At 44.2% G+C, this 71,908-nt stretch overlaps 3 protein-coding genes across 6 annotated transcripts in view; 2 read left to right on the plus strand and 1 right to left on the minus strand.

Annotated features, from left to right (window-relative positions):
- Positions 1–270, plus strand: part of uso1 (USO1 vesicle transport factor) — an 85,491-nt gene extending 85,221 nt beyond the window's left edge. For all 4 annotated transcript variants that reach the window (XM_067994578.1, XM_067994595.1, XM_067994589.1 and 1 more), the window contains one exon: positions 1–270. This exon is cut by the window's left edge and continues 936 nt beyond it. The gene's annotated coding sequence lies outside the window, so the exon portion shown is untranslated.
- Positions 271–2,892: 2,622 nt separating this feature from the next.
- Positions 2,893–24,752, minus strand: LOC137331019 (SPARC-like protein 1). The gene is made up of 11 exons (XM_067994611.1): positions 24,623–24,752; positions 19,117–19,186; positions 17,243–17,281; positions 13,632–14,447; positions 11,705–12,686; positions 10,889–11,010; positions 8,393–8,513; positions 6,939–7,075; positions 5,177–5,325; positions 4,243–4,391; positions 2,893–3,528 (listed from the first exon to the last, which is right to left on the minus strand). Exons 2-11 carry the CDS (start codon positions 19,168–19,170, stop codon positions 3,500–3,502), a joined length of 2,598 nt encoding a protein of 865 aa, XP_067850712.1. The 5' UTR covers positions 19,171–19,186; positions 24,623–24,752; the 3' UTR covers positions 2,893–3,499.
- A 31,131-nt stretch (positions 24,753–55,883) lies between these two features.
- On the plus strand, positions 55,884–71,394 carry LOC137306290 (uncharacterized). Its single transcript, XM_067975474.1, has 6 exons — positions 55,884–56,032; positions 63,703–63,772; positions 65,312–65,350; positions 68,779–69,582; positions 70,517–70,727; positions 71,242–71,394. Exons 2-6 carry the CDS (start codon positions 63,719–63,721, stop codon positions 71,268–71,270), a joined length of 1,137 nt encoding a protein of 378 aa, XP_067831575.1. The 5' UTR covers positions 55,884–56,032; positions 63,703–63,718; the 3' UTR covers positions 71,271–71,394.
- Positions 71,395–71,908: the final 514 nt, after the last annotated feature.

Consider the following 71,908-nt stretch of genomic DNA (forward strand, 5'->3'; position numbering starts at 1 on the left):
AAATTCAACAATGCCTGGAAATATGTGTTGTAAAGTTAATAACTGCACAACATTTGAACAGTTTGGAATTACAGATATTTAAACGTAATTCTTAATGCCGATTTATTATTCGCAGACAATTCTACAAGCAAAGATTTATTTCTACATCTATTGGCTGTATGATTTATGTAATTTATTGGCTGTTACGCCAAATTGGAATAAAATGAGATAGTACACTTTATAGAAAAATAAATTAATTGTGTTTTGGAAATAAAGTTCATATCTAGGAAATTTCAGATATAAATGTTTTCACTAGTTTCATGCAATGCAATTTAGTCCGGTCAGCCAATTTGCGCACAGTAAGGTTCCACAAACAGCAATGAGGTGAATGACCAGTTGGTGGTGATGGTGATTTGAGGACACCAGAAGAATTCCAAGCCATTCAAAAAAAAAGTAGTATGGAATGTTTTATGTCCACTTGAACTGGGCCTCAGTTCAACATCTCGCCTCCAACAATGTAGCACTCCCTCAGTAATGCACTGAAGTGCCAGGCCTAGATTATTTGCTCAATTCCTGAAAAGGGACTTAAACGCACGACATTCTGACTCGGGTGAGAATATACCACTGAGCCCGGTTGACACTTGGGGAGATATTAGCTCAGTTACTGGCAGAGCTACTGTTAGAATTTACTAACATTAAGTTATCAGGAACTTGGGACTGATATAAAGAGATTATATGGAGGCAAGACTGAAGTGAAAAAATTTAACAGGTGTTAATGTGGGGGCAAGATGGTTTAAGTGGAATATACCTTTCATTTATCACCTACTGTGGTCTGATAGAACTGTGGGACCATTTTTTCCCCAAAAAAGAACCCCCTCAAATTTCTGCTTTTAGTAGAGCATGATACAAATGTGGGGTAATGCAAACTGGTAGGTTAGTGGTTCATACAACAATTCCTCAGACGTTGTTCTTAGTCATAGTGTGGCTGTAGGGAGGGAGAGAAAGTCGGAGCAAACCTGGCCTAATTTCAGACATCACCTGGTCGTAAGTAACACAATAGTTTAGAGAAGTGAAGGAGCACTGTGACTGATTCTTCCTCAGCCAGGGAAAGGGGCATGTTAAGAAAACCATCTACTTTTTAGAAAAATTATCTGATCCTGGAATCAACTAATTTTTTTTTATTGCTCTTCATTTGTAATATCTTGGTGTAGAACAAGATGATATAAATACTGGACTGTGTGGTGCAAAATGTAATTGGTTCAAAAATTCAGTACACAAAGTGTTAAGCTAGAATATTACGTGGTTAACTTTGCTACCAAGCAGTCTCCAAACATCAAGTTTTGTAATGTATGTAGGCATTGGAAAACTGCTTCTTAAGCTTCTACCTGAGCTAAGCAAACAACTGTCTGCTAGCATAGCCACAAGAATGAGTTTGTAATACTTATTTTATCGTTTGTTACCATAGTCAACATGTTTTTAGTCTAGACACGAGGGAGTTGCATGCATTTTGTGACCACCAACTGTCATAGAGGATAGGTGTGTTCTTCTAATTTACTCCTGAAATCTATAGGGTTCGTAAACATTCAATATCAGGTGTCGCAGATTTATTCAATTTACACTACTTAATATACACTTAGAGTAGTGCTTGTGATTTGGGGGAGAGTTTTTTTCAGGGGTGGGCGCAGAAGGAAGTGATCAGAGACGATGGGAATAGAGAGGCCGCATGAGGGGATGGTTGTGACTATGGGTACGAGAGTTTATATGGAGGGAGAGGTTAAGCGATGCAGTGAACTCAGGAGAGAGGGCAAGGTGAGTTGAAATGGAGGTTGAAATCACTGAGGATGATTTTCCTGCCTGCTCCTCGCATCCCTTGATTCCTCTAGAGTCCAAAAATCTATCTGTCTCAGCCTTGAATATACTCAAATGACTCAGCATCCACAGCCCTCTGAGTGAAGAAATTCCTCCTCATCTCAGTCCTAAATGTCTGACCCCTTGTCCCCTAGTTCTAGATTCTCCAGCCAGGGGGAAAAACCTCTCATCCTCTACCCAGTCAAGTCCACTCAGAATCTTGTATGTTCCAATGAGATCACCGCTCATTCTTCTAAACTCCAGAGAGTATAGGCCCATTCGACTCAACCTCAACTCATAGGACAACCCTCTCATCCCAGGAATCTATCTGGATGGTGGTGTGGGCCTCCATGTGTTTTGAGGTGAACAGCTACACTTTGCAAGCAGTGGTGTTCTGTGGGTCCTTTAATACATCCAAGCCCCCTGGGCTATCACTATGCAGAGACTCGTGATACTGGGTGGGGAAAAAGTGGAGAAACGGAGGGAAATTGGAGGTAGATATATGGAAGGAATGACCCAAGGCACAGTGCAGTCAGGGAGTGTGAGAATGTAAAAAGGGGACGTGAGGGAAGGAAAGAGCAACTGTCAGAGACTAAAAAAACAAGAAAAGTCTGAAGAGAGACAATACTGAGTAAATAATTATTATAATCTAAACTTGAATTAAAAAAAATAAAGTCCTTTTATGTCAACAGCCACTTTTCTTTCATACACACTCTTAGCCTTTCCCAGTGACAGTTGCTCCTCTTCCGAGCTTTCAATGTTCCTGTTTAACTGGGAAGCCATACCTGACTCTCTCCAATGCTGTCATAAATCAGCACAAACCAAGGATTGAACTTGGAATTATTTTGGATAATTCAGCAACGCCCTGTACCAGTGCATTTACCCTCTGAACTATTGTGGGCGCTCCATGCGTATATCATTTCAGGATTGGGGGTCCTCCAGGTGTCAGATCTTTGGGATGTATGAAGTCCTGTCTTTTAATATCCCTTGAATCGTGGGATCTTTACAACAATCCCAGACATTTGGAGCCATATCCACACAATTAAGTCAATCATGAGAAAGATGTTCTTGAAAACATTTTATTAGAAGAAATGAGGAGTTTATCAAATAGATTAACGAGCACATACAACCAATCTACACAATCAGATCAAGTTCCAGTCATTACAAAAATGACTTTTTTAAAGCTCTATCTCTCTCTCTCTCACACACACACACACACACACACACATATATAAAATATAAACATGTCAAGATCAAAGGGTCTTCACTGTCTCCAATAGGAATCTCCAGGTCCCTTGGTGTCACATTTCTTTGATGACTCAGTGGTGATGCTACACAAAACAGATGTGCCCTGACATTTAATGGTTAATTTGCCTTAAAGTTGTTTAGATTCTTCCAGATGTTCACCCAGCTTGGGGAAATCGTGAAGATGTCCATGAGGAATTGCTCAACATTTTTGTACTACGTTTTCTATATAACGCCAGAAAACCTTATGCCCAAAATGAAATGAATTTATTTAACAAAAAGAAAATAATTTGCATGTTTAATATTTCTATCAATAAAGATGACATTAACTGTCCATCAATAGTATCTTGATAGATCAAAGACTGTAAAGTGTATAAGGAACCAAAGTTTAGGTCCAACATCATCTTCAACGCAGTTTGTCAGCACATTAGAAGGCAATGTTGGGATCAATATCCTCTGCAACAGAAAGGAATGCAATATGGTCAATTTTCAGTAAGAGCTGAAATCGAAGATCTTTTCTGCCAATTTTATTATTTGACCCTGAGATAATCTTCCAACTCCCTATACTCCCCCTCGCAAAGATTGCATAATTCCACCTCTTAAAGAAAACTGCTTCTGACGAAAGGTCATCGAACTGAAGCGTTAACTCTTTCTCCGCAGATGCTGCCTGACTTGCTGAGTATTTCCAGCATTTTCTGTTTTTATTTCAGATTTCCAGCATCTGCAGCATTTTGCTTTTCATCGACTATTCCAATACTCTCCTGGCCGGCCTCCCATCCTCCACCCTCTGTAAACTTCAGCTCATCCAAAATTCTGCTGTGTGTATCCTATCCTGCACCAAGTCTCGCTCACCCTCACTCCTGTCCCCATTGACCTACATTGGCTTCTGATCCCCTGTGCCTCAAATATAAAATTCTCATCCTCTTGTTCAAATCCCTCCATGGCCTCGCCCCTCCCCATCTCTAACCTTCTCCAACCCGACAACTCCCCCCAAATTCTCCAGTCCGCTAACATCTTGTGCATCTTCCCCTCCCCCCAACTTTGCCCCACACATGGCAGCCGTGCCTTCAGTTGTCTGGACTCCAACTGAAATTCCTTGCCTAAGCTTCTGTGCCTCTCCACCTCCCTCTCCTCTTAAAACCCTCTGGTGACCCAGATGAATTTCCTCACCTTCTTTGATGCCGAAGCACATGCCCCATTCTCTCAGGGAGATATCTCTGTCGCCATTAGTGTCACACCTTGTGAAAAAGCGCGAAGTGCAGTGCTCCAAGGGAATTAACGGAGCGCGTAGAGGCGCCAGCTCGGAGTGGGTAAGATAACTGAAATGAGAATGACAGCATCAAGGGCTTTACAATGTGCCATTTAAATAGGCTAGTTAAATCTCAGTGTATTGTGAGCCCTCTGTGGTTGATGAACGGAATTCTGCCACAATATGGTATTCTGCCACTTATCCAATAATGTAACGATCAAAACTTTTAAGATGGAAAATCATTTGAATGAACACGGTTTGCATGACGGACAAACTAGGCTATAGCCAAGGAAGCTAGTGGGGAAGGAGGGCGACCTTCAGACAGTACTTGTTAAATAAGGCTGCAATTGTAAAATATTAGCAGCTCTCCGAGTAAGTCTTGGCTCTGGTAGCATTTCTGTCTTTGGGGCTGAAGGTTATGTGTTCGAGCCCCACTCCAGGAATTTAAAATGAGACTATTATCGTGTTATATTTGTTCATTTGAAATAAAGGAATATGGAATCTTACAGCACAGGAGGCCATTCGCCCGTCGTGCCTGTGCCGGCTCTTTGAAAGAGCTATCCAATTTAGTCCCACTCCTCAGCTCCTTCCCCATAACTTTGCAAATGAGTCCTCTTCAAGTACATGTCCAATTGCCTTTTGAAAATTCCTATGGAATCTGCTTCCACCGCCCTTTCAGGTAGTGCGTTCCAGATCTTAAACTCTGGAAAAAAAATTCTCATTTCCCCTCTAGTTCTTTTGCCAATTATTTTAAGTACATGACCTCTGGTTACCGACCCACTTGCCAGAGGAAACAGTTCCTCCCTACTTGTTCTAATAAAACCCCTCATAACTTAGAATGTCAATGGTTCCTACCCATCCACTGGATGGCGATCCAGCTGATTGAACTGCCAGTGAACTGGGTAAATGAACGAATGGTAATTCTTGTTGAAGTTATCGAGGAGCAGGTCGAGAGACTGGTCTCCAGGGTAAGGACGCTTCTCACTGTTATAGAATTTCTTAATCTAGAAAAGGAGGAATTGACATATGATTGTACAGCTTGTTGCAGTTAGGGTGTATCATAGTAAGTACAGAATAGGAGGAGGCCATTCGACCCATCGTGTCTGTGCTGGCTCTTTGAAAGAGCTATCCAATTAGTCACACTCCCCTGCTCTTTCCCTATAGCCCTGTAAATTTTTCCTATTCAAGTATTTATCCAAATTCCTTTTGAAAGTTATTATTGAATCTGCTTCCACCGCTCTTTCAGGCAGCGCATTCCAGATCATAACAACTCGCTGCGTAAATAAAATTTCCCTGGTTCTTCTGCCAATTACCTGAAATCTGTGTCCTCTGGTTACCGACCCTTCTGCCAGTGGAAACAGTTTCTTCTTATTTACTCTATCAACAGGCCCTGAAGATATTATGGATTGTAATGGACACTCACAGAATCTGCCAGCGGCTGATGACCTGATTCCAGTGATTGAGCATTGTAACATCAGCCCTCATTTTAAGTTTAAATTATTAAGCAAATTTATTTTACAAAAAAGGTGAACAGGTAAATAACTAACATTAATATAAAACACATACAGTAGAAAACTTTATTTCTATCTCCTCGTAATGAAAGCAATAAAAAGGCCACAATCTGACGCTAAGCTATTCTTTTATAGAATAAACTTGCAGGCTTTCACCTCAAGCAGATTTCGGGCAGAGCGTGCCAGACGAGTGCCCGATAGTCCCGTGGGTGGGAACGAGCTCCAGGTCACTGCGATATTTGGTGGGGGGGTGGGTCAACTGTGAGAAGAAGGTGGGTCTGTGGGGGCGATCTTGGGAAGGGTGGGTGGAAGAGACTCAGAGCGGCAGTCGCCCAGGCTGATTTTGTGCAGCCCAGAGGAGAACTCCTGGTCCTCTCGGCCCCACAAAAATATTTACAGACTCACCCGTCGGCTCCTCTTGCTGTGGACCTCCAGCTGATACCGAGCAGAGCTTGGCACAGCGCGCCCTCTACCCAGCGCTCTCCTAAAATGGCAAACGGGGTCCCATGTTCGTCACAGGACCTGTTCTGGACGGGAAGTCGTGGGAGGGGTTTAAATGATTCCCAGGAGTTAAAAATAGCCCAGCCCTCATTTCCACAGCAGCGGGTGAGTTTCCAACTCATCTCTCTACCCACCCACCTGCCCGTGGTTAAAATCGGGGCTCTCGCTGGATTGTGACTATAGCCATCTAGCCAAAATTAGACGAGCAAAAATATTTCATTTTTCTCGCAAGGATCAAAATAATTTGGGGTTGCATTTCACCTGATCTTTTCCTGACTGCTCCCGATATATAGAATCATAGAAAGATACAGCACAGGAGGCGGCCATTCAGCCCATCTTGTCTGTGCTGGCCCTTTGAAAGAGCTATCCAATTAGCCCCACTCCCCCTGCTCTTTCCCCATAGCCCTGAAATTTTTTTCCCTTCAAGTATTTATCCAATTCCCTTTTGAAAGTTATTATTGAATCTGCTTCCACCGTCCTTTCAGGCAGCGCATTCCAGATCATCACAGTAAGGTAGAACAATTTTCCATTCCTAACACAGTCACCCCTCATGGTTTGTGGAACAAATACTTTTTTAAAAAAATAAGAGAATGAATACAACTTACTCTTGCTCTCTCTTTCTCGGAAAGTAAGCCAGGGACTTGGAGATCTTGCTCGTACATCTGCAAGAGGATGTTTTTCAGCCAATCACGCAAACGCAGCGGGAACTCACCCAGTTCATTATCCAAGCACGGAGCAATGGCTGAACAGAAACAGAGTAAATCAAATTGGAGCTTTTTTCCGCCAATGCAAATTATGCAGAACAAAGTGCCAGAAAACTAGGCTAATCATGGGTCAATTCATTCTTTATGAAGAAATTAGATCAATATCTGTTGAGCTGGGGAATTGAGGCTTTTTAAAAAATTTGTTCATGGGATGTGGGCGTCGCTGGCGAGGCCGGCATTTATTGCCCATCCCTAATTGCCCTCGAGAAGGTGGTGGTGAGCCGCCTTCTTGAACCGCTGCAGTCCGTGTGGTGACGGTTCTCCCACAGTGCTGTTAGGAAGGGAGTTCCAGGATTTTGACCCAGCGACGATGAAGGAACGATGATATATTTCCAAGTCGGGATGGTGTGTGACTTGGAGGGGAACGTGCAGGTGGTGTTGTTCCCATGTGCCTGCTGCCCTTGTCCTTCTAGGCAGTAGAGGTCACGGGTTTGGGAGGTGCTGTCAAAGAAGCCTTGGCGAGTTGCTGCAGTGCATCCTGAAGATGGTACACACTGCAGCCATGGTGCGCCGGTGGTGAAGGGAGTGAATGTTTAGGGTGGTGGATGGGGTGCCAATCAAGCGGGCTGCTTTGTCCTGGATGCTGTGAGCTTCTTGAGTGTTGTTGGAGCTGCACTCATCCAGGCAAGTGGAGAATATTCCATCACACTCCTGACTTGTGCTTTGTAGATGGTGGAAAGGCTTTGGGGAGTCAGGAGGTGAGTCGCTTGCCACAGAATACCCAGCCTCTGACCTGCTCTTGTAGCCACAGTATTTATGTGGCTGGTCCAGTTAAGTCTCTGGTCAATGGTGACCCCCAGGATGTTGATGGTGGGGGATTTGGTGAAGGTAATGCCGTTGAATGTCAAGGGGAGGGGATGGTTAGACTCACTCTTGTTTGAGATGGTCATTGCTGGTAGAAATGCTAATAGGAATGTTACATTCACATGAGGCTTAGAAAGAGACTACACATATCTGGGATGTTTATGTTTGAGCTAGCCATACATGGACTGTGAGCTTTATCGGTCAAATGACCGTTGCTTGTTTCAAGTGTCGTATGTTTTTATTTATAAATTAGTAGATCTCCTTTAGTGCTTCTCGTGGGTAGGCCAGGACCTGTATTGCAGTTTCTGTTGTTCAACACTGCCCTTGGGGACCATGTCTATAACAGACATAGATGGAAGTATTACATAAAATAGCAACCTCTCACCCAATTATTTTCTAAAATTAAATGAAGATATTAAAATGTGGCGAGCTGTAAGACACCGTAGAATAACATGGATCTTACATATTTTTTGCAAAAGGTTAAAACCTACATTTGCAGGGCCCTATATAGTCCAGGTGAAGGCTGTGTCCCTTCTTGGTTCCTTCAAGAAGGCACTTAGAGGCGAAGAACTGGCAAGCATTTCCATACGTCCTATTGTTGGTACCACACACCTGAAAGAACAAATCAAATATCAATTGGAGGCAAAATGTTAAAGGGGTCTAGCAACCATGGGCATCATTTTATTCTCTTGAACTTCTGGCCAATCAGGTTAAAGGAAACTGATGCTTGCTGGTGACTTGGTAATGTCGAGCATTATAACGCTGTCAGCCGGGGCTCAGTGGGGCAGCACTCTCGCCTCTGAGTCAGAAGGTTGTGGGTTCCAGTCCCACTCCACGGACTTGAGCACAAAATCCAGGCTGACATTCCCAGATGCAGTACTGAAGGAGTGCTGCACTGTTGGAGGTGCCATCTCTCGGATGAGACCTTAAACCGAGGCCCTGTCAGCCCTCTCAGATTAATGTAAAAGATCCCATGGCACTATTTTGAAGAGCAGAGAAGTTCTCCCCGGTGTCCTGCCCAATATTTATCCCTCAACATCACTAAAACAAACAGATTATCTGGTCATTACCACATTGCTGTTTGTGGGATCTTGCTGTGCGCAAATTGACTGTAGCGTTGCCTTCATTACAACAGTGACTACACTTCAAAAGTACCTCATTGGCTGTAAAGTGCTTTGGGACATTGAGGTCATGAAAGGTGCTATATAAATGCAAGTTGTTCTTTCTTAATGTGCAGTGCCTGAGACTGGGGCTGAGGTTAAGCTTCGATTTCAGCTGCTCTCAGTTTCAGTTCTGAGCTATGCTGAGTCGGAGGGAGCCGAGCAGCATCGTCTCCCTGCAGGAAGGAGGCTCACATCAAAGTTGGATCCTATTGCCCCCTGGCAGCTGGTTAAAGGGGGCATTAACAGTGGTCTGGAATCTGTCTGACTGATCACCATCCCTGCAGTAAAGGTATAATCAATAGATTGGGGATAATACACACAAAGAAAATATTTTTTTTTCTTCGTTCATGGGATGTGGGTGTCGCTGGCGAGGCCGGCATTTATTGCCCATCCCCAATTGCCCTTGAGAAGGTGGTGGTGAGCCGCCTTCTTGAACCGCTGCAGTCCGTGTGGTGAAGGTTCTCCCACAGTGCTGTTAGGAAGGGAGTTCCAGGATTTTGACCCAGCGACGATGAAGGAACGGCCGATATATTTCCAAGTCGGGATGGTGTGTGACTTGGAGGGGAACGTGCAGGTGGTGTTGTTCCCATGTGCCTGCTGCTCTTGCGTGCATTTTGGAAGAAAGAATGAGGAGAGGCGAGATAAACTAAATGATACAATTTTAAAGGGGTGCAGGAATAGAGAGACCTGGGGTGTATGTATCTCTGAAGGTGGCAGGACAAGTTGAGAAGGATGTTTTAAAAAAAAGCATATGGAATACTTGACTCTATAAATAGATATAGAGTACATAAGCAAGGAAGCTATGCTAAACTTTTATAAATCACTAGTTAGGCCTCAGGTAAAGCATTATGTCCAATTCTGGGCACCACATTTGAGGAAGGATCTCAAGGCCTTAGAAAAAGTGCAAAGGAGATTCATTAGAATGGTGCCAGGGATGAGGGACTTCAGTTGTGTGGAGAGACTGGAGAAGCTGGGATTGTTCTCCTTAGAGCAGAGAAGGTTAAGGGGAGATTTAAAAGAGGTGTTCAAAATTATGAAGGGTTTTGATAGTTTCTAGCTATCTACCCTAGTTCCACTGGCTGGAGGCTCAATAACCACAGGACATAGAATACAAGATAATTGGGAAAAGAACCAGGACGGGCGGGGGAGAGATGAGGAGAATTATTTTTTTTTTTTTACACACAGCGAGTTGTTCTGATCTGGAATGCGCTGCCTGAAAGGGCGGTGGAAGCAGATTCAATAATAACTTTCGAAAAGGAATTGGATAAATACTTGAAGAAAAATTTGCAGGGCTATGGGGAGAGAGCAGGGGAGTGGGACTAATTGGATAGCTCTTTCAAAGAGCCAGCACAGGCACGATGGGCCGAATGGCCTCCTGTGCTGTATGATTCTATGAAAAATTGTGTATATATATATATATATATTCATATTGCAACTTGTTCAAACTATTGTTTTGAAGTTGGAACAGGGGTGGCTCACAAACTACTGTAATCCTGTTTTTCTTTATTAAATCATAGATGCATTTAAGGGGAAGCTAGATAAGTACATGAGGGAGAAAGGAATAGAAGGATATGGAGACAGGATGAGATGAAATGGGGTGGGAGGAGGCTCGTTTGGATCATAAACACTGGCATAGACTAGTTGGGCCGAATGGCCTGTTTCTGTGCAAGCTATGCCTGTTTCAGGTTTGGTTTGCCTCCTTAAAAAACCAATCGCTATTTTTAGTAAGACCAATATGGGTAAACCATGGAGCAAACCGGAGCGGTTATGACAGTATGAGCTCTTTATATTTAGGTACAGTTGAATATGGTTAACTATACTCACGTGCTGAAATTCAGGGGTGGTGACAGGGCAGCTTGTCATGTCTTGGCAGATGCACGTGGGTTTCCCTATTTCACTGAGCTCGCAGACTCTTCCATGTTTACAGTGGAAGTTCTTACAAGAGTCTAAACGTAGAATAAAAACACTGCGTTTACCAGCTCTTCTGTTCTCTTTACCAGAGTCTGTTTTTGGTGGTGACAAAACATTCGATCATGCACCATATTCTTCCAGTGACCTGAGCGCAGCCTTATTTTTAAACCTCATTGATTAATGTTAGCTGTCGTGAATATTTAAAATGTTTGCTCTCTGATCCCCTCCTGATGCTGGTGACTCTCAGAGCAGATATCGGCCCCTCCAGCACCTTGCCTGTGAGACTAGACAGTGACTGTCAGCTTCAACACTGGCCCAATTCCGTAATCCAATACTTCCAGTGGGAGAATCAGGGCTACAGTGTTTAAAGGAATATAAGTAGGTAAATTATAATGTTCCCAAGCTCATTAGACTATAGTCATCTTTTGCATCTACAATGTCCTGTTGGTATCGCCAAAAAAAAGTGTAAAATGGTAAGAACTATAGATCAACAAACAGACCGAACACACAAGGAAACCCCAAGTCTCAGAATAAACAATTGCCTCTCGCCACTACAATAATGTTCTATTACTGTTGGGGATTGTTGTTAATGGAATTGTGAAAACAAGAGTTAGCTCTATCATAAAAGGTACTGATTCTGACAGAGAGAAAAGGGCAGAATCAAGAAACATTTAAGTAAGCAAATCGTGCAGGCTGTTACCGATAAATCCACCCTGAGATGATACTTACTGACTTCGTTCTGTGTGTTGTCAACCTCGGTATTAGTCTTCTTGCTGTCATCCTTATTTAATTCAGTGCGATCATTATCTTCATTGGATTCAGTGCTATCATTATCTTCATTGGAATCAGCTCCACTGTCATTGAAATTAATTGCTTCTGCTTTGTTGTCACTTTCATTGGAATCTGCTATGTTTCCACGATTGAAATCAGCTCCATTGCCAGCATTGGAATCAAGGATGTCATTGTCGTCCTCAGAAACAGCTCCAATGTCCTCACTGGGATCTGCTACATTGCCAGGATTGAAATCAGCTCCATTGCCAGCATTGGAATCAAGGATGTCATTGTCGTCCTCAGAAACAGCTCCATTGTCCTTACTGGGATTTGTTACATTGCCAGGATTGAAATCAGCTCCATTGCCAGCAATGGAATCAAGGCTGTCATTGTTGTCCTCAGAAACAGCTCCAATGTCCTTACTGGGATTTGCTATATTGCCAGGATTTAAATCAGCTCCATTGCCAGCAATGGAATCAAGGCTGTCATTGTTGTCCTCAGAAACAGCTCCAATGTCCTTACTGGGATTTGCTACATTGCCAGGATTGAAATCAGCTCCACTGTTGTCCTTGAAATCAGTGGCACCGCCATCATTACCCTCCTCCTCAAAATCTGCTCCATCGTTACTGGGATCTGCTCCATCGTTACTGGGATCTGCTCCATCGTTACTGGGATCTGCTCCATCGTTACTGGGATCTGCTCCATCGTTACTGGGATCTGCTCCATCGCCCGTATTAAATTCAGCTCCATTGTTGTAATTGAAATCAGTGAGGACGTCATCATTGGAACCAGCCCCATTGGCGTCATTGGAATCTGCTGCAACGCCACCATTGGAATCACCTCTATTGATATTGGATTCCGTTCCGTCATTGTCATCATCATTGTCATTGGAAAGGTCTGTTGAATCCACGTCCACTGCGTTGGTATCAATATTTTGGGTCTGCAGACAAAAGGAAACCATTCAATCAAATTACTGAGAGGATATGCAGTATCTGTGAATGCAACTTTTGTGCAGGTTCATTGATAATATGTTTTTTTTTTCACTCTTCAGGAACTTTTCACTTGAAAGTTTACACATTCTAATTTAACCCCTTGAGAACTGGTTTCGTGCAAAAATAAGAAACACAAAAGTCTGGGGAATGGAAAAATGACTTTTTGCATTTTTAGGGACTAGTGTGGTCCCAGCTCATTATGAGTTAGGGGATACACTGTTTTATAACAATTGGGGCGTTTGCCCCATACACACTATTATCAGGGTATTGATTTCATTTCATTTTTCCATGAAAACTATAAATTGGTGACCTTGATCAATATTATCTGCTCCTTTACCTCTCTCCTCAATTTTGTCTTGTAGCTTTTTTTAAGCTCATCATACAGAGATAATGGGCAAGATGTACCAGGTTGAAGATAGGTCCATGGCACTGGGGAACAGAGGACCGTGGAGTTCATCGGCACTACAGCATTCCTGGATTTTGTGCTAGCACTGAGAAGCTGCTTTGGGATTTGACAGAACTTGGCTGGGGACTAGAAAGGGGAGGCTTAATGTATACATGAGGGAGAGGGGGATAGAGGGATACAGGGGCAGGGTGTGAAGTGGTAATCAGAGTGGGAGGAGGCTCGTGGAGTAGAAACACCATAGACCAGTTGGGCCGAATGGCCTGTTTCTCTGCTGTAGATTCCATGTAATGGATGCCAGGGATGCTCAGGCATCCTTTGTGACCAGTATTGCTAAAGGCACAAATGTAAGAATAATTCTGGGTCCCCGCCCGCCCAGGACACAGTGTTATCCTGCTGAAAAGGCTGAGGAGATTCAAACCCCTTGTATTTTACCAACTAATTAAACTCTGAGTCTGTCGGGCAGTAAATTGAAGAAAGGGGAAAATACCTCATTCTCTTCAGATGGATCATCTTCATCAGAGTTTTCATATGACACTTGCTGATCTACAGATTCCTCATTGTTCAGAGTTTCATCATTTTTCAAGTCCAATCCAGTTGGCTTGTAGATTACTTCTTGGTAGCTGGTACGCTCATTACTCTCTCTAATCGTGGAATCACCTTCAAGGTTTACTCCGAGTGAGTCCGAACTTTGCAAGGAGTCAGAGTATGGTAGAACACGAGCTGGTTCCTCTGCATTAGATACTTCAGTTGCCAGTTCCTCAGAGTTATTTTGGTCGAACCCAACATCCACAGCATTGGTATCTACCCCCGGTACTGCAGGTACCTCATAATCCGGTACTACAGGTACCTCATAACCCGGTACAAAAGGTACCTCATAACCCGGTACAAAAGGTACCTCATAATCCGGTACTACATATGGCACATTCTCGAAGGGTAACCTGAATGCAGTACCTTCCATACTGCTTGTGTCCTCAAGTGAAAGCTCAGAACTGAGGGCATTACTTTGTTGACTACTTGCACCCATGTAATAAACTCTTCTTACATCTGAATCATGAAACGTTGGATAAGTATTAAATATATTTGGATAGTTGGAGCGGCGGTCATTGTAGGTCGGATTATTGTACTTAGGGTAGTTGTAGTTAGGGATGTAGTTAGGATAGTTGTCGTTAGGATAGTTGTAATTAGGGTTTTGGCGGTTCATGGGGTAGAAAGGATTATTCGGATCTACAGCTTGTCTGAAGCGGTATCTCGGCTCTTGTCGAATCATGGGATAGTAGGTCCGTCGATTGTAATTAAACATTTGCTGTAATTACAGAAGAATAAAGACATAACTTTATTAAAAAGCTCTCAAACTTATTCTATAACTGGACCGAGGTGAAATATATACTAAATACACAAAACAACAACTTCCATTTATGTAGTGCCTTTAATATAGAAAAAGTCCAAAAGTGCTTCACAGAGGTGTAATCATAAACTGATTTTAGAAACACTGTCCTATAATCTCTCTGGAGTGGGGCATCTCGCCCCGTTAGTTAAACTTTTTCCTGCACCCTTCAGCTCAAAATTCTTTTGCCCTGTAATTTGCTGGAAGTGCGAACTGATAAAGGGGACACCTGGGACCTCAGTGAACGACAGGACCAACAATCTTATCTCCTTAACCAGTGAGATCTAAGGATTGAGAAAGAAACAGGAACAACGGAGAAGGGATTAGGGTGAATTAGAGTCAAATCAGGTACAGAAAGAGAAATAAAGAGAGGGAAAGAAAGATTGGATTAAGAGAAAGAGACAGAAAGGAAAAGTAGGAAAAAAATAAAAGTTAAAATGTTTTTAAATCTCCAACAATGCAGGAATGAGATTGAACAATTTAAATTGTTTCCTTTCTGGACCAGAGAGGCTGATTGGCTTTGCAGTAACAATTATCATTTTGTTAAAGGGGTACTTATACTCTTAATTACAAGACTTAACTTCCTGCGGCGAGTTTAATGGGCAATTAATGTGCAAATCCAGCAAGTTCTTAAAACTAACGGGGAGGTTGAGGGCGAGACACCGTTTGTGTGAAGCAGACGGAGGAGCGTCGTAAATCGACCAGCAGGTTCTGGTGATTCGTGACTCACGGCGTCTCTCTCAATCCCGCTGAGGTTGCTGGCCGATTTCTACATTAATAACGGCGTGCGTCAATAACATGCCATTATTTTTCCAGCAAGATCTGACCCAATATATTATGGGCTTTATGTGTAATCTCATACTTGTCAGTAGAATATTTTCTTCCATTTACCATTGTTTGAACCTCCTCCTGGCAGTGAATAGAATGAATAATTATCACTGGTTTTATCCACTTGAACAAGTACCCAGTTGAAGGAGAGTCACTGCTGTAACTCTGGCGGGGGGTCCGGCAGAACTGCTCAAAGAGAGGACCAGGACCGAGATACTCCGCGTCCCGACCCATGCTGGGATTTCCTGCCAAGTCCTACAATGGGTGGAGTTTCCTGCTTCCCCGGCCTGTAAGGAACCTGATGTGTGTCCGGAGGCCGGCTCGCCCCCATGAGATGAGGCGTACCAGCCTGCAGAAGGGCACATGTGGACCCCCAAAGGCAGGTCCAGGCTCGGCAAATGGCCCGGACCCTCGGAGATAATGGAAAATTTGAGAATTTCGTTTTGCATTGGTTACTGGTAAGAGAGGCAAAGAGGCCCACAAACTGGTTTCTCTGGGGAAGGGGTTGGGACTCACATAATAATCTTGGACCCTTCCCCCATTCCCCACCCACTTAAGCTGTGGGTCCTAAGAAGGGAGCCTATACTGTTTCCCCCTCTTCCATTTTTACATGAAGCCAAACCTTCTCCCAGGCTCCCTCCTGCCCTAGCCCTGAACCTGCATCTCTCTCTAGCTTTTCTTCCATCTCCCCTCATACCTTCTCCGATCTTATCTCACCCATGAGACCCATCTCCTGGTCCTCTGGCCCCATTCCCACTAAACTACTGAACACCCAACTTCCCTTCCTGACCCACTTGCTGGCTGACATTGTAAATGATTCCCTGCCCTCTGCTACTTTCTCCGCCCCCCCCCGACCCCCTTTCAAAACCACTGTCATTATCCCTTCCTCAAAAAAGACTCTCGATCCCTCTGTCCCTGGAAATCCACCTGATTTCCAATCTCCTTTTCCTCTCCAAATCCTTGAACATGTTGTCACCTCTCAAATCTGTGCCCATCTCACCCACAACTCCACATCTGAATCTCTCCAATCAAGTTTCTGCCTCTGGCACAGCACTGAAATGACCCTAACCAAAGTCACAAATAATATCCTCTGCCATTGTGGCTATGGTGCATTGTCCCTCCTCGTCCTCCTCCATCTCTCTGCAGCCTTTGACACGGTCGTCCACACCATTCTCCGATGGCTCTACTTTGTTTCCAGATGAGTGAGGTTGCCCTTGCTTGGTCCATTCTTACCGATCTCATCATAGCCAGAGCAACTCCAACAACGGTTTCTCTTCCCACCCCCGCACCGTTACCTCTGGGGTCCCCCAAGTATCTATCATTGGCCCCCTCCTCTTCCTCATTCTACACGCTGTTCCTTGGCGAAAACATCCTTAGACACCGGGTCAGCCTCCACATGTATGCTGATGACCAAGCTCTATCTGTCTTAGGTGAGTCGCAAATTTTTCCAAATAAGCATTGGGCAGACCAAAGGCATCACCTTTAGCTTCAAACTCTGTGCCCACAAGCTCCATGCTCTGGAATTCTCTCCCAAACCCCCTTATCCCTCCACCGATATGGGCCAAGTGCAGGCAATTGGGACTAGCTTAGTGGTATAAACTGGGCGACATGGACATGTTGGGCCGAAGGGCCTGTTTCCATGTTGTAAACTTCTATGATTCTATTCTACCTCTTTCTCCTCATTTTGACCGTGCTTAAAACCGAACTCTTTGACCAAGTTTTTGATCAGCTCTCCTAATATCCCATTCTTTGGCTCAGTTTCCATTTTCCCCAGTGAAGCACTTCTGGACTTTTGTTCTACATTATCGATTAATTGAAAAGGACTTTATTGAAAAAAACATAACACAGGAACCATGTTGTAAGAATGATGGAAAAGGAGAATTTACCTCCTCACTGTTACTGTCCAAATCTCTGGCTTTACGGACCTGAGAAAGTAAATGTAAAACAGCAGATGACATTTTGAATCATACGAAGGAGTTACCAGGATGAACAATGCAACTGAGTAACTCACTCTACAATTTCTGGTTTCCAGACACAATTGCCTTAGGAGCTTGGGGGAAAATTCTCAGAGTATTCGGGGAGAATTTGCCAGGGATTTTCCTGTAATTGGCTACAGATATTTTTCTCTGCCCTTTAAGATTGGGTGAGCATGGACAGGCTTGATGGTCTTTTCTCACCTTTCGTTTCATCTGTTCGTGCACAAGTTCCTACAGGGTGACCCCTGCTCTACTTTACATCAGTCATTCCTCTCACACAGACTCTTTTAAGCAACCACTCCTTGCTGTACACAGGTATCTCAAGCAGCGACTCCTCCCTGTACACAGGTATCTCAAGCAGCCACTCCTCCCTGTACACAGGTATCTCAAGCAGCCACTCCTCCCTGTACACAGGTATCTCAAGCAGGGACTCCTCCCTGTACACAGGTATCTCAAGCAGCCACTCCTCCCTGTACACAGGGATCTCAAGCAGCCACTCCTCCCTGTACACAGGTATCTCAAGCAGCCACTCCTCCCTGTACACAGGTATCTCAAGCAGCCACTCCTCCCTGTACACAGGTATCTCAAGCAGCCACTCCTCCCTGTACACAGGTATCTCAAGCAGCGACTCCTCCCTGTACACAGGTATCTCAAGCAGCCACTCCTCCCTGTGCACAGGGATCTCAAGCTCGTCCTCGCTGCTCCAAGGAACTCACAGATCTAAGACATTTAGGTCTATGCTTAAAGCAGTGTCCCTTACAATGCAACAAATTCTCAATCCTAGTGTGCAATGGGTCTTTTAGAACAACTTCCCCAGCCCCATACAATGTTCTTTAAGAGTAATATATGGGCTGTATTTAATCAGAACAATTAGACGTAGCACACACTCCTTCAAAGCTGTGACCACCTTATTACAGCTTTGTTTTAATTAGCGAACAGCATTGAGTGATATGCAATCCAACATTTGCATCAAATTCAGAGTGAAATCTTATAACTGTAGTTTCAGATGTATTCTGACCATGGCCATTGCTCTGTGTCAAAAGGATAAGAGCCAGGATAGGGCTGATAATATAGGAAGGAAAGAGGGAGAGGGCTACGAGCTATTCCCATCGAGTAGTCAATCAGATATACTGAAGTGACGACCAACCAGCCCGAACCAGCACTACCTAAAGGGGGACAAGTCACCAGGAATTTCTCCTGATTGAGACTAAGTAGAAAAAAAAGTAAGGGTAAAGTCAGTGATGCTTTGCTGCCAGTGGGGAGTGTGTTTGACGAGAGAGCCGGCCAAAGATAAGGGTACGACATTATAGGGCCGATCTTTCTGACCTGTACGGCGACAACAACTTGCATTGATATAGCGCCTTTAACGTAGATAGGCATGAGGCAGGAGGAGTGCATCACCCTCGGTCTGGTTTGCTTCCTGGATTCAGAGCAAAGTATTCCTTTAGCTCATTGCTTGCGACTTACTCCACCCGTAACTAGCCCGTTGCTGGACCCCGCCTTTGGTTCAGTTCCCACCATCCTGAGGTCCATGAGCACAAGTGTCTTTGTCTGACAGCTGTGATCGTGCCACCTCCTGTTTAACTTTTGATTTACGGGTCAGAGGTCATTACATCTTGTGTTATTCTTGTGTTTCAGTAAAGCTTTTTTGCTTTCGTTACAAGTGGATGGATTTGTTTGAATCATCCATCTAGCCATTGTTTGGAACATCATTCACCTGAGCGAAGAGTGAAGAGGTTCATTAAAATTAATGCAGTCTCTTATTTTGAAAGAGTGATACTTACTGGGCGAGCAAACCCAATGGCCGCCAGGTATGTGAGGAGAATTGCTATTTTCATCTTTTAACGGAGTTGCCTGCAATACAAGAACTTCCTTCATTAGAGAAAGCAGTGAGAAAAGGCAATTGGACCAAGACTTAAAACAGTAACTTTTCCTCTTGTTAGAATGTCATTATGTTTGTACACATCCCGATCAACTATTATTCATACAGCTTATATTGGTTGTAGAAAAATGTCCCAAGGCATTTAACAAAGGTGTAATTAAAAGGCAATACACCAAAGAAGAAGATATTGGGAGGGGGGACCAAAAATTTGGTCAAAGAAGTGGAGCGTCTTAAAGGAAGAAAGTGAGATGGAGAGTCGGAGGGGTTTAGAGAGGGAATCAGATTGAGTGGAATGGAGAGGTTGGGGGGAGGGGTTGTAGGGCTGGAGGAGGTTCCAGAGATGGAGCGGGTTAAGGCTCTGAAGGGATTTAAACACAATAATGAGAATTTTAAATTTGAGACTTTGGGGGATGAGAAGCCAATAAAAGTCAGCAAGTGTCGGGGTGATGGGTGAACGGGGCAGGATATCGACTGTAGAGTTTTGTATCAGCTGAAGTTCATGGAGGGTGGAGGATGGGAGAGCAGCACGCAGAGCGTTTGAATAGTGAAGTCTGAAATTGACAAAGGCACGAATGAGGGTTTCAGCAGCAGGCATCCTCGATTTCCTTCGCTCCACCATTGGCGGCCGTGCATTCAGCTCTCTGGGCCCTAAGCTGTGGAATTCCCGCCCTAAACCTCTCCATCTATTGATCAGTTCCGATAAAAGTTGCTTTTATATTCTCCTTGTTCCACAGGTTCTTGTGCAGCTGGCTGCATGCCCAAAGTAAGATTGCCTTGACCCATCACCCAGATGTCCCGCTAAACATTGGCTGGTCTTGTCAGTTTGACATTTGGTTTGTAACCTGTGTGAGACCCACAGCTCAGGATCCCGGCCGACTAACACGCACCTCGTACAATATCACAGTGCCTGTAAGCTCCCGCCCAAAGTGCTCCCCAAATTTTCATTCTCAGACGCTGATTCAGCTGATGTGCATTTCTAGCAACATCCGTTTTATCGGGAGGTCTATTTACTGTTCAGGGGAAGTATCTGAGCTTTGTGCTCTGCACATGTAGTAAGATAAACAACCCAATAGTTGCAACACAAAAAACTGGCTTCAAAACATTCTAAAACTATTTCCCCACAACTCTCTATTTTCATGCTAAGATGATGAATGGCAGATGGAGCAAATTATTTTACAGCTTGCCTGAGCAGTAAAAGCCCTTTTCACTTTCTGATTGGGTGTGAGCAGGATCACGGTGATTGCAACATCTATTTGGCAGCACAGGGTGACAACAATAACAGCAACTTGCATTTATATAGCGCCTTTAATGTAGGAAAACATCCCAAGGCTCTTCACAGGAGCGTAATTAACTATAATTTGACACTGAGCCACATAAGGAGATATTAGGACAGGTGACCAAAAGCTTGGTCAAAGAGGTAGGTTTTAAGACGTGTCCTTTTGGAGGAGTGAGAGGTGGAGAGGTTTAGGGAGGGAATTCCAGAGCTTAGGGCCGAGGCAGCTGAAGGCACGGCCACCAATCGTGGAGTGATGAAAATCAGGGATGCGCAAGAGGCCAGGATTGGAGGAGCGCAGAGATCTCGGACGGTTGTAGAGCTGGAGGAGGTTACAGAGATAGGGAGGGGGCGAGGCCATGGAAGGATTTGAAAACAAGGATGAGAATTTTAAAATCGAGGTATTGCCAGACTGGGAACCAATGTAGTTCAGGGAGTATGGGGATGATGTGTGAACAGGATTTGGTGTGTGTTTTGGATAAGTTGAAGGTCATGGAGGGTGCAAGGTGGGAAGCCGGCCAGGAGAGCATTGGAATAGTCGAGTCTAAAAGGTAGCAAAGGCACGGATAAGGGTTTCAGCAGCCCGGGGCGGAGACTGGCGATGTTACGAAGGTGGAAATATGACATCACCAAACTACTGTCCCTTCTTTAAAGATAGAAAGTGCAGATTAAAGTGAGCACTGGTCTGGAATCACAGGGAGAGTCTTATTCCCAATGTCCTGACATCAAGGCTACTCTGCTTTGAAACCCCAGGGTACTTGTAAAAAGCTCAAATGGAAGAAAGTTTTCTGTGGGTGAATGTTTGTTTTTTATTCCTATCTTTGGTTTTAACATTTATTCAAACCCGTTCTCAACCATAAGTTTAAGACATTTTGAATTATTTTCAATAAGAATTGACTGAAGGAATAGGGTTGTGTTCTCAAGACAAACGACAGTGTAGATTAGGTTCAAAATAGGGAATAAAGCCTCATATCTGATAACCAGGAGCTAGTGTTAGATACAGTTACGAATGTAACAAGTACACAGGTCAAATATTAGACCAAACCCAGTTCTGACGAAGGGTCGACATCTGAACCGTTAACAAATCTCTTGTTCCCACAGGTGCTGACAGACCTGCTTAGTATGTCCAGCATTTTCTGTTTTTGTACTCGATCAAACTCCCTAATTCCAAAACGTGAGGGATGCAAACAAATTATTTTTCCTTTAAGGCAAGTCTATACACTTTGAGCAAGATTAATGTGGCTTCCCAAGGATGGGTGAAACTGGAACTAGGGGGCATAATCTTAGAATACGGGACTGCTCTTTCAAAACTGAGATGAGGAGAAACTTCTTCACTCAGAGGGTAGTAGGTCTGTGGAATTTGCTGCCCCAGGAAGCTGCGGAAGCTCCATCATTAAATAAATTTAAAACAGAAATAGACAGTTTCCTAGAAGTAAAGGGAATTAGGGGTTACGGGGAGCGGGCAGGAAATTGGACATGAATTTAGATTTGAGGTTAGGATCAGATCAGCCATGATCTTATTGAATGGCGGAGCAGGCTCGAGGGGCCGATTGGCCTACTCCTGCTCCTATTTCTTATGTTCTTATGTTTATTTATTCATGGGACCATCAACATCTCATTGAGCACAATATAATTAATGTAATCTGGCAGTGTGGAGCACAGCAAACACTAAACACACTGTGTTACACCTCAGAGTGGGAGTGATCAGCCAGCGCCATGAATACTGAGATAATGTAGTGTGTTGTTGACCTGTGCAGGCACGATATTACAGGGCACTGGGTGACATTACCCACCAGGAATCTGTGTGTTTAATGAGAAACAACATTACTTCATGATCGCTGCAGGCATGTGAGGTAAAATGAGGGCTCCCTGAGCTCTCCAATACCGGTTTGGATTGGAGAGTGTACTTTCTAAGAGTTTCGACAAATTTACCAAAAAGATCTAAGTGTTTTTACAATCCATCAGCATCACTGACGTGGAGTTTTTTTTGGGATGCTTATCTTTAAGATGTGAGGGGAAACTTTTACAAATTCACACTGTCGGTTCCCAAAAACACATTTTGGGAATTGAGAGATGCAATCCTCATGAGGGTGAACTCATAAATGACCCTTCTGAAGTGAGCCCCTCTGTTGTAGGTCACAAATGAGTATCCAGCAAGGCAGATATACAAGGCCTTTACCCTCCGGAGGAATATTCTAAAATACACTTTATAATCATTCACAATCTCTATTATTTGTCAGTTTGGCTCAGTTGGTAATACAACAACAACTTGCATTTATATAGCACCTTTAACGTAGTAAAACGTCCCAAGGCGCTTCACAGGAGCGATCAACCTAATATTTGACACTGAGCCACATAAGGAGATATTAGGACAGGTGACCAAAAGCTTGGTGAAAGAGATAGGTTTTAAAGACCGCGTTAAAGGAGGAGAGAGAGGTTTAGGGAGGGAATTCCAGAGCTTAGGGCCCAGGCAGCTGAAGGCACGGCCGTCAGTGGTGGAGCGAAGGAAATCGGGGATGGGCAATAAGCCAGAATTGAAGGAGCGCAGAGATCTGTGAGGGTTGTAGGGCTGGAAGAGATAGGGAGGAGTGAGGCCGTGGAGAGATTTGAACCCAAGGATGATAATTTTAAATTTGAGGCATTGCCGGATTGGGAGCCAATGTCGGTCAGTGAGCACAGGGGGTGATGGGAGAACAGGACTTGGTCCGAGTTATGTTACAGGCAGCAGAGTTTTGGATGAGCTGGAGTTTCCGGAGGATGAAAAGTGGGAGGCTCGCCAGGAGAACATTGGAATTGTCCAGTCTGGAGGTAACAAAGGCATGGATGAGGGTTTTAGCAGCAGATGGGCTGAGGCAGGGGCGGAGACTGGCGATGTTACTGAGGTGGAAGTAGGCGGTCTTGGTGATGGAGCGGTTATGTGGTTGACAGGTCATCTCAGGGTCAAATAGGATGCCAATACTCTCGCTTCTGAATGTAAAAGTTATGGGTTCAACTCCCGCTCAGTACCTGAGCACATAAACCAGGCCAACACTTCAGTGCGGATGTGAGCGAGCACTGCATTCTTCTTTTGGATACGATATTACACTGAAATCCCTATCTGCCTGTTCAGGTGGGGATAATCAATCCCGTTTCATTATTTGAAGAACAGCAGGGAGTTCAGCATTTCCTCCTTCAACCAAAACCACCAAAAACAGATTAACTGAAATCCCTGGAACAGAACTATTTTGCAAGGTTTGAACACTTATATCTAAGGTGTCTCGGTCGGCCAAGGTAAGAGCGAGGCTCGTTTATAAATATCGGTGTGGTATCTGCATTCCCCCGGACTGGAGACTGATTACGTTGGTTCACCAGCCCCTGGTTGGTCTCCAGGATTCAGGTTTGTTTTTATCCAAATTGAATACTTTCGAGAATCATTTCAGTAACTGGAAACAATGATTTTACTGTTCGAGACACAACAGATTAACTAGGACTTGTGAACCACAGCCATTGTACAGATGGCAACAAGAAACTGCTCTCTATTGGGTAGATTAGACTTGTAGAGCTGCCAGCCATTAGGACTGAAACAGGCAACTCAATCTGTTCAAAGACTCATCCAGCAATTATTGACAATTGCTACCTGTGCTTTCTAAACATGCTTCAGGCTGATTTCAAACTTCAAAGAAAAGACTTTCTATCATGGCCTAAAAGTCAACAAAAAGAGCACAAATTAAACAAACCCTGATGGTGAGCAAATTAAGTGTTTCTCTACTGCAGTTTATGAAATAAATCAGAATATAGTGAATGTCAGAGTTTTAACATTAAAAATTTCTATTCCATTTAGCAAAATCCCTTTCCCGAGGCGACCACTTAAATACAGGCAGTCACTTCCTCGCACGACTCATAACAGAAACCATTTAAAGTTACTTTAGATCAACAGTTCTCTGGTTACTGCTCAACTGCAGGTCTTTCATCTAAAATAAATTCTTGTTCACTTATTACAAGAAATTGTTAAACCTGTTGTTTAAAAATATAAATATATATAATACCACCTGGAGTCTTTGAAACTTTTTAATAGACTTTTCAGTAATTTGACTCTCAGCTTGTAATTAAATGGCATAAATATAACATGCAAGTGTTTAAAAATTTCTGTCATTACCTCTCCACTTCTGGAAGATGCAGAGATCACCGGAATAAAACAAAGTTTGACACAAAGTCTTTCTCGACTGTGAGTGGAACACAACTGGGCTTGGGTTAAAGGACCACACTCTGACTGTGCGAGTCAGCTCAGTTCTCTGCAAATTTATCCTCCTGGCTTCCTGGCGCTGCCCAATTTACAACCAATCACCGCTCAGAGAATGTGATGAAATGAGGTGATTAAATCATTATTAACCCTCCAGACATGAGTCACTGGGGAAAAATAACAGAACTTACCCCTCAGTCGATCTCTGCAGATTATGCAAAATGTAATTATATGTTTTAACACTTTCTTCATCAGATCTACAAAAGCTTACAACTTAGAATAGGTTTGACCCTGACAATACCCTCCAAATGTTTGGATAGTTCAGTCAGCATTTATTGTCGAATAGCTTTGTTTATTCTGATAATTTTGTTCATTTGTGTATCTAATTTTCATATTTATTTAACCACTTGAGGTTCATAAATGTTGGTTAGATTTACTGTTTTCTTTCTATATTTTGATGATTGTGGGTTTCCAGTTGTTGTTTATGGTAAATGTAGTGAAACACAGTATTCCATCTCACTGCATCCTCTGTGATCACACACAGGGGTATTCCTACAAATGTCAGAGCACTCACCCCAGTTATTAATGTGAAACTCTCCTCCACACTGCATACCAGTAACCCACCAACCTCGTCTCATGCTTTTTATATTCTTCAGTAAGCTGAAAGAAATTCTGTGTGCCTGATCGCCAAGGTTCTCTCTAATTATTTTCAGCCATGTGTGGACTGATATAAAGCTTCGTCAAAAAAAAATCACAACTTTAAATAGAACATCGTTTTAGAAAACATTATTCGGGGTAAATAACAAACAGAACAAATGTACAAAATAATAGATAATTGTATCAAGGCGAGCTGGTAAGGATTTTTAATTAAACAAAACTGGTTATAGAAATTTCAGAAGTAAACTCTGTCACCAGAGGAATGGGGACATCCTGATTGAGGCCCAGAGTCTGTAGATATCAGGCCAGACGGTGGAGGAGAGGGTGAGTGTCTCTGGCCGGGATGTTTTTCTCTTCTGTCTCTCCCTCACTCCCAGTGTTTATATATTTTGTCCAGGTTCACTTCTCTCCCACTTGACAGATGAGGTTTGATCCATATAAGCACATCAAGGTGATTTTCTCTCAAACCGTTTTGTGATTTTGTCTTTATATTATTCATCAGGCCGAAGCCACGCTCACAAACAGCACTCGCAGCTTGAAACGTGAAATTATCCACTTTGGTAGGAAGAATAGAAAAGCAGAATATTTTTTAAAAGGTGAGAGACTAAGAAATGTTGGTATTGAGAGAGATTTGGGATTCCTTGTACATGAATCACAGCAAGTTAATTTGCAGGTACAGCAAGCAATTATGAAAGCAAATGATATGTTGGCCTTTATTACAAGGGGGTTGGAGTACAAGAGTAAGGAAATTTTGCTGCAATCGTACAGGGCTTTGGTGAGACCACACCTGGAGTACTGTGTACAGTTTTGGTCTCCTTATCTAAGGAAGGATATACTTGCCTTGGAGGTGGTGCAATGAAGGTTCACTAGATTGATTCCTGGGATGAGAGGGTTGTCCTATGAGGAGAGATTGAGTAGAATGGACCTATACTCTCTGGAGTTTGGAGGAATAAGAGGAGATCTCATTGAAACATATAACATTCTTAGAGGGTTGAGAGGCTGTTTCCCCTGTCTGGAGAGTCTAGAACTAGGGGTCATAGTCTCAGGATAAGGGCCATGATGTGGAGATGCCGGTGATGGACTGGGGTGGACAAATGTAAGGAATCTTACATCACCAGGTTATAGTCCAACAAATTTATTTTAAAATCACAAGCTTTCGGAGATTATCCCCTTCATCTGACGAAGGGGATAATCTCCGAAAGCTTGTGATTTTAAAATAAATTTGTTGGACTATAACCTGGTGTTGTAAGATTCCTTACATCAGGATAAGGGGTCAGCCATTTAGGGCCAAGATGAGGAAAAATTTCTTCACTCAGAGGGTTGTGAATCTTTGGAATTCTCTACCCCAGAGGGCTGTGGATACTCAGTCGTTGAGTATATTCAAGACTCAGATCGATAGATTTTTGGACTCTAGGGGAATCAAGGGATATGGGGATCGGGCGGGAAAGTGGAGTTGAGGTTGAAGATCAGCTGTGATCTGATTGAATGGCGGAGCAGGCTCGAGGGGCTGAATGGCCTCCTCCTGCTCCTATTTCTCATGTTCTTACGAGTCCTACGTAATAAAACAGTAGATGACTTACTGTAATTCAGTAGTCCTGATAATAATACATTCCAACAAACCTATCGTTATTTAAAAATACTATTGCGGGAATCCTTAAAGAATACCCTTGCTTTTGGAATAAGAAAAATACGAAATTACTGAAATTGTTTGACAGCTTCAAAAAGGATTATTAAAAGGGGATGTCGTGCTTTATAAAGAGAGGCGTTTTTTGTTTGCAGAGAGTCACACACGCACAGCCCTATGAGCACTGCCCCTTTGATTAGCAGCTTTGCGGCAGCTGAAGGAGATGGTGGTGGGGAGGTGGGGGGCTGGGGGGGGGCTGGGGAGGTGGGGGGGGGGCTGGGGAGGTGGGGGGGGCTGGGGGGGGGCTGGGGAGGTGTGGGGGGCGGGGGGGGGCTGGGGAGGTGGGGGGCTGGGGGGGCCGGAGGGGGGGGCAGTGGGGGGCCGGGGGGGGGGTGGGAGGGGCGGGGGGGGTGGGAGGGGGGGGGGGGGCGGGGGGCAGGGGGGGCTGGGGGGCTGGGAGGGGTTTTGGAACTGGAATTGGGCAACTGAGCACATGCCCCGGGCTATCGTTCTGGAGTGGAGCGTGACTGAGCTCCTGGCTCTTTCTGCAGAAATACCGAGCGCAGCTTCTCTCAAACAAGTTGTTTGTTAATGTTTTATTTGATTTTAAAAAAAAATCAGACATAGAATTTTTCCCATTACGTGCAGACCTGGACCCTCCTCGCTGTTAACCACTGTCCCACTGTGTAACAGACAGAGCACCTACAAGTACCCCAGTCCATCACGGGTCGCCAAGGACCCTGTGCTCGAGTTACAATGATTCCAACTCAGTCTTTTTCTCGGGTTTTCACCGCTGTTTGCAGCCGCCATTTTAACCTGTGTATAATTCAGATTGTGTGGGAACCCCTAACACCAACCACCACCCCCCCTCGCCCCCTTCCAGCTGGGACTCCTCGCGACTGCCCATTGAATAAAACAATATCGGGCCCCTCCGAACAGTAGAGGGCTTTGGGCGCCAAATTGGGCCGTGTAGCGCCCGTTGTTTCGGCTCTACGCGGCCTCCCGAAGTGACAAAATGGCGTCTTGAATGCGCACGCACGTTTCCAGCATGACGTGCACTGGACGCCATCTTGGTATAGGAGTTAGCGCAGGCGCAGATAACGAACGCTGGAATCATGTAAAGTCGGGAGAAAATGGCTTCAATCAGTGTGCAACGCTGATTTAAAGTGATAGACACCATTTTGGGACTTAACGCTCAACTCGATGCACAGTCTTAACCACGACCATCTGAACATGTCTTAGAGTGCCTGGAGGACCCCCCACCAGCGCTATTTAAAGGGACCATGCAGGATTTACAGGTTAGTGGCTGGATTATTGCTTCTGGCTGCCGATACATTTGTAACTGTTTTTGGAGGTCTCCTAAACTTCAATACTAGGACGCGGGGACATAGTCTAACATTTAGAGCCAGGACGTGCAGGAGTGAAGTTAGGAAATGCTTCCACACGCAAAGGGTGGGAGACGTTTGGAACGCTCTTCTGCAGACAGCAGTTGATGCCAGCTCACTTGTGAAAGTTAAATCTGAGATTGATAGATTACTGTGAACCAAGGGTATTAAGGGATATGGGGCTAAGGCGGGTATATGGAGTTAGGTCACAGGTCAACCATGATCTCATTGAATGGTGGAACAGGCTCGAGGGGATAAATGCCACGGCCACTTGCTGCCTCTTGATATGCGCCACTTTCTCCCGCAAGAAAGCGGGACGTGTGTCTGGGTGACGTGCCTGTCATGGTTGAATAGCTGCCAGTGTTTGTGGCCTGTGAGTTGTGGGTGGGCGGCTTGAAACAGTGGTAATGTGTAAGGGTGAGAGGAAGAATCTGATTGGAAGAGTTGAGTACTGATGGAGAGAGTTTATTGGTGTGTGGGTGATGGGGGTGTAGTGTGTGGTGTAGTTGGTCGGAGACGCCACTTGACAGTTGACCTCACTCACCTTGACCACTCATGTCAAAGCATTGAACTTCTTCCTGCACTGCATCCATGTTCATGGTGCTGTGCCCCTGGCATTGACTTCGTCCCCCGCTGCCTCCCACTGCCTTTTGGATATATGTCTGGAGGGCCTCTTGTCCCCCCCGCCCCTGCGGATATAGGATGTCCCTCCTTCTGTCCACCTCTTGGGCCAAGGTCTGTAGTGCATCAGCAGAGAACCTTGGTGCACGCACTCTCGCAGGCCTGGTACCAACTCAGATCGGCAGATTGGAGGATGTGGGATTTAGTAGTGCGCAACCTTTATTCAATGTTTTGACAAAACTCATCAGGGACGGGAGCTGCTTCTCTGTTTTACGTGTGCGCTGTCTGATCTCCGTTCAGACTCTGTGAGCACGGCGGACTGTTATTTTCAGCAAATAACCGGTACCTGCTACCTTTAAGAGATTTTTAAGAGACATCCTACCTTTAAAAGATGGGTACGCCCCCCTGCTGGTGGAAAGTGCGAATTGCATCGAATCCTCGTTCACGCTGATTCCCAGCGCATATCGCAGGTAAGTCCTCAGGCCTCATGCCAGCGCAGGGGCCATTGGGCGCGGGGTAATAGTGGATCGCGCTACCCACGCCCAAAAACAGGCCCTCTCAGATTGGACAGGCTTCAGGTAAACCATGCATTAGGGCCAGAGCTTTAAAACATCTGCAAAAGTCAGAAAAGATGTGTTGAGAGCAATAACAGAACACACAGGTGACGGGACAATGCGGACGGATTGATGAAGTCCGCGGTACACAGCAGACCGCTGCGCGGCCGAGCACGCTCGCAGCTTAGAGGGAACGGTGCTGATCTCCCCCCTTCTCATCCTTGATTTCAAAATCTGGGAACCTGGTAATGGTCAGAAAAGCCAGCGACATTGGATAACTCACTTATCAGTGACGTAATCTACCAATAACCCAACAAACACGTTGACGGAGGGAACTTCCTAAAAGGTTTTCATTGTGTTGATGTCTATTGATGTTTACTGGAAGGAGGGGAGGAAGGGAGCAACAATGCTAAGTAGAGAGTACTCTCCAAAGGTTGGAATTAGCACTACAGTGCACTTTAAATGGTCACGCATTAGTGAACATAAGTGGGAGGAGCTTTCTCCTGTGTGTTAGGTATAACAAAATTGTAAACTTATATTCTTTATAAATGTTGTTACATATCACACAAAGGAAATCTTTTCCTCCTTGTCACTAGTCTCCAGTTGGATGTTGGCCCCCGATATGTGTCAGATGTCTTCATAGAATCACAGAAAGGTTACAGCACGGAAGGAGGCCGTTTGGCCCATCGAGTCCGTGCCGGCTCTATGCAAGAGCAATCCTACTCTCTTCTATGGTTTGTATAATGCCTTTATCTCCTGGTTCCTGTGTTGTTTTCTGCATTTTGCTTTTGCTCTGGTGACTTGACAGTAGAGTCTTAAATTGGACGTGTTTATGGGGAACGCCATGTCCGCTGGTGGACAGGTGCACTGACAACGTGTGGAGATGATTGGACATCACTCACTCAGCACTGCCTGGAATGTGTCATTTGATCCAATCAGTGGCGGTCAGACTGGGGGCAGACAGGGCAGCTTTCAACCTCTGCTCGACTATACCGAGATACCAATGTACAGTAAGAGTACAGACATAAACTCTCCGAGTTCAGGGAACGCACAGCGCTAACATTCCCGAGTTCAGACAACACACAGCGCTAACATTCCCGAGTTCAGACAACGCACAGCGCTAACATTCCCGAGTTCAGACAACACACAGCGCTGACACTCCCGAGTTCAGACAACACACGGCGCTAACACTCCCAAGTTCAGACAACACACAGTGCTGACACTCCCGAGTTCAGACAACACACAGCACTAACATTCCCGAGTTCAGACAACACACAGCGCTAATACTCCCGAGTTCAGACAACACACAGCGCTAACACTCCCGAGTTCAGAGAACACACATCGCTAACACTCCCGAGTTCAGACAACGCACAGCGCTAATATTCCCGAGTTCAGAGAACGCACAGCACTAACATTCCCGAGTTCAGACAACACACAGCGCTAATACTCCCGAGTTCAGACAACACACAGTGCTAATACTCCCGAGTTCAGACAACACACAGCGCTAACATTCCCGAGTTCAGAGAACGCACAGCACTAACATTCCCGAGTTCAGAGAACGCACAGCACTAACATTCCCGAGTTCAGACAACACACAGCGCTAATACTCCCGAGTTCAGACAACACACAGCGCTAACACTCCCGAGTTCAGACAACACACAGCGCTAATACTCCCGAGTTCAGACAACACACAGCGCTAATACTCCCGAGTTCAGAGAACACACAGCACTAACATTCCCGAGTTCAGACAACACACAGCGCTAATACTCCCGAGTTCAGACAACACACAGTGCTAACACTCCCGTGTTCAGACAACACACAGCGCTAATACTCCCGAGTTCAGACAACACACAGCGCTAACATTCCCGAGTTCAGACAACACACAGTGCTGACACTCCCGAGTTCAGACAACACACAGCACTAACATTCCCGAGTTCAGACAACACACAGCGCTAACATTCCCGAGTTCAGACAACACACAGCGCTAACACTCCCGAGTTCAGACAACACACAGCGCTAATACTCCCGAGTTCAGACAACACACAGCGCTAACATTCCCGAGTTCAGACAACACACGGCGCTAACACTCCCAAGTTCAGACAACACACAGTGCTGACACTCCCGAGTTCAGACAACACACAGCGCTAACATTCCCGAGTTCAGACAACACACAGCGCTGACACTCCTGAGTTCAGACAACACACAGCACTAACATTCCCGAGTTCAGACAACACACAGCGCTAACACTCCCGAGTTCAGACAACACACAGCGCTAATACTCCCGAGTTCAGACAACACACAGCGCTAACACTCCCGAGTTCAGACAACACACAGCGCTAACACTCCCGAGTTCAGGGAACACACAGTGCTAACACTCCCGAGTTCAGACAACACACAGTGCTAACACTCCCGAGTTCAGACAACACACAGCGCTGACATTCCCGAGTTCAGGGAACACACAGCGCTAACATTCCCGAGTTCAGACAACACACAGCGCTAACACTCCCGAGTTCAGACAACACACAGCGCTAACATTCCCGAGTTCAGACAACACACAGTGCTAACATTCCCGAGTTCAGGGAACACACAGTGCTAACACTCCCGAGTTCAGACAACACACAGTGCTGACACTCCCGAGTTCAGACAACACACAGTGCTGACACTCCCGAGTTCAGACAACACACAGCGCTAACATTCCCGAGTTCAGACAACACACAGTGCTGACACTCCCGAGTTCAGACAACACACAGTGCTGACACTCCCGAGTTCAGACAACACACAGTGCTAACATTCCCGAGTTCAGGGAACACACAGTGCTAACACTCCCGAGTTCAGGGAACACACAGCGCTAACATTCCCCGAGTTCAGACAACACACAGTGCTAACATTCCCGAGTTCAGACAACACACAGTGCTGACACTCCCGAGTTCAGACAACGCACAGCGCTAACATTCCCGAGTTCAGGGAACACACAGTGCTAACACTCCCGAGTTCAGGGAACACACAGCGCTGACACTCCCGAGTTCAGACAACACACAGTGCTGACACTCCCGAGTTCAGACAACGCACAGCGCTAACATTCCCGAGTTCAGGGAACACACAGTGCTAACACTCCCGAGTTCAGGGAACACACAGTGCTAACACTCCCGAGTTCAGGGAACACACAGCGCTAACATTTCCAAGTTCAGACAACACACAGAGTTAACATTTCTGAGTTCAGACAACACACAGATGTAATAGTCTCGAGTTCAGACAACACACAGTGTTAACAGTCCCGAGTTCAGACAATACACAGAATTAACAGTCTCGAGTTCAGACAACACGCAGTGTTAACAGTCTCGAGTTCAGACAACACGCAGTGTTAACAGTCTCGAGTTCAGATCAATTCCTTGGTTCATACAAACATAATTTGATGAGTTTAACTCAGTTGGTAGCTCTCTGACTGCAATACAGAAGACTGTAGGTTCAAGTTCCTCGCCAGGCTTTAGGAATATAATCTCGGCTGATGTCAATGTGATAAAGATTATCACTGTCAGTGGTGCCATCCTTTGGAACAGGCATCAAACCATTAAATATCTCATGGCAAGTAAGAGCAGGGAGCTCTCCTGGTGTCCTACCTGCCATTCTTCCCTTAATTACCACCAAAACAGATTAACTAATCATTCATTTCACTGCTGCTTATGGGACCTTGCTTTGTGCAAATTAGCTCTCTATTCTCTACATTATAGTAAAGCAGAAAGACTTGCATTTCTATAGCACCTTTCGTGACCTCAGGACGTCCCAAAGAGCTTTACAGCCAATGAAGTACTTTTGAAGTGTAGTCACTGTTGTAATGTAGGAAATGCAGCAGCCAATTTGCACACAGCAAGATCCCACAAATGAGACCCAGCAATGAGTTAATCACCAGATAATCTGTTTGAGTGATGTTGGTTGAGGGATAAATATTGGCCCAAGACACCGGGGAGAACTCCCCCGTCCTTCTTCGAAATGATGCCATGGGATATTGTACGTCCACCTGAGAAGGCAGACGGTTTTAACGTCCCATCCAAAAGACGGCACCTCCGACAGTGCAGCACTCCCTCAGTACTGCACTGGGAGCGTCAGCCTGGATATTGTGCTCAAGTCTCTGGAGTGGGACTCGAACCCACGACCTTCTGACTCAGAGACGAGAGTGACACCTTAGTGACTGCACTGCTAAGTAATTCATCGTGTGAAGCACTTTGGGACATGAATTATATAAATGCAAGTCGCTTCTTTTTATAATATCGCTGGTGATTGCTCACACCAACTCAGAAGATACACGGACAGGAACGCATCATTTAATGTATTATCCTTCGAAAGTGGACTGTGACCGAATTCCAGGCTACATCAGCAACCCAGACCTCAAGGGGACTCAGTCCTATTTGCAATTATATATTTCTTATTTTCTGATGGATCCTGATTGAATTTTGTGGAAGTTTGGGAAGGGCTGTTCTCAGCACTTTTGCCTCATTGGCAGATAAATCCTAAATCATAAAACCAAGACGTAGCGACAGCTTGAGATACAGTAAATTAATGGACTAATTTATCTGGTCCTCTTACCCACAAAGACAAAAAGCTTGGACATTCCCGCTTTCGGGCCACCAGATATAATTACTTTTAAGTAAGATCAATTCCAGTTCAATTCCCCTCTGCACACTTGCCTGAGGGTATTGTTTCTCTGTAGATTGACAGGCGGACATAAGACGTTAGCTCCTCCTCCACAGCATCACAAGATCAAGCCACAAATGTCCGACGTGCTTTCTTTATTAAAATAAGATTGTTTTGCATCCGCGGCAGAGTATGACATCTGGTGTGTGACGGACATATATGGTTAGCGGAAGATCCATGGCATTGCTCAGGTGAGTTGGAGAATGTCTGCTGGAGAAATTAATGGGACTGAAAGCCGATAAATCCCCAGGGCCTGATAATCTGTATCCCAGAGTACTAAAAGAGGTAGCCATGGAAATAGTGGATGCATTAGTTGTCATCTTCCCAAATCCTATAGACGATGGAATGGTTCCTGCAGATTGGAGGGTGGCAAATGTAACCCCACTATTTAAAAAAGGAGGGAGAGAGAAAACAGGGAACTACAGACCGGTTAGCCTAACATCAGTAGTAGGGAAAATGCTAGTGTCTATTAAAAGGATGTGATAACAGGACACTTAGAAAATATCAACGGGATTAGACAAAGTCAACATGGATTTATGAAAGGGAAATCATGTTTGACAAACCTACTGGAGTTTTTTGAGGATGTAACTGGTAGAATAGATAAGGGAGAACCAGTGGATGTGATTTATTTGGATTTTCAGAAGGCCTTTGATAAAGTCCTACATAAGAGGTTAGTGTGCAAAATTAAAGCACATGGGATTGGTGGTAATATACTGGCATGGATTGAAAATTGGTTAACAGACAGGAAACAGAGAGTAGGAATAAATGGGTCTTTTTCGGGGTGGCAGGCAGTGACTAGTGGGGTACCGCAGGGATCAGTGCTTGGGCCCCAGCTATTCACAATATATATCAATGATTTGGATGAGGGAACCAAATGTAATATTTCCAAGTTTGCTGATGACACAAAACTAGGTGGGATTGTGAGTTGTGAGGAGGATGCAAAGGGGCTTCAAGGCGATTTAGACAAGTTGAGTGAGTGGGCAAATACATGGCAGATGCAGTATAATGTGGATAAATGTGAAGTTATCCACTTCGGAAGGAAAAACAGAAAGGCAGAGTATTATTTAAATGTTGATAGATTGGAAAATGCTGATGTACAAAGGGACCTGGGTGTCCTTGTACACCAGTCACTGAAAGCAAACATGCAGGTGCAGCAAGCAGTTAGGAAGGCAAATGATATGTTGGCCTTCATTGCAAGACGATTTGAGTACAGGAGCAAGGTTATCTTTCTGCAGTTATACAGGGCCTTGGTGAGACCACACCTGGAGTATTGTGTGCAGTTTTGATCTCCTTACCTAAGAGAGGATATACTTGCCATAGAGGGAGTGCAGCGAAGGTTCACCAGATTGATTCCTGGGATGGCAGGACTGTCGTATGAGGAGAGATTGGGTCGACTCGGCCTGTATTCACCAGAGTTTAGAAGAATGAGAGGGGATCTCACTGAAACATATAAAATTCCGACAGGGCTGGACAGACAGGACGCAGGGAGGATGTTTCCCTTGGCTGGGGGGGGGTCCAGAACGAGGGGTCACAGTCTCAGGACATGGGGTAGGACATTTAGGACTGAGATGAGAAGAAATTTCTTCACTCAGAGGGTGGTGAACCTGTGGAATTCTCTACCACAGAAGGCTGTGGAGGCCAAGTCACTGAATATATTTAAGAAGGAGCTAGATAGATTTCTGGACACAAAAGGCATCAAGGGGTATGGGGAGAGAGCTGGAATATGGTACTGAGATAGAGGATCAGCCATGATCATATTGAATGGCGGAGCGGGCTCGAAGGGCCGAATGGCCTACTCCTCCTATTTTCCATGTTTCTATGACAACAACTTGCATTTAAATAGGATCCTTTAATGTAGAAAAATGCCTCAACAGGCTTCACAGAGATGTAAGGAAAAACAGATACCGAGCCAAAGAAGGAAAGGTTAGGAGGGGTGACCAAAATGTTTAAAGAGGGAGAGGTAGAGGGGTTTAGGGAGGGGATTCCAGAATGTGGGGCCGAGGCAGTTGAAGGCACGGCCGCCAATGGTGGGTCTAAGGGGCGAAATAGATAAGAGACCGAAGTCAGAGAAATGGAAAGTTCAGGAGTGCTGGAGGAGATTATTAATTCAGAGATAGGAAGGGGCAAGCATGGAGGATGAGAATCTCAAATGAGGCATTAGGGTGTTAGGAGCTACTGTAGGACAGCAAGGTCAGGTGTGATGGGCAAGCAGGACTTGGTGCGGGATAGGATACGACCAGCAGAGCTATGGATCGGTTGAAATGGATGAAAGGTTGAGAATGGGAGGCCTTCTAGGAGAGCATTGGAATAGTCAAGCCTTGAGGGGACAAAAGAACTATTGAGGGTTTCAGCAGCAGAGGAGCTGAGGTTTGGACAGAGACGGTGATGTCACGGAAGTGGATGTAGGAGATTTTAATGATGGAGAGGATAAGGTGTCAAAAATCCAGCTTGGGGATTGAACAGGACTCCGAAATTGGAAACTGTCCCGGTTCAGCCCGAGACAGTGACCAGGAGGAAGATGAAGTCAGCGGCGGAAGGCTGGAGTTTGTCACAGGGCCGATGATGGCGGTTTTGGAATATAGGAAGGAACATAGGAACAGGAGGAGGCCATTCAGCCCCTCGAGCCTGTTCCGCCATTCAATTAGATCCTAGCTGATCTGTATCTTAACTCCATCTACCCGCCTTGGTTCCGTAACCCTTAATCCCCTTACCCAACAAAAATCGATCAATCTCAGTTTTGAAATTTTCAATTGACCCCCAGCCTCAACAGCTTTTTGGGGGAGAGAGTTCCAGATTTCCATTTCCCTTTGTGTGAAGAAGTGCTTCCTGACATCACCCCTGAACGGCCTGGCTCTAATTTTAAGGTTATGCCCCCTTGTTCTGGACTCTCCCACCAGAGGAAATAGTTTCTCTCTATCTACCCTATCAAATCCTTTAATCATCTTAAACATCTCAATTAGATCACCCCTTAATCTTCTATATGCAAGGGAATACAAGCCTAGTCTGTGCAACCTGTCCTCATAATTTAACCCTTTTAGCCACAGTATCATTCTGGTGAATCTGTGCTGCACCCCCTCCAAGATTTTCCCAATGTTCAGCTGGAGCAAATTGCAAATGCCTCCATGGCCTCGCCCCTCCCTATCTCTGTAACCTCCTCCAGCCCGACAACCCTCTGAGATCTCTGCGCTTCTCCAATTCTGGCCTCTTGCACATCCCTGATTTTAATCGCTCCACCATTGGCGGCCGTGCCTTCAGCTGCCTGGGCCCTAAGCTCTGGAATTCCCTCCCTAAACCTCTCCGCCTCTCTCTCCTCCTTTAAGATGCTCCTTAAAACCTACCTCCTTGACCAAGCTTTTGGTCACCTGTCCTAATATCTCCTTATGTGGCTCGGTGTCAAATTTTGTTTGCTAATGCTCCTGTGAAGTGCCTTGGGAAGTTTTACCACGTTAAAGATGCTATTTAAATGCAAGTTGTTGTTGTTATAGTTGCCTCAGTTGACTTTTCACCTAGTTAGCTGTGATAGCTAGGTACTAGTTAAGAGTTGAGCAACACCTGATGTGCTGAATCAGAATTGTATCAGTTATAAGAATTTGCACTTTGCTATTCCCCATAGATTTCAAATACCTTGCGCGTTTACTTAAATCTGAGTTTCCGCAAAGTCAGCCAACCTAAGGAGCTGAGATGAACGGTTTATATAAGCCTGATGCACTTTGCCCTTCACCCAGTGCAGCTGCAGAAAAAAACAAGGCAAAACTACTAGAAGAGAAATTCTGCATTGGTTGCTGAATTCTGCAGTGATTCCTGCAGCTGTGGAATCATAGAGTACAAAGGAACTTGCATAAAATGTAATCTATTGTAATATATATCGAAAATCTGTGTTCCTGTAATTGTTTCTCTGGTGAACTGGAGAGGAGGAGGGTTATGGTGGTTGGGAATGGCAGCTGGTGTCTTGGGCACTCATGTAGGAGGAGTGTGGAGCGCTCAGGAGATTGGCAGACCTGGAGGATGGAGACGCTCTGAACGATCAGAATTGTGGGGGGGCCTGACATCGACTCCAGCATGAAGAGTGGGCTGGAGTGGGGTGTGAAAGGGAGAGAGAGAGAGAGAGGGGGGGGGAGAGAAAGGTGAGGGGGAGAGTGTGAGTGGGAGGGTCCGTAAGAGGGAGGGTGTGAAAGAGAGGGGAGGGAGTGAGAGAGAGAGAGAGAGGGGTGGAGAGAGAGAGTGGGGGAGGGAGGAAGCGAGAGGGAGGGAGTGGGATAGAGAGAGTGGGGGAGGGAGGGAGCCAGAGAGAGGGAGAGAGCAAAAGAGAGATGGGGAGTGAGAGAGAGGGGGAGCGAGAGAGAGAGAGGGAGCATGAGAGAGAGAGGGGGGAGTGACAATGAGAGGAAGGGGGATTGAGAAAGAGAGGGTTAGTGAGAAAGAGGGGGAGCGAGAGAGAGAGAGAGAGAGAGGGATAATACATAAATGAAGCTGCCCAGTTGAATAGCTCCATGTGAGCGCGATTGCTAGCACTACAAGAATTAAAGAATGATGACCATAGGCATACTGTAAAATGTACCTTCTAATTCTTTAACTAGTTTGGTGAACTCATGGTCAAACAGCATTTGCTCTGGGCTGGAGAAGCTGGGCTGAGGTTTCTGGCCAGCTCGAGAGTACAGCTCATGTTTGCAGATGTAAGCCAACTTCTCAATGAAAATTTCTTTTCCAATCCTCTTCTCGATTAATTGTTTTAGTTTTTCCCTATATGGGGAGAAGAATAAAGTTTAACTTACAATGTAATTATACACAGTGACGACCGCTTGCTAAATTACCATGTTCATTTGTCCCATTAAGGCCATTGTTATAAACTGTTAGTATAATGCTCTTAAATACCTCATTTTGCTTTAGAAAATGCAAACTTCATCAACACATTCCTGTGAAAATTCTAGACAGCTTTCACAATTTTAGTCTTCAATATATTTTAGCAGGGCTTTTCCTCTCGTTACTAGGGGTTTCATTTCAACACGACAATAAATCAGAACACGTTATAGATGGTTGACAACAAAGGTGGCGGCTAACTTATTACACCCATCAGCCATTCAATGTTACCTGAAAGCCCAGAGGAAACTTCACCTTTATTAATCAATCCCAACCATTTATATTATGCCAGTTATCCTGCCACTTTTACATTTAAAGCAGTTTCTCCTTTGGAATTAAAACAATAGTCAGTGGAACTCTGCGATTGGGCCCCAACTGGACTCAAGTGGAAAGTGTCACACCCTCTTCCAGGAAGGTAGTCTCACATCACTTGGGTTAGATGCCAAATAGAGAACAACCCCAGTGCGGTATCAAATCTGGGGTAAAATGCTGTAGGGGTGCCGAGGAATCAGCCTCGTGGATCTCTGCATTGCCTCCTGTGCTTGAATGTGTCCCACGTGACCAGAACTGGACACAGGGTGTGGTCTGACCCAGAGCACCATACAGTTTCATCACGACATCCCCTGACTGGTCATTTACCATTTTTGCTATATAAAGAAAAACTCGCATTTTTAGAGGGCCTTTCATGACCTCAGGATGTCCCAAAGAGCTTTAAAGCGAAGTGTGGTCACTGTTGTAATGTAGGAAATGCTGCAGCCAGTTTGCGCACAGCAAGATCCCACAAACAGCAATGTGATAATGACCAGATCATCTGTTTTAGTGATGTTGGTTGAGGGATAAATATTGGCCCCAGGACAGTAGGAGAACTCCCCTGTTCTTTTTCGAAATAGTGCCATGGAATCTTTTAGGTCTGCCTGAGAGGGCAGACGGGGCCTCAGTTTCATATCATATTATAATTAGGCAGAGTCATGTGGTTGTGAGTTCCACATTCTCACCACTCTCTGGGTAAAGAAGTTTCTCCTGAATTCCCTATTGGATTTATTAGTGACTATCTTATATTTATGGCCCCTAGTTTTGGTCTCCCCCACAAGTGGGAACATCTTCTTTACGTTTACCCTATCAAACCCTTTCATGAGGGGGGAAAGTGGCCAATGCAGGGTCTTTGTCACAGCACATTTCTTTTTGGTAAGGTGACTAAACCAACCCATTCTTTTGATAAAGTAATTCACAGCAAGCAAAAAGAAATCATGAGAAAAAGTTTTCACCGTAGGCTATATTTGCCAACTACTCCAAATTAAAAATTAGATGATCAAGACACAACCTTTTCAGGTGGTAATCTTGCTCTTAGTTTGAAAAAGTGTTCCACACAGGTTCTTGGCAACTAACAATGTCCCTTGAACTTGTTCTGCACTCTGGGATTATGGAATCACTTACTTAGTGTAGTTCTCCAGTGAGTTCTCATTGTAGTATATGCAGATACCCAATAAAAGGGCACAGAGGCCTTGCACTAGCTGTTCCTCTTCTCCAAGGTTCTCAGATATCTGTGCAGTTAACTGGAGAATGTTGTCAAGGGCAATCTTAAAACCAGCAACTTGGAAATAAGGTGGTTGTGGAAGTAAAAGTGGTTGCAGAAATGAGCGTTTATTCAAGAACTGTTTCCCACAAGCAAATAGAGCAAATGTAGTGTGAAAAATATATTTAGAGTTCTATTTTCAGATTAGACATTTTCATAATTACCATTTGTTTTTAATACACAGTGCAACATTTCTCTACTGAATGAAGACTGAAAAGCACGAGCAAAGTAAAGAGAAAAAATGCGATCAAACAAATAAGAATATGATTCAGTGAAAAAACAAGGCCTCGGAGTTCAGCCACGCAGTGCTGTTTCTCGGGCTCTAAGCGGCCGTCTAATCCTCCAATATGGCGGGCAGGAAGTGCGCGGTCATTGCGAGCCAGAAGTGCGTCGCCTGCCATATTGGTGTCAGCAAAAAAATTCAGCGTCCAGGATCCGCGCCTGAAACAAGTGCGAGGTCCTTTGCACGTTCAATTAAAGGGCCTTCAGCTGCCCAGGCCTCAAGTTCTGGAATTCCCTCCCTAAACCTCTCCGCCTCTCTACCTCTCTCACCTCCTTTAAGACGCTCCTTAAAACCCACCGCTTTTTTGGTCAGCTGTCCTAATATCTCCTTATGTGGCTCGGTTTCAAATTTCGTCTGATTAACGCTCCTGTGAAGAGCCTCGGGATGTTTTACTACGTTAAAGGCGCTATATAAATGCAAGTTGTTGTTGTTGATGAGTCTCCCTGTGCAATATTGGGTTTGCCCTGAAATCAGCCGGCAGTTCAGTGGGAATTAAAATGGGGAGAGATGTGAAAGGGGCTGCTAATTCGCCGTCGCACATTTTACACTAACGCACAAAGTCAAAATTACACCCAATGACTTCAAATGTAATATGATCATCCATAAAAAAATATATAAATCGATTTGTCATGAAGGGGCCGAGTGCATATATTAGCCTTAAAGTAAAAAGATTAATGAAACATTTATCCCAGTATATATCCTCTTGATTAAGGAAACTCATTCTCATGAGGCAACTCAAACTTCCAAATATCAGAGCCAGTAGCAAAAATTTAGTGGGCCCAAGAACAGATTACATCAAGGCCTTGAATTACTCAGTTAACACGATTGAATTGTTCAATCATTTTAATTCAGCAGTCTGAGTAACGCAGGAAATTAGGAATTGAGAAAAAAAATTAACCCAGGTAATTTGAATTAAGCTACTTTGAATTATAGGTGGCCGGTGTGTCCCAGAAATATCCGCGATCCATCATCCAACAAATGGTATGTTTTAATGGCTCAGATTTTCCTGTCAAAATAGCAGCGAGGCTAATGGGTTGCAGAGTGCTGCTCCTCTCCCACACTACCCCAACATGCGTCAATCTCAAGGTGAGGAACCAGAGCAACCCACTTCCATTCCCCACAACAGGCACTGAGTGAAACTGCCCAACGTGTACCAGATCATGGGCACTCTGTGCTGTTAATCGGAAATAGAAAAACACTGGTGTTTAGTAACAATCTACGGGAGTGTTTAAATTCAGATTGCACACACATATGCACCTTCAATGAACCAGCAATGCACAGTGAGGACAGAAGGAGAAAAGACTATTAACACGATGTTGGTTATGTTTTTTTGATTGATGACTGCAATTTGACATTAGCAATCTACATCTAGTTTAATCTGAATGCATGTGAACTGGACACAGGGCTGTTGTATATTTAGATAATGGTGTGGGTTTTGTAAAGTTGTGCAGGAGCAGGGCTCCCCAATTGCTCAAATGGATCAGTGAAGTGTGTGTAGTGTTGACCCAGGCAGTCCAGGAAGTTTCCAGCATCATCCTATGTGCCAGACATGTATCTGTGAAGTGGGGGGAAGAGAGAATATCCAGGACCCATCATTCAACAAGTGAAATGTTTTAATGTGTTTTTGACAGCACTGAAAAAAAACCAAATGATTTCTTATTGCACACTGCCCCCTTGGGGAAAGGAAGATCAGGGGCAACTCCAAGTCCTCTTTCCCACAATCTGTGCCAGCTCAAAAGTACAGAAAATTAAACTCCATGTAAACTCTCATGTTAAAGCTGAAACTACCTAAACATGAAAGACATACAAACCCAGGACAGCAGTTGAATCACTCAACGCAGTTAAAGAAAATAGCTTAAATCAAGGCAAAAGAAAAGAACCCTGCTGCAGAAAGCAAACAGTCCCTGTGGCAAATAACTTACCCGCCTGTCGATCTTATCTCCCTGTAAATCATACAGCAAACAATGAGTCATATAAAAGATACTTAAAATAATCATTTTATTCAAGGATTTTTTAAATCTTACACCTAACATTTAATTGGAAAGATGTTTGAGGATCTATCCAGACAGAACTGTTTTTTAGTCCTGAGGGTCTTAAGACTTAAAAGATCGACTGACTGACTTCTCTCTCTCCACAGACGCTGCCTGACCTGCTGAGAATTTCCAGCTTTTCCTGTTTTTGTTTTTGGAATTTTAAAAAATGTTTTCCTCTCCTCCTTTCAAACTTTATCTCTTTCTCCTGAGGACATCGACTCATGCTGCACATAGTTCCACAGACCTCAGTCACTGTAGCTCAGTCTTAATGACAAAAAATCATCCCTATTACTATCACTTTTCCATACTTGTGACACCAGATGACAAATTAGGAACTGTTCTGTGCTACGGGCCTGTGCTCACTAAGGGGGAGGGAGAGGAGTACCTAGATAGCACTATCTTAAACAGGCAGTATAGAGTTAGAAAGGGACAGTCATGCCCAAAAAACCTGGACTCAAGGATAACAAAGTTAAAGGGATGTCACTCCATGTGACAGCTTATTTAACAATTAGGAAGCTGTTGACAAATTTTCAAATTAAAGGCTTCTAATTAAAAGCCACAGGAATAGAAACATAGAAACATAGAAAATAGGAGCAAGAGTAGGCCATTTGGCCCTTCGGGCCTGCTGCACCATTCAAGATGATCATGGCTGATCGTCTAACTCAGTATCCTGTTCCCGCTTTCTCCCCATATCCCTTGATCCCTTTAGCATTAAGAAATATATCCATCTCCTTCTTGAATACATGTAATGACTTGGCCTCCACTGCCTTCTGTGGTAGAGAATTCCACAGGTTCACCACCCTCTGAGTGAAGAAATGTCTCCTTATCTCGGTTCTAAATGGCATACCCCGTATCCTGAGACTGTGACCCCTGGTTCTGGACTCCCCAGCCATCGGGAACATCCTCCCTGCAGCTAGTCTGTCTAGTCCTGTTAGAATTTTATATGTTTCAATGAGATCTCCTCTCATTCTTCGAAACTCAAGTGAATATAGGCCTAGTCGACCCAATCTCTCCTCATACGTCAGTCCTGCCATCCCAGGAATCAGTCTGGTAAACCTTCATTGAATCTAGGGTAGATCATGGGACCGGATCAGAAACTGGTTAAGAAAATGACCCACTTACCCACTTTTACATTATTGGGCAGTTTTTATGAGAAACACATCCACTGGCTTGTGTTAGTGTCGTATCAGTCAGCTTATACGGTGCAGAGTTATACTTAGTCATGAACATGGCTTTCCCAGTCTGGCTGCAGACCTTCCCAATGTCAGGGGAAGAACTACACAGGGCCACGTTGGTCTGGGTGGGACAGTTAGATCCCAAAAGGACAAGCCGTTGCCATGCAGTTTATATCAGCCACCACCTACACCTTGGGTTGGAGGTAACAAGTGTAAAACCCCATTTTTCAGAGCCCCATCCAAAAGGGTCTCCATTTTCTAACTCTGCCTTCTCCAGTAGCCCGACTGACTGGCGAAGGCAATGGACAGTGGCCTCCTCTAGATTAAAAAAAAATCTTCAATTTAATAGAACTGATAGCATACAGGCAGGGCACAGATGCTGTGAGCCCAATGGGACAGATGTACCTGTGTATTTGTATTTGCAAGGACACAGGGGACCCCAAGTACCACCAGATTGGGAGATACAGGAAAAATCTCTGTTACAGTTGATTGAAAGAATGAACGCAAACCTCTAGGTTTATGTTGAATAGTATTGTTAACTACAGGGGACTCACATCAGCAGTCAGCGTTAAGATATAAAATAATTTGGACTGTCCAATCATTAAAGAAATTAATGATTGACAATTTTAATCTTAGCTAATCTTGATTTTAATCATATTTATTTCATACTATTACTGCATCCATTTTGTTCAAGTTTGTTTTATTATTGATGCTGTTATCATCCTAAAAGCCCAGCCCTGTTTTCCTATTTCTGGATTCATATTGTTGGTCCCTCTTTATAGTTTCACATTCATTTACACAGAATCATAGATCAGGTTACCCAAAGTGTTTGCAAATAAAACATATGACATTATGCTGTGTGAAATAGATTCTAGGTGTATGTCGCTGTAAGGCTCTGTGCTCTTGAAATGATTGCTGGAGTCAATTCCAGGTAAGGCTACAGATGAGAACCCTGGGTTTATTTGATCTGACAGGGTTGGAGACGTCAGAACTGGTATTTTCTCAGAGAGCGGAAGTTGAAATGCACCTTTTAAGATAGCTTTGCATCTGTATGAATGAGACAGGTAGAGTTAAATACCCCAATTGTAAAAATCAGTGTTTAAAAACATTAAACCTCCCCACGTTTACACTTCGCTGGGAGCTGTTCAATTGTTGCGAGTTTGTTTTAAACTTACTCAGTCTGGAGAAAATAGACTCAAGTTGGGGAGAAAATCACATATTACAGTCAGCCAATCAGAGGTAAACTAAAGACATTTGGATAGATTGGAATAAACGGAATTAAGTGTCCTCGGATTGTGACAAAAGTGCACGTCCTAAATTCCTGCTGTTTTGTCACTTTCTTGCCCCCATTTTTGCATCAACCTGTGCCATTATATTCTCTTGAATATTCCCCATTCAATTTCCCACTCTTGATGCTGCAATACAATTGGACAGTGTGGCCAGTGGGTGGCAGTTTGGAGCAAAGTTTCCAGTTGTTTCCCAGCTCCACTGATTTGAGGTTTTGTTTGTATTTCATATTTCACTCAACTAATTCCCTTTTCTTCCCCAATATTTTTTCTCACTTACTAATGTCCCCAGACTCCCATTTCCGTCTTCTCCTACTTGTGGGCTTCGAGGCACTTTTCCCTGTTATGCATAGAATTAATTTACGACAGATGGACAAACTAAACCTTATCCAGTTAAATAAACTGAGTCTGTGTACTGTTAGTGTAATAAATAGTGTGCCAAGCAATTTAACAGGCAATGTAAAGAGTATTTCAGAAATATCATTACTGGACAGGATGGTGACATCATTTCTAAATTGTTTTTAGCTGCAAAATAATTGATTTGGATGGAACGGTGAGCTGTGCTCGCTTCTGTGTTATCCTGCAAATAAGTCTGAAAATAAATAGGCTTTTCCAAGTCCTGCACAGAAAAATACAAGTTATGCTCCTTCCTTATTCATTTTTGTACCTTGAATACAATTGTTTCCTATACATTACGATCAATAATTTCAAATCTTACTCACCTTCAAGTATTAAACACTACAGGTATCCACTCATTTGCCATTTAGCAAACCAAAGCAAACTATTTTCCCTCATCACTACATCACACTAATCAAAATCTTAAGAGGACTTTTTCCAGGAAAATGTAGAAACCTCCACCTCCGGGAGTTTTTGGTTGCAAACAGCGGACTGTAAAGACCAAGGCTAAACAAAGCCTCCAATTAAAGAACAATCAGTTTTTCCCTTCTTGAAAATGGATTCTGTACCTCGCATTGCTAATTACAGTATGTTCAAAACAGAACAGAAGGCCATTACTTCTGATTCGTAAATAGTACTTTGCGGGGCTATGGGAAAAGCGGGGGATGGGGTGAGTAGGACTATTTGGATAGCTCGCTCAAAGAGACGGCACAGGCACAATGGGCTGAATGGCCTCCTTCTGTGCTCACCTGGTTCCAATCTTACCTATCCAGTCGTAGCCAGCGAATCACCTGCAATGGCTTCTCTTCCTACTCCCGCACTGTTACCTCTGGAGTCCCCCAAGGAGCTATCCGTGGCCCCTTCTTATTTCTCATCTACTTGCTGCCCCTTGGCGACATCATCCCAAAACAAAACCCACATGTAGGCTAATGTCACCCAGCTCGACCTCCCACCACCTCTCTCGACCCCTTCACTGTCTCTCATTTGTCACACTGCTTGTCCATCATCCAGCACTGGGTGAGCAAAAATTTCCTCCAACTAGATATTGAGAAGACTGAAGCCATTGTCTCTGGTCCCTGCCACAAACTCTATTCCCTAGCCACCAACTCCATCCTTCTCCCTGGCCGCTGTCTAAGGCTGAAACTGACCGTTTGCAATCTTGGTGTCCTATCTGACTCTGAGATGAGCTTCTGACCACCATCACCAAGACTGCCTACTTCCACCTCCGTAAGTTCACCCGTCTCCGCCCCCGCCTCAATTCACCTGCTGCTTAAACCATCTTTCCATCTGGGCAGATAAGACAGGCAGTTGACGATTTTTCAGTGATTTCTCTGGTTGCAGCGTGCGATGTCCCTTTAATTCGAAGCTGTCAGATGGCTGGCGAGCCACTAGGAGCAAGTTCCGGGTTTCTGCGTTTCACTGCACACGTGTGAACTCGAGAACTTGCTCCTCGATTTCGCCACTAACAACGGAGAGGCTGTTGAGCTCACCGTTATCTCGGGGGCGATTTCTGCCCTTTGTAAAGTTTCTTAAAAGAATGGGTTATAAAGAAAGATTACAGAAGCTTAAGCTGATCATTCTAGAAAGACAGCAGTTAAAGGAAACCTCGCATGTGAAATATACTGGCCCAGATGTCGCTGAAAAAATAACGATGTCTGAACAACGCTCGCTGCTATTAACGTGTGAGTCGTCCAGCTACTTGCAGCGAGGAAGAGATTCCCCGTGAATTGTGAATTACCACAGGTTGTTGTTTGCTTCGCGAAAACGGCATCGCGCCCTCAACCTCCCCGTGATTTTCATGAAGTTGGTGCATTTGCACATTAATTACCCATTAAACTCACCACAGAAAGTTAAGTCTGGTAATTATCAGTGTAAGAACCCTTATAAGGGTGTGATAATTGTTAATGATGCCCAATTAATCTCTGTTGCCCAGAAAATAAACAATTATAAGTTGTGGAGTCTCATTCCTTCAGGTTGTGAATTATTTCAGGAGATTTTAAAATGTTTTTCCTTTCTGTCTCTTTTTTTCTTTCTCTCTTAATCCAAACTTTCTTTCCCTCTCTTTATTTCTCTTTCTGTACCTGATTTGACTCTAATTCACCCTATTTCCTTCTCCGTCGTTCCTCTGTTTATTTCTCAATCCTTAAATCTCACTGGTCAAGGAGACAGGCTGTTGGTCCCCTCGTTCACTAAGGACCCGGATGCCTCGTTAACCACTCGCACTTCCAGCAAATTTGTGGGCAAACATTTTTAAAACCTAAACGTGCAATTGTAAGTCAAACTAACGGGACACGTCGTGAGATGGCCCACTCCAGCAACATCTGGCCCATTAAAGGGAGCTCTCTTGTAGCACTGCTCACAGTAGTTTAGAGTGTGGTGCTCCGTGTATGTTACATATATTGAGCTGACGTTATCACTCGTTACTCAGAGATCTTGGGCTGAATTCAGATCCCACAGGTGAAAGGACAAAGCGTAAAGCCACTGCTACTCTCACCCCTGAAAGAAGTTTAACATTTTTGGTGTAAAAGTTTAATCCTTAAACTCTCCGCAGTTCCAGGGAAACAGCAATCTCCTTGGGCTGAATGGCTTTGCACGTTTTCAGTTTACACCCAGTGATGCCAAAATGGTACAAATGTACACAGTAACATTACTATGATGGACACAAGCTGCTTACAAGCTCCTCTAAAGCCTCACTTTACCAGCCACATGAAAATTGTTCACATTTTCAATATTTGGGGAGTTTTATAGCGATTCTAAAATAATTTTAAGTCTAAAGTTGACGACAGGCTGAACTCTAGCCCTACTCTCATCGCTAACTCGCTGAACTATCATTGTTCAATTAAACAAAGTGAAATCAGTGAGCAGCAGCATTATAATCAGGTGACTGTGAGCAATATATTCCATACCAAGTGACTCTCCTCCTCTCAAAGAAAGTGCCCCATTTGGAAGTTTCCTTCGGTTTATAGTTTCTTCAGCTTACCCCAATGGTCATGTGCCTCCTCATTTCCTGTTTTATTTTGGAAGAACAGAAAAATGCTTCAACTCCCCAAAAGCATTAATAAGACCAGAAACTTGTATGGAAATTGCAAAAAAATCAACACGGTGGAAGTGAACACAGTGTAGCACCAACGTTCTGCTATACAGTGACTTTGCAATTTTCTAAAATGACGAATGCTGACACAGGCAGCTCAAACACAAACCTGGACTATGGCTCACGAGTCTGGAATTCAAAGTACGGTCAGTAACTTCCATAACCTCGTACCTGAGAGAGGATGTTGGTGCACTGTTGGAGCAGGGAGACCGGAGGATTCCCAAGGCTAGTTGCCAGCTGTACCCTGAGCAGCTGTTCCTTCTGGATGGAGTTATCCTGCAGAGCATGGGCGAGTGCCACAGCAGCACACCAATTCGAGAGTGAATCAGTGGAGAAGAGTCCCCCACACAGCAGCTGGCCAGCTGAGATGGAATTGGCTAAACCAATAAAACAAAAGGTCTCGTCAAATTTGAATAACGTACAAACCTTCACGGACTGCTGCTCGAGGCAAATAGAAATGGAACACTGCTATTTTTGTACATCTTTGGAGGGCAATGTATTTCTTAGTCTACACTTCACTTTAATGACATATTTTGCCATGCAACATATCCGACAAAGCAGGATTCTATTGACTTCAAAGAGTCATTAGTGAGAATTCTCAGTTATAAAAGCAGAATGCACAAATAACTTCTAGTCTTCAATCCTCCATCTGTACTGGCTTTGTAGATCTAACCTCAATTCTCATTAAGAAATACTTAATGAACACTATTTACTGAATTGTCACAAAACTAAAATCTATATTGGAAGGTTTTTGTCTGTGTGACTATGATATGTGTATTATACAGTAGAGTGTAGTACTGGATTAAGCTTATAACTTTGCTGACTGGTCCGTGCTAACCATACAACTACAGAGTGTTGCTCAACCCATTTTCAGGCACCATAATAGTCCCCCATTATCTCCCTCTAACCTCCTCCTCCCTCATTAATCTTGCACCTCTGGAATTTTACCGACTATACCCACCAGCTTGAAAATTAAGCGTGCAAGCTCCACTCCCTCCCATTAACACCCACCCCAAAAGTTTCACTCCTTCACGGAGGCCCACTCAGAATAGTCCAACTAGGCTCCCTGCCTCCTCGTGTTAGGGACCTCTCCATCCCCAATAGCTGGAGGCCCTCTTGTTGCCAATCTTCCTGGCTGCAATCTGCTTTCGAAAGCTGTTCTCAGCAGGTTATTGCTGCATTGTCTGAACTGAGGGGACTGTTAACACTGTGTGTCGTCTGAACTAAGAACATAAGAACATAAGAAATAGGAGCAGCAGTAGGCCATACTGCCCCTCGAGCCTGCTCCGTCATTCAATAAGATCATGGCTGATCTTTAACCTCAACTCCACTTTCCCGCCCGATCCCCATATCCCGATTCCCCTAGAGTCCAAAAATCTATCGATCTCAGCCTTGAATATAATCAATGACTCAGCATCCACAGCCCTCTGGGGAAGAGAATTCCAAATATTCATGACCCTCTGAGTGAAGAAATTCCTCCTCATCTCAGTCCTAAATGGCTGACCCCTTATCCTGAGACTATGGGGGTTAAATTGCATAAGGCCTGAAACTGGGCGCGGGTATCGCGATCCGTGATTAACCCACGCCCAGTGCTTCCGTTGCAGGCAGGACAAGAATATTCGTCTGGCCTTAGCACTTACTGGAAAGCAGCATTCCAAACCAGCGCCATCTCTCTGACATAAAGGTAGCTGGTACCGGTTATTTGCTAAAGATAACAGTCTGCTGTCTACACGGAGTCTGAATGGAGATCAGACATCGCACATGTAAAACACAGATGCAGGTCCCGTCTCTATGTTTACAAGCTGATGAGTTATGTTAAAACATTGAATAAAGGTTGCGCACTACTAAATCCCACATCCTCCAATCTGCACACCAGACCTCACCAATCTGCCGATCTGAGTTGGTACCAGGTCTGCGAGAGTGCATGCACCAAGGTTCTCTGCTGATGCACTACAGGCCTTGGAGTAAGAGGTGGACAAAAGGAGGGACATCCTATATCCACGGGTGAGGGGGGGCAAGAGGCCCTCCAGACAAATACTCAAAAGACAGTGGGAGGCAGCGGGGGACGAAGTCAATGCCAGGGGCACAGCATCATGAAGATGGATGCAGTGCAGGAAGAAGTTCAATACTTTGACATGAGTGGTCAAGGTGAGTGAGGTCAACTGTCAAGTGGCGTCTCCGACCAACTGCACCAGGCACTACACCCCCATCACCCACATACCAATAAACTCTTTCCATCAGTAATCAACTCTTCCAATCAGATGCTTCCTCTCACCCTTACACATTACCACTGTTTCAAGCCGCCCACCCACAACCCACAGGCCACACACACAGGCAGCTATTCAACCATGACAGGCACATCACCCAGACACACGTCCCACTTTCTTGCAGGAGAAGGTGGCGCACATCAAAAGGCAGCAAGTGGCAGTGGCATTTAGCCTGTTCCGCCATTCAATGAGATCATGGTTGACCTGTGACCTAACTCCATATACCCACCTTAGCCCCATATCCCTTAATACCCTTGGTTCACAGAAATCTATCAATCTCAGATTTAACATTCACAAGTGAGCTAGCATCAACTGCTGTCTGCAGAACATCGTTCCAAACTTCTCCTACCCTTTGCGTGTGGAAGCATTTCCTAACTTCACTCCTGCACGTCCTGGCTCTAAATGTTAGACTATGTCCCCGCGTCCTAGTATTCAAGTCTAGGAGACCTCCAAAAACAGGTACAAGTGTATCGGCAGCCAGAAGCAATAATCCAGCCACTAACCTGTAAATCCAGCTTGGTCCCTTTAAATAGCGCTGGTGGGGGGTCCTCCAGGCACTCTAAGACACGTTCAGATGGTCGGGGTTAAGACTGTGCGTTGAGTTGAACGTTAAGTCCCAAAAAGGTGTCTATCACTTTAGATCAGCGTTGCACACTGATTGTAAGCATGTTCTCCCTTCTTTAAATGATGCTGGTGTTTGTTCTCTGCGCATGCGCTAAACACTTTACCAAGATGGTGTCAGGCGCACATCATGTGAGAAGCGTGCAAGTGCATCCAAGACACCATCTTGGATCTTCGGGAGGCCGTGTAGCGCTGAAACAACGGGCGCGAGAAGGCCCAATTTGGTGCCCTACATCCCCTAGTTCTAGACTCTCCAGCCAGAGGAAAGAACTTCTCAGCTTCTACCCTGTCAAGCCCCCTCAGAATCTTACATGTTTCAATGAAATAACCTCTCATTCTTCTCCACCCAGAGATTATAGGCCCATTCTACTCAACTGTGGGGAGTGTTAGTGCTGTGTGTTCTCTGAACTCGGGAATGTTAGTGATGTGTGTTCTATGAACTCGGGAATGTTAGCGATGTGTGTTGTCTGAACTCGGGAATGTTAGCGCTGTGGGTTGTCTGAACTCGGGAGTGTTAGCGCTGTGTGTTCTCTGAACTCGGGAATGTTAGTGCTGTGTGTTCTCTGAACTCGGGAATGTTAGCGCTGTGTGTTCTCTGAACTCGGGAATGTTAGCGATGTGTGTTCTCTGAACTCGGGAATGTTAGTGATGTGTGTTCTCTGAACTTGGGAATGTTAGCGCTGTGGGTTGTCTGAAGTCGGGAATATTAGCGATGTGTGTTCTCTGAACTCGGGAATGTTAGCGATGTGTGTTCTCTGAACTCGGGAATGTTAGCGATGTGTGTTCTCTGAACTCGGGAATGTTAGTGATGTGTGTTCTCTGAACTCGGGAGTGTTAGCGATGTGTGTTCTCTGAACTCGGGAATGTTAGTGCTGTGTGTTCTCTGAACTCGGGAGTGTTAGTGCTGTGTGTTCTCTGAACTCGGGAGTGTTAGCGCTGTGTGTTCTCTGAACTCGGGAATGTTAGTGCTGTGTGTTCTCTGAACTCGGGAGTGTTAGTGCTGTGTGTTCTCTGAACTCGGGAATGTTAGTGATGTGTGTTCTCTGAACTCGGGAATGTTAGTGCTGTGTGTTCTCTGAACTCGGGAGTGTTAGCGCTGTGTGTTCTCTGAACTCGGGAATGTTAGCGATGTGTGTTCTCTGAACTCGGGAATGTTAGTGATGTGTGTTCTTTGAACTCGGGAGTGTTAGCGCTGTGTGTTCTCTGAACTCGGGAATGTTAGTGCTGTGTGTTCTCTGAACTCGGGAGTGTTAGCGCTGTGTGTTCTCTGAACTCGGGAATGTTAGCGATGTGTGTTCTCTGAACTCGGGAATGTTAGTGATGTGGGTTGTCTGAAGTCGGGAATATTAGCGATGTGTGTTCTCTGAACTCGGGAATGTTAGCGATGTGTGTTCTCTGAACTCGGGAATGTTAGCGATGTGTGTTCTCTGAACTCTGGAATGTTAGCGATGTGTGTTCTCTGAACTCGGGAATGTTAGCGATGTGTGTTCTCTGAACTCGGGAATGTTAGCGCTGTGGGTTGTCTGAAGTCGGGAATGTTAGCGATGTGTGTTCTCTGAACTCGGAAATGTTAGCGCTGTGGGTTGTCTGAACTCGGGAATGTTAGCGATGTGTATTGTCTGAACTCGGGAATGTTAGCGCTGTGTGTTGTCTGAACTCGGGAATGTTAGCGCTGTGTGTTGTCTGAACTCGGGAATGTTAGCGCTGTGTGTTCTCTGAACTCGGGAGTGTTAGCGCTGTGTGTTGTCTGAACTCGGGAATGTTAGCGCTGTGTGTTCTCTGAACTCGGGAATGTTAGCGCTGTGTGTTGTCTGAACTCGGGAATGTTAGCGCTGTGTGTTGTCTGAACTCGGGAATGTTAGCGCTGTGTGTTCTCTGAACTCGGGAATGTTAGCGCTGTGTGTTGTCTGAACTCGGGAATGTTAGCGCTGTGTGTTCTCTGAACTCGGGAATGTTAGCGCTGTGTGTTGTCTGAACTCGGGAATGTTAGCGCTGTGTGTTGTCTGAACTCGGGAATGTTAGCGCTGTGTGTTCTCTGAACTCGGGAATGTTAGCGCTGTGTGTTGTCTGAACTCGGGAATGTTAGCGCTGTGTGTTCTCTGAACTCGGGAATGTTAGCACTGTGTGTTGTCTGAACTTGGGAGTGTTAGTGCTGTGTGTTCTCTGAACTTGGGAGTGTTAGCGATGTGCGTTCTCTGAACTCGGGAATGTTAGCGCTGTGCATTGCCTGAACTCGGGAATGTTAGCACTGTGCGTTCTCTGAACTCGGGAATGTCAGCGCTGTGTGTTGTCTGAACTCGGGAATGTTAGCGCTGTGTGTTGTCTGAACTCGGGAATGTTAGCGCTGTGCGTTCCCTGAACTCGGAGAGTTTATGCCTGTACTCTTACTGTACATTGGTATCTCGGTATAGTCGAGCAGAGGTTGAAAGCTGCCCTGTCTGCCCCCAGTCTGACCACCACTGATTGGATCAAATGACACATTCCAGGCAGTGCTGAGTGAGTGATGTCCAATCATCTCCACACGTTGTCAGTGCACCTGTCCACCAGCGGACATGGCGTTCCCCATAAACACGTCCAATTTAAGACTCTACTGTCAAGTCACCAGAGCAAAAGCAAAATGCTGAAAACAACACAGGAACCAGGAGATAAAGGCATTATACAAACCATAGAAGAGAGTAGGATTGCTCTTGCATAAAGCCGGCACGGACTCGATGGGCCAAACGGCCTCCTTCCGTGCTGTAACCTTTCTGTGATTCTATGAAGACATCTGACACATATCGGGGGCCAACATCCAACTGGAGACTAGTGACAAGGAGGAAAAGATTCCCTTTGTGTGATATGTAACAAGATTTATAAAGAATATAAGTTTACAATTTTGTTATACCTAACACACAGGAGAAAGCTCCTCCCACTTATGTTCACTAATGCGTGACCATTTAAAGTGCACTGTAGTGCTAATTCCAACCTTTGGAGATAACTAAATCAAAAGGAAAAGCACCTCATCTTTTGTTTAGGCACTTTACAACTTTCCGGACTCAACATTGATTTCAATAATTCAGATCATAACCACTGCTGCTATTTTTTCGCACAGCGGGTGCTGGCGATGGTTCTGCTGTTGCCATTTGCAGCTCCTCTAGACCCATCTTTTGTTTCTTTCCTTGTCCCATTATCACCCTCCTTTTGCATTGCACCATCATCCCTTTTGTCATTTAGTCATAGCCTGGTCTCCACTCTATCACAGACCTTCCCTTTTGTTCTTTCCTCCCCTCCCTGGCTCTGTACTTGCTTAAAAACTGTTCCATCTTCAACTTTTTCCAGTTCTGACAAAGGGTCTTCGACCTGAAACGTTATCTCTGTTTCTCTCTCCACAGATGCTGCCTGACCTGCTGAGTATTTCCGGCATTTTCTGTTTTTATTTCAGAGAGTACTCTCGACTTGGCTTTGTTGAAAATGGCAACAGCTTCCTTCCCTCCCCTCCTTCCGGAAAACATCAATAGACATCACCTCAATATAAACCCTTGAGGAAGTTCCCTCACATCAATGTGTTTGTTGGATTATTGGTAGATTATGTGATGTAGGAATACCCCTGTGTGTGATCACAGAGGATGCAGTGAGATGGAATACTGTGTTTCACTACATTTACCATAAACAACAACTGGAAACCCACAATCATCAAAATATAGAAAGAAAACAGTAAATCTAACCAACATTTATGAACCTCAAGTAGTTAAATAAATATGAAAATTAGATGCACAAATGAACAAAATTATCAGAATAAACAAAGCTATTCGACAATAAATGCTGACTGAACTATCCAAACATTTGGAGGGTATTGTCAGGGTCAAACCTATTCTAAGTTGTAAGCTTTTGTAGATCTGATGAAGAAAGTGTTAAAAAATATAATTACATTTTGCATAATCTGCAGAGATCGACTGAGGGGTAAGTTCTGTTATTTTTCCCCAGTGACTCATGTCTGGAGGGTTAATAATGATTTAATCACCTCATTTCATCACATTCTCTGAGCGGTGATTGGTTGTAAATTGGGCAGCGCCAGGAAGCCAGGAGGATAAATTTGCAGAGAACTGAGCTGACTCGCACAGTCAGAGTGTGGTCCTTTAACCCAAGCCCAGTTGTGTTCCACTCACAGTCGAGAAAGACTTTGTGTCAAACTTTGTTTTATTCCGGTGATCTCTGCATCTTCCAGAAGTGGAGAGGTAATGACAGAAATTTTTAAACACTTGCATGTTATATTTATGCCATTTAATTACAAGCTGAGAGTCAAATTACTGAAAAGTCTATTAAAAAGTTTCAAAGACTCCAGGTGGTATTATATATATTTATATTTTTAAACAACAGGTTTAACAATTTCTTGTAATAAGTGAATAAGAATTTATTTTAGATGAAAGACCTGCAGTTGAGCAGTAACCAGAGAACTGTTCATCTAAAGTAACTTTAAATGGTTTCTGTTATGAGTCGTGCGAGGAAGTGACTGCCTGTATTTAAGTGGTCGCCTCGGGAAAGGGATTTTGCTAAATGGAATAGAAATTTTTAATGTTAAAACTCTGACATTCACTATATTCTGATTTATTTCATAAACTGCAGTAGAGAAACACTTAATTTGCTCACCATCAGGGTTTGTTTAATTTGTGCTCTTTTTGTTGACTTTTAAGCCACGATAGAAAGTCTTTTCTTTGAAGTTTGAAATCAGCCTGAAGCATGTTTAGAAAGCACAGGTAGCAATTGTCAATAATTGCTGGATGAGTCTTTGAACAGATTGAGTTGCCTGTTTCAGTCCTAATGGCTGGCAGCTCTACAAGTCTAATCTACCCAATAGAGAGCAGTTTCTTGTTGCCATCTGTACAATGGCTGTGGTTCACAAGTCCTGGTTAATCTGTTGTGTCTCGAACAGTAAAATCATTGTTTCCAGTTGCTGAAATGATTCTCGAAAGTATTCAGTTTGGATAAAAACAAACCTGAATCCTGGAGACCAACCAGAGGCTGGTGAACCAACGTAATCAGTCTCCAGTCCGGGGGAATGCAGATACCACACCAACATTTATAAATGAGCCTCGCTCTTACCTTGGCCGACCGAGACACCTTAGATATAAGTGTTCAAACCTTGCAAAATAGTTCTGTTCCAGGGATTTCAGTTGACGGGTAAGATGCATTAATCCTTTGCAGAAGAATTCTAGGATGGAACAATATGTAAACTTAAATGTTTACAGTTGTTATTTTAATAGTGATTTAAAAAAATAAATATGGTATCCACAATTTAATTTATTTCATAGAAATAATCTTGGTCAGGATTCAGACAGCTATTTCCTTTCAGCCACAATGTGCAGCATCTCTCATTTTCATTTCACTTGTATTCAGAATCAGCGCTACCATGTGTCTTGCAGACTGACAGCACAACTGTTGGGGGGAGCTCTCCAAGCTCAGGGTTTGAGTCCCAGGGTTACCTAGCATTTGAATCTTCCCTCACTCAGTTGAGTGTCTTTTATATTATTTTCTTGCCAAATATCTTCCCTCCTCTCCTTTCTTGAAAGTGTTGGGTCACAGTTCATTGGACAGCAGTACCTCTCCTGCCTGTCATCGAATACACACTTCCAGTAGTGATAACTGAGTACCAATCCTGACTTTGCCCTCCCTAAATGGAGGCCAATTGAGTCCTGCTCTTACCTCAGCTGAGATCAGCTATCTCCACACAGACCTGGGATCAATTCCATAACCTCTCTGGTTTATATGGTTCAGCCAATCATTGGATAAAGTTGTTGAGCCATCAGGAGAACTACTGAGTGTCTTTCGACCTCAGCCAACTTGTCACCTGATGATTGAGTGGTGAATTTTAATAATAGATCAAAGAATAGAAATATTGGAATTTTAATCCAATATTTATAAAATTACACCTTCGTTCTTTAGACATACTCAGAGTTTGTGATTCTACTGATGAACTTACTTGGTGAAATAAAGTTATATAATTACTTGCTAATGGTCCATTGGAATTATTAGCCAGAGTAATTACACTGTATGCTGAGTGCCATTGCGATACAACGTAAAGGTCCCTCCATTCTGTCCCAACAATGCCCAAAGGCAGCTTATGAAAGATACCTGAGATTTCAGGTTTGACTTTGCTATTAGGGTTTACACTCCTGTAATTTTCACTCCAGAGGGGAATCTGTACTGACTTGCTCCCAGAACAAAAGGCTCAAGGTGTAAATGAGACTGGTTAGGAGTTTCGTTCCTCATCTTAGTTACCTCAGAGCTGTGTGTAACTTTCTCTGAATACTTTTCAGTGATGTTGTCGATTAAAACAAGTAACTGGTGGCATGTTGTTTATCTTAGTGCTTTTATATACGAGAGGAAATATTTGGCAGTGCCATTAGGTACTGAACACCTTGTGCTGCACTGCGGTTAACTATTCCCCTTCATTTTCTTAACCGTCAGTGCTTATTGGTAAGTTTCTTAATTATAAATTTACTATATTAATTTATTTTCTATTATAGCATTAATTAGATGACAATTATATATGTGATGTAGAGGAACATTATCATAGAATTCACAGCACAGAAGGAGGCCATTGGGCCCATCATGCCTGTATCGATGCTAGCTCTTCAGCTGGATCTGTCTAATCTAATCCCATTTCCTTGCTGTTTCCCCATATCCCTCTTATATTCTTCCTTTTCAAATATTTAATCCAATTTTAGACTCTACCTCAGCAGCCACTTCTGGTATAAGGTACTGCGTTCCAATAACCTGCTGTGTGAACCAACAAAAATACTGTAAAACAAACTAAGCATGTGTTGCTGCGTCAGCTGAGGTTGCAGCCCTGGTTAGGGGAGAGTGTTTGAAATGCCGTTCATGTGGAACATCGGTTCAGAACCAAGGGGACAGACGTGGGCTGCACAGGAAAAGGGAAACTTTGTTGCTGTACATTTGGTGAGACTGTTTTGCCACGAGGCTCGTTCCCTCCTTTAATGCCAAGGTGACCAGGATGAAAGGACTTTTTGTGTGACATGAGGATGGAAGTGAAACTTATTTGTTTGCCCAGGTTCCCAATTAGAAACTTAAGCCGGTTACTCACCTGTTTATTTTCAGAGTCACAAATTAAACAGGGCTGGAAACCAACCTCGAAACTCACCACAAGGAAAACCCAAAGCTCCTTCTCCATTACAGCTGTAAATATCAGTGGGTGTAGTTTATCTTCATGACTAAGAATGGTGGGAGAAGAAAGATCTCGCCACTTTTTATCCTTTGTGGATTTATGTGTATAATAAAGTGAAGAAGGCGAGCCATCTTTTCTCACCTTGGACACTCGGTGTCAGCATCAAGCACCCCAGGTGCACAGCCAGATGTGCAGTAAAGCTCTCTCTCTACTCTGTCCCAACCATGGACCTTTAGGGATTCTCTCCTGATTGGCCGGTGTAACTTCGGTGGAAGATTGGTGGAAACCCTGGATAGACCCGTAAACACAATTTATGCCAATCCTCTGCTGAAATTACGGCGGCCATTCCCTGAGGAAATTCCGGGATTTGTTTCCATCCTGGAGGAGTGTTCCCTCCTCACACTTGGTGCAGAATTCCCCACATTAGTCATCCTTCTGGACTCTTTGAATGAGGTTGCCAATTACATGCCATTTTTGCCAAATTCTGGGGAGTTTTGTGTCCACTGTATCCACCAGGATCTGGGTTGACATTGTCCATACTTATTTTACTTGGAATACTTACAGCTAATAGAGAGAAAGGAAGCACCTACTCCATCTGTCTGGGTTGGAGTTTTATAGCATAAAGGACTAAAGAAAGGGAAAGACTTACATTTATATATCGCCTTTCACGATCTTAGGACATCCCAAAGTGCTTTACAGCCAATTAAGTACTTTTTGAAGTGTAGTCACTGTTGTAATGTAGGAAACGCAGCAGCCAATTTGCACACAGCAAGATCCCACAAATAGCAATGTGATAATGACCAGATAATCTGTTTTTAGTTACATTGGTTGAGGGATAAATATTGGCCAGGACACCGGGAAGAACTCGCCCGCTCTTTTTCAAAATAGTGCAAACGGGGCCTCGGATTAAACATCCCATCCGAAAGTCTATGTACCAATCCACGGTGACAAAGTGTTAGCCTCTACATTCTGATATTAAAGTAATTCCAAATTAAAATATGTTGTTCAAATGGTGCAAACTTCCACCTTCTAATTGGGTCTGAGAGTGCTACACCTTTCCCAGCGGAGATCAGTTAACTCAGCACAGATTGGGAGTTAAGCCTGGCATTTTCTGGTTTGCATTGGGGCAGCCTCATGAAATACACGTATTTAATCAAAGCAAGCAACCATTCCCCCACAACTGCTGTATCTGTGGAGGAGGTGCCACACTCCTGAGAGGTAGGCACTGCTGATATATGGGGCAGTGGAAGGACTACAGAGACTCAGGCAGGGCGTGACTTTTTCTTTGTCTATTTCTGACTTTGATACCCATGTCGTGTGTCACGCCTCAGCTCTAGGAAGCCAGGCTCTCCTGCAGCAACAGGTCGGAACTAAATGATGCACTAGCTCAGCCTCCATTTGTTGCTGTATGTAGGGTGATCACAAAGTCAGAGTCAAGGTGAAAAGCTTAATCCATGTGGAGGAAGGGCAGAACTTTTATTTATATAAAACCTTATCACATCTCTCAGGATGTCCCAAAGTGCTTCACGTCCAATGAAAAGCTTCTTGAAATGAAGTCATTGTTGTTAATGATAAACGCTGAGGCTCATCTGTTTTTGGATGAAGGAGGAATGCTAAAAATCCCTGCTCTTCTTCAAATAGTGCAATGGGATCGATTATGTTCTTTTATGCGAGTTGTGATGATCTGGAATGCGCTGCCTGAAAGGGCGGTGGAAGCAGATTCAATAATAACTTTCAAAAAGGGAATTGGATAAATACTTGAAAGGGAGAAAATTTGCAGGGCTGTGGGGAAAGAGCAGGGGGAGTGAGACTAATTGGAGAGCTCTTTCAAAGAGTCAGCACAGGCACAATGGGCCGAATGGCGGCCTCCTGTGCTGTATCGTTCTATGATTCTACCCACCTGAACAGGCAGATGGGGGCCTCAGTGTAATATCTTATTCAAAAGAACAATGCAGTACTGGCTCACATTGGCACTGAAGTGTTGGCCTAGTTTATGTGCTCAACCCATAACTTTTACATTCACAGTGAGAGTATTACTAACTGAGCCAAACTGACACAAATAATAGAGATTGTGAATGATTATAGGGTGTATTTTAGAATATTCCTCCGGAGGGTAAAAGTCTTGTCTATCTGCCTTATCTCAATTCCCAATATGCGTTTTTGGGAACCGATAGTGTGAACTTGTAAAAGTATCTTAAAGATAAGCATCCCAAAAAAAACTCCGTGTCAGTGATGCTGATGGATTGTAAGAACACTTAGATCTCTTTGGTAGATTTGCCGAAACTCTTAGAAAGTACACTCTCCAATCCAAACCGGTATTGGAGAGCTCAGGGAGCCCTCATTTTACTTCACATGCCTGCAGCGATCATGAAGCAATGTTGTTTCTCATTAAACACACAGATTCCTGGTGGGTAATGTCACCCAGTGCCCTGTAATATCGTGCCTGCACAGGTCAACAACACACTACATTATCTCAGTATTCATGGCGCTGGCTGATCACTCCCACTCCGAGGTGTAACACAGTGTGTTTAGTGTTTGCTGTTCTCCACACTGCCAGATTACATTAATTATATTGTGCTCAATGAGATGTTGATGGTCCCATGAATAAATAAAGCCACATTAATCTTGCTCAAAGTGTATAGACTTGCCTTAAAGGAAAAATAATTTGATTGCATCCCTCACGTTTTGGAATTAGGGAGTTTGATCGAGTACAAAAACAGAAAATGCTGGAAATACTAAGCAGGTCTGTCAGCACCTGTGGGAACAAGAGATTTGTTAACGGTTCAGATGTCGACCCTTCGTCAGAACTGGGTTTGGTCTAATATTTGACCTGTGTACTTGTTACATTCGTAACTGTATCTAACACTAGCTCCTGGTTATCAGATATATGAGGCTTTATTCCATATTTTGAACCTAATCTACACTGTCGTTTGTCTTGAGAACACAACCCTATTCCTTCAGTCAATTCTTATTGAAAATAATTCAAAATGTCTTAAACTTATGGTTGAGAACGGGTTTGAATAAATGTTAAAACCAAAGATAGGAATAAAAAACAAACATTCACCCACAGAAAACTTTCTTCCATTTGAGCTTTTTACAAGTACCCTGGGGTTTCAAAGCAGAGTGGCCTTGATGTCAGGACATTGGGAATAAGACTCTCCCTGTGATTCCAGACCAGTGCTCACTTTAATCTGCACTTTCTATCTTTAAAGAAGGGACAGTAGTTTGGTGATGTCATATTTCCACCTTCGTAACATCGCCCGTCTCCGCCCCGGGCTGCTGAAACCCTTATCCGTGCCTTTGCTACCTTTTAGACTCGACTATTCCAATGCTCTCCGGGCCGGCCTCCCACCTTGCACCCTCCATGACCTTCAACTTATCCAAAACACACACCAAATCCTGTTCACACATCATCCCCATACTCCCTGAACTACATTGGTTCCCAGTCTGGCAATACCTCGATTTTAAAATTCTCATCCTTGTTTTCAAATCCTTCCATGGCCTCACCCCTCCCTATCTCTGTAACCTCCTCCAGCTCTACACCCGTCCGAGATCTCTGCGCTCCTCCAATTCTTGCCTCTTGTGCATCCCTGATTTTCATCGCTCCACGATTGGCGGCCGTGCCTTCAGCTGCCTTGGCCCTAAGCTCTGGAATTCCCTCCCTAAACCTCTCCACCTCTCACTCCTCCAAAAGGACACGTCTTAAAACCTACCTCTTTGACCAAGCTTTTGGTCACCTGTCCTAATATCTCCTTATGTGGCTCAGTGTCAAATTATAGTTAATTACGCTCCTGTGAAGAGCCTTGGGATGTTTTCCTACATTAAAGGCGCTATATAAATGCAAGTTGCTGTTATTGTTGTCACCCTGTGCTGCCTAACCCAGGGGTTAACGCTGCTGAAATCAGCAGTGAAGAACAATCTTGCAGTGATTGAGCGATGTCTGGAGTGCGTTGTACACGGGTTGATCCAGGTGCAAAGCTCTGAGGGTGTGGAGAGCATTTATCGAATTGTGGTTTATTATTAGACAATAGATGTTGCAATCACCGTGATCCTGCTCACACCCAATCAGAAAGTGAAAAGGGCTTTTACTGCTCAGGCAAGCTGTAAAATAATTTGCTCCATCTGCCATTCGTCATCTTAGCATGAAAATAGAGAGTTGTGGGGAAATAGTTTACAGTATTTATGTGTTATTTTAGGTTGTATGTAATTATGAGATTAGAATGTTTTGAAGCCAGTTTTTTGTGTTGCAACTATTGGGTTGTTTATCTTACTACATGTGCAGAGCACAAAGCTCAGATACTTCCCCTGAACAGAAAATAGACCTCCCGATAAAACGGATGGTGCTAGAAATGCACATCAGCTGAATCAGCGCCCGACAACCCCTCCCCCCGACCTCTCCATTCCACTCAATCTGATTCCCTCTCTAAACCCCTCCGACTCTCCATCTCACTTTCTTCCTTTAAGACGCTCCACTTCTTTGACCAAAATTTTTGGTCCCCCCTCCCAATATCTTCTTCTTTGGTGCATTGCCTTTTAATTACACCTTTGTTAAATGCCATGGGACATTTTTCTACAACCAACATAAGCTGTATGAATAATAGTTGATCGGGATGTGTACAAACATAATGACATTCTAACAAGAGGAAAAGTTACTGTTTTAAGTCTTGGTCCAATTGCCTTTTCTCACTGCTTTATCTAATGAAGGAAGTTCTTGTATTGCAGGCAACTCCGTTAAAAGATGAAAATAGCAATTCTCCTCACATACCTGGCGGCCATTGGGTTTGCTCGCCCAGTAAGTATCACTCTTTCAAAATAAGAGACTGCATTAATTTTAATGAACCTCTTCACTCTTCGCTCAGGTGAATGATGTTCCAAACAATGGCTAAATGGATGATTCAAACAAATCCATCCACTTGTAACTAAAGCAAAAAAGCTTTACTGAAATACAAGAATAACACAAGATGTAATGACATCTGACCCATAAATCAAAAGTTAAACAGGAGGTGGCACGATCACAGCTGTCAGACAAAGACACTTGTGCTCATGGACCTCAGGATGGTGGGAACTGAACCAAAGGCGGGGTACAGCAACGGGCTAGTTACGGGTGGAGTAAGTCGCAAGCAATGAGCTAAAGGAATACTTTGCTCTGAATCCAGTAAGCAAACCAGACCGAGGGTGATGCACTCCTCCTGCCTCATGCCTATCTACGTTAAAGGCGCTATATCAATGCAAGTTGTTGTCGCCGTACAGGTCAGAAAGATCGGCCCTATAATGTCGTACCCTTATCTTCGGCTGGCTCTCTCGTCAAACACACTCCCCACTGGCAGCAAAGCATCAGTGACCTTACCCTTACTTTTTTTTCTACTTAGTCTCAATCAGGAGAAATTCCTGGTGACTTGTCCCCCTTTAGGTAGTGCTGGTTCGGGCTGGTTGGTCGTCACTTCAGTATATCTGATTGACTACTCGATGGGAATAGCTCGTAGCCCTCTCCCTCTTTCCTTCCTATATTATCAGCCCTATCCTGGCTCTTATCCTTTTGACACAGAGCAATGGCCATGGTCAGAATAGATCTGAAACTACAGTTATAAGATTTCACTCTGAATTTGATGCAAATGTTGGATTGCATATCACTCAATGCTGTTTGCTAATTAAAACAAAGCTGTAATAAGGTGGTCACAGCTTTGAAGGAGTGTGTGCTACGTCTAATTGTTCTGATTAAATACAGCCCATATATTACTCTTAAAGAACATTGTATGGGGCTGGGGAAGTTGTTCTAAAAGACCCATTGCACACTAGGATTGAGAATTTGTTGCATTGTAAGGGACACTGCTTTAAGCATAGACCTAAATGTCTTAGATCTGTGAGTTCCTTGGAGCAGCGAGGACTAGCTGCTTGAGATACCTGTGTACAGGGAGGAGTCGCTGCTTGAGATACCTGTGTACAGGGAGGAGTAGTTGCTTGAGATACCTGTGTACAGCAAGGAGTGGTTGCTTAAGAGTCTGTGTGAGAGGAATGACTGATGTAAAGTAGAGCAGGGGTCACCCTGTAGGAACTTGTGTACGAACAGATGAAACAAAAGTTGAGAAAAGACCATCAAGCCTGTCCATGCTCACCCAATCTTAAAGGGCAGAGAAAAATATCTGTAGCCAATTACAGGAAAATCCCTGGCAAATTCTCCCCGAATACTCTGAGAATTTTCCCCCAAGCCCCTAAGGCAATTGTGTCTGGAAACCAGAAATTGTAGAGTGAGTTACTCAGTTGCATTGATCATCCTGGTAATTCCTTCGTATGATTCAAAATGTCATCTGCTGTCTTACATTTACTTTCTCAGGTCCGTAAAGCCAGAGATTTGGACAGTAACAGTGATGAGGTAAATTCTCCTTTTCCATCATTCTTACAACATGGTTCCTGTGTTATGTTTTTTAATAAAGTCCTTTTCAATTAATCGATAATGTAGAACAAAAGTCCAGAAGTGCTTCACTGGGGAAAATGGAAACTGAGCCCAAGAATGGGATATTAGGAGGGCTGATCAAAAGCTTGGTCAAAGAGATGGGAGGGTCAAAATGAGGAGAAAGAGGTGGAGGGGTAAGGGGGTTTGGGAGAGAATTCCAGAGCATGGAGCTTATGCAGCTGAAGGCACGGCTACCAACGATGGGTTGTAGCATGGGAAGGGTGCACAAGAGGCCAGAGTCAGAGAAAGAGAGAGTTGGGTGGGGGGTTGTAGGGCTGGAGGAGGTTACAGAGCAAGGGAGGGGTGAGGTCATGAAGGGATTTAAACACTAGGATGAGAATTTTAAATTTGAGCATTGGGTGACTGGGAGCCAATGTAGGTCAGTGATCACAGGGGCGATGGGCGAGTGGGATTTAGTGCAAGTTTTGATGTGGACAGCAGTTTTGGATGAGGTTAAGTTTATAGAGGATGGGGGATGGGAGGCCGACCAGGAGAGCATTGGAATAGTTGAGTCTGGAGGGGTGAGGGTTTCAGCAGCAAATGGGATAAGGTACGTCGGATGCAGGCGATGTTACGGAGATGGAAGTAGGTGGTCTTTGTGATGTTGATGATGAGGGATCAGAAGCTCAGCTCTAGGTTGAAAAGGAAGCAAGTTTACTAACAGCCTGGTTCAGCCTGAGGCAGTGGCTGGGAAGGTGATGGAATCAGTGGTGTGGGCACAGAGTTTGAGGCTAAAGGTGATTCCTTTGGTCTGCCCAATGCTTAGTTGGAAAAAGTTGCTACTCACCTAAGACCGATAGAGTTCGGTCATCAGCATACATGTGGAGGCTGACCCGGTGTCTAAGGATGTTTTCGCCAAGGAACAGCATGTAGATGAAGAGTAGGGGGCTAAGGATAGATACTTGGGGGACCCCAGAGGTAACGGTGCGGGGGTGGGAAGAGAAACCGTTGTTGGAGTTGCTCTGGCTATGATGAGATCGGTAAGAATGGACCAAGCAAGGGCAACCTCACTCATCTGGAAACAAAGTAGAGCCATCGGAGAATGGTGTGGACGACCGTGTCAAAGGCTGCAGAGAGATGGAGGACAAGGAGGGACAATGCACCATAGCCACAATGGCAGAGGATATTATTTGTAACTTTGGTTAGGGCCATTTCAGTGCTGTGGCAGAGGCGGAAACTTGATTGGTGAGATTTAACGTAGCGTTGCGGGTGAGATGGGCACAGATTTGGGAGGTGACAACATGTTCAAGGATTTGGAGAGGAAAAGGAGATTGGAAATCAAGTGGTAGTTTGCAAGGACAGAGGGATCGAGAGTCTTTTTTGAGGAAGGGATAATGACAGTGGTTTTGAAAGGGGGTCGGGGGGGGGGCGGAGAAAGTAGCAGAGGGCAGGGAATCATTTACAATGTCAGCTAGCAAGTGGGTCAGGAAGGGAAGTTGGGTGTTCAGTAGTTTAGTGGGAATGGGGCCAGAGGACCAGGAGATGGGTCTCATGGGTGAGATAAGATCGGAGAAGGTATGAGGGGAGACGGAAGAAAAGCTAGAGAGAGATGCAGGTTCAGGGCTAGGGCAGGAGGGAGCCTGGGAGAAGGTTTGGCTTCATGTAAAAATGGAAGAGGGGGAAACAGTATAGGGTCCCTTCTTAGGACCCACAGCGTAAGTGGGTGGGGAATGGGGGAAGGGTCCAAGATTATTATGTGAGTCCCAACCCCTTCCCCAGAGAAACCAGCTTGTGGGCCTCTTTGCCTCTCTTACCAGTAACCAATGCAAAACGAAATTCTCAAATTTTCCATTATCTCCGAGGGTCCGGGCCATTTGCCGAGCCTGGACCTGCCTTTGGGGGTCCACTTGTGCCCTTCTGCAGGCTGGTACGCCTCATCTCATGGGGGCGAGCCGGCCTCCGGACACACATCAGGTTCCTTACAGGCCGGGGAAGCAGGAAACTCCACCCATTGTAGGACTTGGCAGGAAATCCCAGCATGGGTCGGGACGCGGAGTATCTCGGTCCTGGTCCTCTCTTTGAGCAGTTCTGCCGGACCCCCCGCCAGAGTTACAGCAGTGACTCTCCTTCAACTGGGTACTTGTTCAAGTGGATAAAACCAGTGATAATTATTCATTCTATTCACTGCCAGGAGGAGGTTCAAACAATGGTAAATGGAAGAAAATATTCTGCTGACAAGTATGAGATTACACATAAAGCTCATAATATATTGTTTCTTAAGTCATTACACCTCTGTGAAGCAGCTTGGGACTTTTTCTGTATGAAAGAATGAAAGAACTTGCATTTATATAATGCCTTTCACGACCTCAGGATGTCCCAAAGCACTTTACAGTCAATGAAATACTTTTGAAGTGTAGTCACTGTTGTAATGTAGGAAACGAAGCAGTTAATTTGTGCACAGCAAGATTCCACAAACAGCAATGTGATAAAGACCAGATAATCTGCATTAATGATGTTGGCTGAGGGATAAATATTGGCCTGGACACCGGGGAGAACTCCCCTGCTCTGCTTCAAAATAGTTCCATGGGATCTTCTGAGAGGGCAGATGGGTCCTTGGTTTAATGTCTCATCCAAAAGACAGCACCTCAAACAGTGCAGCACTCCCTCAATACTGCACTGGAGTGTCAGCTTACACTACATGCTCAAGTCTCTGGAGCAGGATTTGAACCAACAATCCTCTAACTCAGACATGAGTCCTTTCCACGGAGGGAGTGCAACGAAGGTTTACCAGACTGATTCCTGGGATGGCAGGACTGACGTATGAGGAGAGATTGGGTCGACTAGGCCTATATTCACTAGAGTTTAGAAGAATGAGAGGTGATCTCATCGAAACATATAAAATTCTAACAGGACGAGACAGACTAGCTGCAGGGAGGATGTTCCCGATGGCTGGGGAGTCCAGAACCAGGGGTCACAGTCTCAGGATACGGGGTAGGCCATTTAGAACAGAGATGAGGAGAAATTTCTTCACTGAGGGTGGTGAACCTGTGGAATTCTCTACCACAGAAGGCAGTGGAGGCCAAGTCATTAGATGTATTCAAGAAGGAGATAGATATATTTCTTAATGCTAAAGGGATATGGGGAAAAAGCAGGAACAGGGTATTGAGTTAGATGATCAGCCATGATCATATTGAATGGCGGAGCAGGCCTGAAGGGCCGAATGGCCTACTCTTGCTCCTATTTTCTATGTTTTTTGAGAGTGCTACCCACTGAGCCACAGCTGACACTATTATAAATGGAAGTTGTTGTTTTGTGTACTTAGTATATGTTTTTTACCTCAGTCTAGTAATGGAATAAACTTTGAGAGCTTTTTATAACGTTACGTCTTTGTTCTTCTGTAATTACAGCGATTCTCTCGTTATTACCAACGATTCAACCCATTTATTTACTCACCATTTGGTCCTTTTCGGCCGACATACCACATGCGACCTTTTTACCCTAATTACGGATATTATCCCAACCAACCTTATTATCCTGGCTACAACTACCCTCACTTCAACTACCCTAACTATGCACGTATGCCCATGTTTAATGGTTATGCAACGAGTGATGATCCCAAACCCTCAACAGTAAAAGGAGTTAATTATGTGGGAGAAAATGCTCCTCCGGACCATTCTGTGAACAGGAAAAGTAGCGCCCACAGTGTAAGTTCTGAGCTTTCACTTGAGGACACAAGCAGTATGGAAGATACTGACTTCAGGGTACTCTTCGAGAACGTACCATATGGAGAACCGGATTATGAGGTACCTGTAGTACCGGATTATGAGGTACCTGTAGTACCGGATTATGAGGTACCTGTAGTACCGGATTATGAGGTACCTGCAGTACCGGGGGTAGATACCAATGCTGTGGATGTTGGGTTCGACCAAAAAAACTCTGAGGAACTGGCAACTGAAGTATCTAATGCAGAGGAACCAGCTAGTGTTCTACCATACTCTGACTCCTTGCAAAGTTCGGACTCACTCGGAGTAAACCTTGAAGGTGATTCCACGATTAGAGAGAGTAATGAGCGTATCAGCTACCAAGAAGTAATCTACAAGCCAACTGGATTGGACTTGAAAAATGATGAAACTCTGAACAATGAGGAATCTGTAGATCAGCAAGTGTCATATGAAAACTCTGATGAAGATGATCCAACTGAAGAGAATGAGGTATTTTCCCCTTTCTTCAATTTACTGCCCGACAGACTCAGAGTTTAATTAGTTGGTAAAATACAAGGGGTTTGAATCTCCTCAGCCTTTTCAGCAGGATAACACTGTGTCCTGGGCAGGCGGGGACCCAGAATTATTCTTACATTTGTGCCTTTAGCAATACTGGTCACAAAGGATGCCTGAGCATCCCTGGCATCCATTACATGGAATCTACAGCAGAGAAACAGGCCATTCGGCCCAACTGGTCTATGGTGTTTCTACTCCACGAGCCTCCTCCCACTCTGATTACCACTTCACACCCTGCCCCTGTATCCCTCTATCCCCCTCTCCCTCATGTATACATTAAGCCTCCCCTTTCTAGTCCCCAGCCAAGTTCTGTCAAATCCCAAAGCAGCTTCTCTGTGCTAGCACAAAATCCAGGAATGCTGTAGTGCCGATGAACTCCACGGTCCTCTGTTCCCCAGTGCCATGGACCTATCTTCAACCTGGTACATCTTGCCTATTATCTCTGTATGATGAGCTTAAAAAAAGCTAAAGACAAAATTGAGGAGAGAGGTAAAGGAGCAGATAATATTGATCAAGGTCACCAATTTATAGTTTTCATGGAAAAATGAAATGAAATCAATACCCTGATAATAGTGTGTAAGGGGCAGACGCCCCAATTGTTATAAAACAGTGTACCCCCTAACTCATAGTGTGGTTCCTGTGGCACAGCTCATTAATAAATAAAAGTCTATTTTGAGCTTGTTCGTGTCAGACTTGAGATGTCACACTCAAGTGTTGCACTTTGTTTCAGATGCAAAACAATATTTAAAAGGAGTCATTTATTGTTGGCTTCTTCTGACCCGGAGTCTAGAATTTATAAGCAGTTTCCAATCCCTCAAATATTAATTAATCTCCAAATGCTGAGGGAATGGTTTCCTTTTGTCTGCAGACCCAGAATATTAATATCAATGCAGTGGACATGGATTCAATAGCCCTTTCCAATGACGATGATGACAATGACAGAACTGAATCTAATATCAATGGAGCTGATTACAATGATGGCAATGTGGTGGCTTCCATGGAGGATGCCAATTATGATGGAGCTGATTCCAATGAGGATGACAGCAATAAGACTAATGCTGAGATTGACAACAAAGTCAGTAAGTATCACCTCAGGATGGATTTATCAGTAATAACCTGAACAATTTGCTTACTTGGGTGTTACTCAAATCTGCCCTTTTCTCCTTAAGACAGAATCAATACCTTTTTATGATAGAGCTAACTCTTGTTTTCACGGTTCCATTAACAATAAGCCCCAACATAATAGAACATTATTGAGGAGGCTAGAGGTGATTGTTTGTTTATTCTGAGACTCGGGATTTCCTTGTGTGTTCGGTCTGTTTGCTGATCTATAGTTCTTACTTATTTATGGTTTCTTGCTCATAAAGTAATAATAATTGAGCCTGGAGGTGACAAAGGCATGGATGAGGGTTTCAGATGGACTGAGGTAGAGCTGGAGGCAGCCACTGTTAAAGGGGTGGAATTCAGTCTTTGTGAGGGAGAGTATATGGAGTTGGAAGATCAGCTCAGGGTCAAATAATAACATTGGCAGAAAAGATCTTAGATTTCAGCTCTTACTGAAAATTGACCATATTGCATTCCTTTCTGTTGCAGAGGATATTGATCCCAACTTTCCCTTCTAATTGCCGACAAACTGCATTGAAGATGATGTTGGACCAATACATCGATTCCTTATACATGTTACAGTCTTTGATCTATCAAGATGCTATTGATGGGCAGTTAATGTCGCCTTCATCGATATAAATATTAAACATGCAAAATATTTTCTTCTTTTTTGCTTAAATAAATTTCATTTCATTTTGGGCATAAGGTTTTCTGGCGTTATATAGAAAACATAGTACAAAATGTTGAGTAATTCCTCATGGATATCTTCATGATTTCCCCAAGCTGGCTGAACATCTGGAAGAATCTAAACAATTTTTTACTTTAAGGCAATTTATTTTTATTATTCATTCTCTGGATGTGGGCGTCACTGGCAAGGCCAGCATTTATTGCCCATCCCTAGTTGCCTTTTGAGAAGGTGGTGGTGGGCCTTCTTCTTGATCCGCTGAATTGTGTGGTGAAGGTTGTCCCACAGTGCTGTTAGGTAGGGAGGTCCAGGATTTTGACCCAGTGACAATGAAGGAACGGCCGATATATGTCCAAGTTGGGATGGTGTGTGACTTGGAGGAGAACTTGGAGGGATGGTGTTCCCATGCGCCTGATGCCCTTGTCCTTCTAGGTGGTAGAGGTCGCGGGTGTGGGAAGTGCTGTCAAAGAA

The sequence above is a fragment of the Heptranchias perlo genome, chromosome 1 (genome assembly GCF_035084215.1).
Source record: "Heptranchias perlo isolate sHepPer1 chromosome 1, sHepPer1.hap1, whole genome shotgun sequence".
In the NCBI taxonomy this organism is placed as follows: domain Eukaryota; kingdom Metazoa; phylum Chordata; class Chondrichthyes; order Hexanchiformes; family Hexanchidae; genus Heptranchias; species Heptranchias perlo.

Coding starts and splice junctions, on each gene's coding strand:
- LOC137331019 (XM_067994611.1), bottom strand. CDS start 19,170: ATGAAAATAGCAATTCTCCTCACATACCTGGCGGCCATTGGGTTTGCT. Junction 17,282..19,116: donor CCATTGGGTTTGCTCGCCCA/GTAAGTATCACT, acceptor TTACTTTCTCAG/GTCCGTAAAGCCAGAGATTT. Junction 11,011..11,704: donor CAACACACAGAACGAAGTCA/GTAAGTATCATC, acceptor TTCTACGTTTAG/ACTCTTGTAAGAACTTCCAC.
- LOC137306290 (XM_067975474.1), top strand. CDS start 63,719: ATGAAAATAGCAATTCTCCTCACATACCTGGCGGCCATTGGGTTTGCT. Junction 65,351..68,778: donor TGGACAGTAACAGTGATGAG/GTAAATTCTCCT, acceptor CTGTAATTACAG/CGATTCTCTCGTTATTACCA. Junction 69,583..70,516: donor ATCCAACTGAAGAGAATGAG/GTATTTTCCCCT, acceptor TTTTGTCTGCAG/ACCCAGAATATTAATATCAA.